The following is a 72,089-nucleotide window of genomic DNA, read 5'->3' as shown; positions in this document are numbered from 1 at the left end:
AGCTCAAGTCGAGTTATTACTATCTCTAGGTTGAACCCTTTAATTGGGTTAATTAATCTCTCAATTGACCCCATTCCTTGTTAGCTAAGTTATCCTACACTAGGTCCTTTTTTCTCAAGTAGAGACTAAGTCAAATAAGCATGAATCAATGTTTGCAACCATTAATTCTAAAATTAAAGCATGAACTAAGCTAAATAATCAGCACCCAATCATAAACAAGTACTAAATTATATACCTATAAGGTTTACACACTAGGGTTGGATCACAACCCTCTTAAAGTCTGTCTACTCATAATGGGTTTTAAGAAAATAAAGAAGAAAAGCGAATTAAACTCATAATGGAAGAATAAAATGATTAAATCTAATGTAAATACACCAAAATAATGTAAACTATCCTAAAGTAGTAACGAAAAATGGCTACAGTAACTTCAGATGTTCAAACTTGACCGAATTTTGTGAAACTCGTCTATTTATACAGGGCTGAAAATCTCGGGAAAAAATACCCTTTGGGAGGTTCTGCGGCTGCACAATTCCATGTGCGGTCTACAGATTACTTCAGCTAGCAGGAAGTGGAGTTCTGCGGCCTCACATTTTTTAACTGCGGTCACGAAGCAATTTTCTGCGACTGCATATTTCTGGACTGCGGCCGCACAATTATTGTGCGGTCCGCAATTCTCAAAAGCTCATGGACTTGGTCTTTTTGCATACTCTCCGATCTTTGACTCTTAGCCCAGTTATGCGGCACAATTCATGGGCAGTCCGCACATTGCTGAAAGGTCTGCTAAATTTTTCTTCTTGTTTTGCCATTGCAAAATTCCTTCTACGGACAGCACATTTGTGATTCTGCGCCCTTTATTTCATTGTGCTTCAGGACACTTCTTTTTGAGTCAGATTTCATCTCGGGAGACCAAACTTCTAGCATTCCTGTAATTTTGCATAATTTCATTAGTTCCGGAAACACAATTCAATACTTTTGGCCGAAAACAAAAGCTAAAAGATACTAATAAGCAGTCAAAATCCCCACTTATCACTGGACAAATCACTAAACCGGACTGCATACACCGATACGGTCATAGAACCCTGGTGCAATTGCTTGAACTCTGTGCACCATGCATCCCTAAGACTCTGGGGAGCAAACTCCCTCGTGAACATATTTGAGAATTGAGCCCAGGTGAGTGAAGCTGCCTCGGCTGGGCTACCCAACTCATACACTCGCTACCACTGATAAGCCACTCCCTTAAGCTGGAATGTAGTGAAAGCAACCATACTCGACTCCACAATACCCATAGTACGGAGGATATGGTGGCACTCCTCAAGAAAACCCCTAGCATCCTCTGAAGCCAAACCATTGAAAGTAGGAGAGTGTTACTTTTTGTACCTCTCGAGCCTGAGCTTCTCCCCTTCATAAGCTGCTGCCCTAACCTCGGGCTGAACTTGAATAATCAGTTGTACTGGTATGACCTCTGGCCCAGGACCTGGTCAACCTGGGCCCACTGCTCAAGGATATGGGTTGCGGGAGTCTGTGCTTCTCCCCTGGCTTAAGATGTGGCAGAATCTAGTGGAATCAACCTTGCCTGAGCTAAAGTCCCAAACATGCTCAAAAACTGGGTGAGAGTCTCCTAAAGTGCAAGGGTAGTAACAGGCGTCTTAGATGTCTTCTCTCCAATAGAAGCTACTGGTGGTTCCTCTGTATTAGCTCGTACAGGTGATCTCGTTGCACCACGTGGACGTCCTCGGCCTCTAACATTCATACAAAAATAGCTAAAATAATGTTTAGAGCCTCAAAACTCAAGAACTAATAATAATAAAATCTCCACAACCACTATACACATAATTGCCCAAAACCCAGCAAAATACAAGTCACAAGCTTTATGAAGCAATACTGAATATCTCTATACATCAGTGGCTAATAAGGGATAAGGAAATAAAATAAACTCGTCTAAGGGCGTATAACGACTCGACCGGTCATTTTGAGCTCTAGCGTGATGTTCGGCGGTTTGAGGCCTTGAGTAGCTTCACTTCAGGTATTATGACTTGCACGCATGGTCGTAATTTCATTTTGGGAAGTTCGGAGTTGATTTGGAAAGAAATCTCTAATTTCGAAAGCTTTAAGTTGGAAGAATTTACTAAGGTGTGACTTTTGAGTAAATGATCTCAAAATAGGGATTTAAAGGTTCCAACATGTTTGTATGATGATTTTAGACTTGGACGTATGTCCAGATCTGGTTTTGGATGACCCGGGAGCGTTTAGGCGCCTATTGTAGATAGTTGGCATTTTGGAAGGATTTCATAAATTTGGGTTGAAGTGTATTTTAATGTTATCGATGTCCGTTTGGAATTCTGAGGCTGGGAATAGCTCCGTATGGTAATTCTGGTCTTAGGAGCCCGTCTGGATGTGGATTTGGAGGTCCGTAGGTCATTTCTGGGTCATTTAGCGAAAGTTGGAAATTTGAAGGTTTTGGGGAAGTTTGACCGGGAGTGGACTTTTTGATATCGGGTTCAGATTCCGATTCCGATAGTTGGAGTAGGTCCGTAATATCAAATGTGACTTGTGTGTAAAATTTGAGGTCAATCGGACGTGATTTGATAAGTTTCGGCATCGAATGTATAAGTTTGAAGTTCTAAAGTTCATTAAGATCGAATTGGGGTGTGATTCATGCTTTTGATGTTGTTTGATGTGATTTGAGGCCTCGAGCGAGTTTGTGTCATATGTTGGGACAGGTTGACGTGATTGGACAGGGTCCAGGGGTCTCATGTGTTTCGACGTGGTTTCGAACCAAGTTGGGTTGCTTTGGAGTTGTGCTGGTGTCTGGTTTCCTCCTTCGCGAATGCGAAGGATCTCATGCGTTCGCAAAGAGGAATTTTTGGGCTGCTGGGATTTGGCCTTCGCGAACGCGAAGCAATGGATGCAAATGTGAGGCAGAAGCTGGGAAAGCCTTTGCGAACGCGACACAGGGGTCGCGAACGCATAGAAGGAAGAGGACTGGGGGACCTGGAGCCATTAAGCCTTCACGAATGCGGATCTTTAACCGCGAACGCGAAGTAGTAGGGCCTGAAGGCATAGCGAACGCGGCCTAGCTGACGCGAAGAGGAAATTGGAGTCATGGCATTTTTGGCCTTCGCGATAGCGATGGTCTTTCCGCGAACGCGAAGAAGGACGGACCTGGGCAGTGAAGTTTTAAAACGGGAATTTGGCCATTTTCATCTCATTTCCTCCATGGGAGTCGACCTTGGAGCGATTTTGGAACGCCATTTTCAGCATCAATTACAAGGTAAGTGATTCCCACCCATTTTAAGTTAAATACATGGTATATATATGGATTTAAACATAGAAATTTGTAGAAATTTGGGATTTTGAAGAAAACCCTAGAAATTGGTATTTTTGGATTTTGACCACGAATTTGGGCATAGAATTGGAAATAAATTATATATTTGAGTTAGTAATGTTATGGGTAATGTTTATCTTCAAAAAAATTCGGAATCGATCACGTGGACCCGAGGGTTGGATTTATCGATTTTTTCGAGCGGAGTTGGAAATTGTTATAATTTGATTTATAATAAGTATTAGAGTATATATTTATGGATTTGCACATTGATTGACTAGTTTTGAAGTGATGGGCACCGGTTTGAGGTGTTAGAGCGGCGTTGGAGCCGGTTATGAAACTTCGGAGCGAGGTAAGTCTCCTGTCTAACTCTATGAAAGGGAAACTACCTCTAGGTGTTGTAATTTATATGTTATACTTGTTTCGGGGGCTACGTACGCATGAGGTGACGAGAGTCCATACGTAGCTACATTCATGTTATTGTCCAGATAGACTCAGGTTCATGTCATGCTATAACTGTACTATTCGAGTTATCTCTTGCCTATTAAATTCTTTTACTTCACATTATGATTTGAGACTAGACATGCATAGAGTGATACATTTGGTATTGTAGAGATTTGACGAGTTTCATGATTAGCCGCTGAATAATTGTGTTTCCTCTGACGGATTTCTCCCGCGCTATGCATTTTTGTCGAAAGTTTTTCCTTAAAATTATAACTCACATGTTTATTCGTGAGTAGGGTCAAGGACCCAATTAAGCTTCTTATTCTAATGGGATCGGGTCGCTTGCCTCGGCAGGATTATGTACCACACTCTCATGAGAGCGGGTCGTTCGCCTCGGTAGTATAATAGATGCATCTGGTTCATGTCGTTCGACCCTCAGCAGTGCACAGATTATCTTGGGATCGGGCCGTACGCCTCGGCATTTCTATAAAATACTCTCATGAATTCGTGTGTAATATTTAACAAGAAGTCAATGTATCTATAAGTCCTCCTGATTTGGATTATGACGACCTATCTGGTGAGATCCATTTTATATATATATATATATATATATATATATATATATATATATATATATATATATATATTCCCGGTTGAGGAGGAAATTGCTAATTGAGAGCTTGAGTTTATCATAGAGAGGAGGGTTGTACCACGTATTTACACTTGTTTATTTCGTTTGTTTACTCTGCCCCATATCTGTTTACTTCTTATTGTAATTGTCTTATTGGACCACTAGTAAATGTCGATGTAGACTCCTCGTCACTACTTCTCTGGGATTAGGTTAGATACTTAGTGGGTACGCGTAGATTTATGTACTCATGCTACACTTGCTGCACATTTTGTGCAGGTACATATATGTCGGGTGGTCTTTCGGGCACAGAGGCGTGGCTATTGCGGGGACTTACCATGAGCTGCATTTCATGTTACGATCTGCAACCTGTAGAGTCTCCATCAGAGTTATTTATATTCTCCTGTCTAATTTGTAATACATACGGAGGTTGTATTATATTATATTTCCTAGTTGATGCTCATGTACTTGTGACACCGGGTTTTGGGGGTGCTTATGGGTTGTTCTTTATTGTAATCGTGAAAACATTATCATTTACCCTGTAAATCTTACTTCTAACTATTTAATTGATGAAAATTACGATTTCAAAAATACTAAAATGAGTAATTAAGTTAATCATTCACTGTTGGCTTGCCTGACGGCGGTATTAGGCGCCATCATAACCTTTAGTAGATTTTGGGTCGTGACAGCTTGGTATTAGAGCATTAGGTTCGCAGATCGGTACGAAGACGTATGTACTTATCTTCGAGAGGCTACAAGGCTGTTAGGAGCACTTTCTTTCTTGAATCCTCATCATGCGATTTAATGCCTTTGAGGCTTATGCCTTTATCTCCTTCCTACTCATTCTTATACAATGTTGAGCGCTCGTGTCGATTGAGCATCTCGGAGTTGCAGTGGTACTATAAATGTATGGCGGGATGTTTCTTCCTGCGCATTAGAGCAAGTTATTACCATCTTCTTGCGGAAGGATATTCCGTCATTTCGGCTCAGTAGCTCTGTTTTCAATGGTTTCGAGGCTGCATGCAGATTTTTATGATGTTTAAATGTGTTATCGCACAGTTTTGGTGCAATGGTAGGGTATTTGTCTATGTGTCGAGGCAGTGAATGACTTGAAAGGTGGATTTCTCGATGCATAATTTTGGGGATTCAACATTTAAATCCAATGGAGGAAAGAAAATCGATCTATGAATGCTCAGTATTTAGTCGATAGAGTAGCGAGACTTGATATTCCCGAGTGTGATGGGATTCTCATTTTGATGTGGTGTCTTCATTCTTGTTGGAACATATTAAGGTTCGCCGGTATTGTGGTCTTCTTTGATTCTTAGCCTTCGAGGCAGGGTGTTGTGAAATGGTGCCTGAGAAGCGGTTGTCAGAGATAGCGGTGTGTAGCTGTTCAGAATCGAATTGGTATTTCTAATATTGATGGCTCGAGAAAGATGATCTTCTAGGAGGCTTAGAGTTTGTAGCAAATTATCATGGCAGGTGCTAAAATGATGGATATTGCTTTGAGGCAGTATTTGGGCAGCGTAAGATGAGGAAGGACAGAGCGGAAGGTGTCTCGCGGTGGTTGAATTACTAGTAGGTCAAGTCTGAAAAGTGAAAGTCGAGAAGTTGCTTAAAGGAGAGAGTTTGACCAAAGTGGGAGAGTGGCAGAGTAGCATATGGGTTTTGTGGAAGGATAGTCACACGCCTTGAGGAAGTTTAGAGCAATTTGGGAATCAAGGTGGTTAGTGACTAGGCCCACGAATTTTAGTTGGATGCAACATGACTTGAGTTGAAATGTATTGGTGGACTTCCAGTTGATATCAATGGGGAAGAAAGAATCTTGGTGGGTCCCAGGGTTATGTGATTGTAGCTTCAAGTTAAGTGAGAGAGTCCCACCGTCTACGATTTAGATTGTGTGGTTGTCTGCTTGTGAGGTTTCCGGTTATCGGCGTATTGGTGGGTTATTACGACCAAGGAAAGAAAAACATCAATGGTAATTCGAGCAAAGGATTTGAGGAATGTGTGCTATATTTGGCCTTACCGGTTCATGTTCAGGTTTTGGGAAAACTTAGAGTTTATGCTTTGTATAGATGTGATATACAAGGAAAGTAATTCAGTCGGGTGCTTCTTTAAGAGGGTGTTCATGTGCTAGCAGAGCCTTGGAGTTTATTATATTCGGGACCAAGTCAGAGCGGGTGACTCTCAACAATGGTCCTAGATGGTTCAAAATAATTTAAGTGTGGTGCATAGGGATTTCGAGTCCATGGTATGGTTAAGTATTGAGCTTTTGCAGTGGATTATGAAAGGGACCTGGGTGTTCTATGTTATCATCCGTCTGCGGTGCAGCATTGGATGAATGGGAGAAAATAACTTTGGATTCATAGAGGAATTTTCAAAATGGGTGTACCAGTTGAAGAAGTTATCGTGCGCACAATGAAAGTATAAGATGGTTCGTGGGTTTTGAGATGACGTAGTCTCGTAAATTGGGTCACTCAGGATGAGTGCGAATTAAGTTCGTCATGTTTTGAATTGAGTTAATATTATTATTTCTAAGGCGAGTCAAGCGTGAGTTAGAAGAAGTTGGATCGGTTAGCAATGGTTGAATCGGCATGATGGTGGCAACAACCAGTTCCTTCAGCGTGTTAAGTTATGAAAGTGATTTGTGGCGGCACGTGCGAGGATTGACGGTCATCGTAATTTGATTTATTTGGAGGTATTCTATTATAATGGCATGTTATGTGTAGATGGATCCAGGGAGGATTATGGTGGTTTAGATCGCAACTTGAGGTTGGTAGTTTTTGCGGTTATGGGAATCCGTCGCGTGTTGCAATGGTTCTCCAACAATGAGTTAAGTGAAAGGTTTCAAAATGATGAAGTGTTTATTCTATTAGTGGTTCAGGAGTTATGATGAAATTCATGTATTCTCACGTATTGGCATGTTAGGTGCAGTAAGCGGGATGGGAATTGGAAGCTGAGGATCAAGGTTGTGGTTCGGTGTTGACAAGAATGTCACGAGCTCGGAGGAGCAGGAAAGAATTCAGATGTTTAGCGTAAGATGGTATTGTCTTTAGCCTCACCTAAGATTGGTGTCATATGTAAGAGGCTTTGTGTACTGAGTTGTGGATTCTCGATTCACTTTACAACATTGTATGGCCGGTAGTATGGATGGGCACACTTTGCTACCTAGTACGGAAGGTCATGGGGACGTATCCTATAGGAGGATTGTATAAGTGTGACGTATAGTCACTTGACTGATTAAAGATTTAAGCCAAGTATGGGGATTATGGTACTATCGCTAATGTGAGAGAGTCTAGGCCTGAAGGGCGCTCTATTCATTTGATCGTGGACTATGGAAGTTTGTTCCGAAAGTGACAGTTATTCTTGTGTGTCATGGTAAAGGATTACTGTGGATCCTTGAAAGGTTATTAGCCCAGTACGGTGCGATCAGAATCGGCCTGAGGTTTGTGGATGGATCTAGATATGAATGTGTGCTCTAGATCGGGTCGGATATGTTCATTTCAGCATAGCGTTGCTTACGGAGAGTCTTTGGGCTTGGATGTTATTTCGTCGTCAGCTATTTCAGGTAATATTCTATTGTGCCATGTGGGTTGTGATACAACTTGATTATTCGCACATGTGTTGAGGTCCCGCGTAGTTGTAGTGTTATGTGAGCAGGATGGCTCTTGAGATGCAAATCATATATTGCACCTTAGTTGTGCTTGAGTTTCGTAGCGTATGGTGCTATATGTCTCCCAAGGATTTGTATTTTTGCACTTGGTGTGCTCGTGGTCGATATTCGGGTATTTCGTAGGTATAAGCATTATCGTTTGATGGGTACTTCCTTATTTATTGTCATGTGTGGATCGGGTGGCATGCCGCCACGGGTATATTGTTAGATCGGGTGGCACGTCGCCACAGGTATGTTGTTTGGATCGGGTTGCATGCCGCAACGGTATCATGTGTAGATCGGGTTGCACGCCACAACGGTATTATGTGTGGATCAGGTTGCACGCTGCAACGGTATCATGTGTATCGGGTTGCACGCTGCAATGGTATCATGTGTGGATCGGGTTGCACGCCGCAACAGTGAGATGTTGAGCACAATTCCTTATATTTATTTTTGTGTGTCTTGTTTCTTGTCTCTGAAAAAGGCTTATAGTATTTGATGGTTGTTTTATTCGTTACACGGACTGGATAGATATTTTCCAGAGTTCGTTCTTCCTTTATGTGTCACATTCAAGTTGTAGCTTGTTGGCGCATTGGTGGAGTCATACGAAATCTTAGACATTGGTTGTGGTGGCTTATTGCCGGAGTAGCTTGTACTGGGTGAGACGAGATTATTGGACCTGGGATCAGTGCGATCGGATTTATATAAGGCATATTAAAGAGCAAATATCGTTATTCAGTTTAGAATGAGGTAATGGCTCTTGTCAGGAGGAGAGACTCCATAAACTGTGATTCGTCAAGTGATTATGAGTTTCTACACATCTTTTCCGTCGTGGCAGTATTGCGAGAGTTGGAACGGGACTTATATATGTCATGGGGTATACTACGGGCTTTGGGTCAGTGGAAATTCCAGTTGTTGTGCTCGGGAGAGATTGCCTTGGGCAAATGAGTATGTGGTGCATGGTGTGAGAGTATGGTCATGTTGGGTTCAGTGTCTAGTGATTGATACGGTATTCATGTGTTAGAATATGGTATCTTGGAGAATTTTGGATGTTGGAACTGCCCTATATCTGTTTTACTTCTTACTGTATCTGACTTATTGGACCACTAGTAAGTGTCGATGTCGACCCCTCGTCACTACTTCTCTCGGGTTAGACTAGATACTTACTGGGTACGCGTTAATTTACGTACTCATGCTACACTTGCGGCACATTTTATGCAGGTACATATATGTCGGGTGGTCTTTCGGGCACAGAGGCGCGGCTATTGTGGGGACTTACCATGAGCTGCATTCATGTTACGATCTGCAGCCTGTAGAGTCTCCATCAGAGTTATTTATATTCTTCTGTCTAATTTGTAATACAGACAGAGGTTGAATTGTATTATATTTCCTAGTTGATGCTCATGTACTTGTGACACCGGGTTTTGGGGGTGCTTATGGGTTGTTCTTTATTGTAATCGTGAAAACATTATCATTTACCCTGTAAATCCTATTTTTACTATTTAATTGATGAAAATTACGATCTCAAAAATACTAAAATGAGTAATTAAGTTAATCATTCAATGTTGGCTTGTCTGACAGCGGTGTTAGGCGCCATCACGACTTTAGTGGATTTGGGGTCGTGACAGGGGGACTCCGAGGCTTGCGGACGCCGACAAGTATACTTTGAAGTCTCCAAAACTGGGCTCTCACTAGTGCCTGGTCTAGTAAGAGATACTTGGATCTGTACAAAAAGATGTGCAGAAGAGTAGCATGAGTACACCACAACGGTACCCAATAAGTGTCAAGCCTAACCTCGGTAGAGTAGTGACGAGGTCAAGTCAAGGCCCTACTGGACTAAATAAGAAACTGAACAAGTGTATAACAGTAAATATAATGACAGCAATAGAAATGAGACAATTTAAGAAGCATATCGAGAATAGCTACACTAAACTAAGGCAAATAAAACTTCACAGAAGAAAATAAGGGATACTGTGACACGGAAGAAAACAACAAAAGCACAAGTGAAGAAATAGAAAGTATCAACAAGAGTCACTACCGAGGTACCGCCTCGTAGTCTCAAATCACAAATCAATTCACAATCTCTCCTTATACCACCGCGGGAGCCTTGCATTTAATTTTGATATCATTTTTCCCGAAATAGCATCCCGCATTTTAGTCTACCTTATCACACCGCATGACTTCTAGTAGTTCCCCTATTAGCCATGCGTATCTAGTCCACCTTATCTCACTACATGCATTTCAACCCCAAAACCTTATACCACCACATGCGTATCAATATCACAACATATCACAATTCGCACTTCAAGTGCCCAATATTACAACTTGCCACAGAAATCAACAACAATGGTGTTCTCACAATAAATAGCCCATGGCTCAACCACAATGTACACAAGAGTTTCAACAATAATAACCGAAGGTGAATAAATCAAAAAGAATAGTATTTCACAACTTAATATTTTGCCTCAGTGTGAATCACAGCCTTTATAACTCAATACTAATTTCAACAACAAGATATTCCAAGAAGAACAACTTCAAGTAAGAATTCAACGGTTAAATAATGAATATGGAATAAAGGAAACGAGAACTTCAACTAAACATGTAGTGCAATTATCAAATAAGAGCTAAGACAAATAGAGCATGTGGAATAAACTAATAATGATGAAGATAACATGTTAAGATAACTCGATTAAGGCATGAAAGGAATCTACATAGCTAAAACTGGTAAATTTCCACATTTTGTCCGTGTACACACTCGTCACCTTGTGTACACGGCTTCTACACATCACAATTATCACAAAACAACACAAATCCTGAGGGGTAATTCCCCCACATGAAGTTTGGCAAGACACTTACTGTCACGACCCCAATTTCCCTCTGTAGGATGTCGTGATGGCACCAAGTCTCTAAGACTAGGTAAGCCTAACATTCATACAGAAATAACTGAAATAATGTTTAGAGTCTCAACATATAATAATAAAATCTCCACAACTCAGTATATACATCATTACCCAAAACCTGGCGAAATACAATTCACAAGCTATATGAAGTGATACTGAATATCTCTATACATCAGTGGCTAATAAGGGGTAAGGAAATAAAATAAACTAGTCAGAGGGGGACTCCAAGACCTGCGGATGCCGGTAGGTATACCTTGAAGTCTCCGAAACTGAGCTCTCGCTAGTGCCTGGTCTAGTGAGAGATACCTGGATCTGCACAAAAAGATGTGCAGAAGCGTAGCATGAGTACACCATGATGGTACCTAGTAAGTGCCAAGCCTAACCTCGGTAGAGTAGTGACGAGGTCAGGTCAAGGCCCTACTGGACTAAATAAGAAATTGAACAAGTGTATAACAGTAAAAATAATGACAGCAATATAAATGAAACAATTAAAGAAGCATACCGAGAATAGCTACACTGAACTAAGGAAAATAATACTTCACATAAGAAAATAAGGGATACTATGACACGGAACAAAACAACAAAAGCACAAGTGAAGAAATAGAAAGTATCAACAAGAGTCACTACCGAGGTATCGCCTCGTACTCTCAAATCACAAATCAGGTCACAACATCTCCTTATACCACCGCGAGAGCCTTGCATTTAGTTTTGAAAATTATTTTCCCGAAATAACACCCCGCGTTTTAGTCCACCTTATCACACCATATGACTTCTAGTAGTTCCCCTACTAGCCACGCGTATCAAGCCCACCTTATCTCACTACATGCATTTCAACCCCAAAACCTTATACCACCGCATGCGTATCAATATCACCACGTATCACAAATCGCACCTCAAGTGCCTAATATCACAACTTGCCAAAGAAACTAACAATAACAGTGTTTTCACAATAAAGAGCCCATGGCTCAACCAGAATGTACACAAAAGTCTCAACAATAACAACCAGAAATGAATAACTCGAGAGAATGGTATTTCACAACTTAACACTTTGCCTCAATGTGAATCACGACCTTTATAACTCAATACCAATTTCAATAACAAGATATTCCAAGAATAACAACTTTGAGTAAAGAGTTCAATGATTAAATAATGAATACGGAATAAAGGAAACAAGAACTTCAACTAAACATGTAGGAAAATTAGCATGTAAGACATAATACAAGTAGAATATGTGAAAAAGGACTAATAATGATGATATAACATGTTAGATAACTCAATTAAGGCATGAAAGGAATCTACATAGCTAAAACTGGTAAATTCCTTATTTACCCCTTGTACACACTTGTCACCTTCTGTACACGGCTTCCACACATCACAATTATTACAAACAACACCAATCCTAAGGGGTAATTCCCCCACACAAGGATAGGCAAGACACTTACCTCAAAACACGCTAACTCAATCCACTAGTAGGCCTTTCCCTCGATTATCCAACTCTGAACGACTCGAATCTAGCCAACACAACTTCATACTATAAATATAATGTATAAGAAGCTAATTCGAATAGAAAAGTTACGATCTTTGCAACAAAAAAAAAATAAGTCAACTCAAAAAGTCAACCCGGGCTCGCGTCTTGGAACTTAACCGAAATTATAAAATCCGAACACCCATTAGATAACGAGTCCAACCATTCAAGAATTACCCAAATTCGACCTTAAGTTGCCTTTCAAAATTGAAAATTTTAGTGTAGGAAGTTTTTACCATTTTTCCCCAAATTTCTAACTCAAATCCCTAATTAGATGATGAAATAGTGATAGATTCATGGATTATCGTCCAATCGGTGCTAGAATCACTTATCCCAACACTTTCCTTGAAGAACTCTCAAAACACCGCCTCACATCGAGCTCTCTAGGTCCAAAATATGAAAAATAAGATGAACACTCATTTTTGAAACTTAAGTTCTACTGCCCAGTGAATATTTCTTCCCAAACACGAAAAGTGCCTCGTGTTCGTGAATCACAACTTAAGTTGCTGCCAAAATTTCTCTTCCACGAATGCGAGAACCCACTCACGAACGTGAAGGCCTAATGATCCCAAGCATCGCAAACGCAAAGCCTCATACGCGAACGCGTAGGCCAAATGCGTGAGGTCCCCACTCTGCCTCTATTCTTCGCGAACGCGGCTCGCTGCCCGCGATCGCAGTGCATAAACCCACTGACCTTTCACGAACGCATGGCCTTCTTCGCGAACGCGAAGGGTAAATCTCCAGCAACCCCTGAAGTCTGAAGACTCTACGCGAACACGGAAAAACCTTCGCGAACGCGTAAAAAGAAACTAGACCTATAGAAAACCAATAGCTTCAACAATCCTTAAGGTTCCGAAATGCGCCGAACATGGTTCGAATTACACCTGAGGCCCTCGGGACCTCAACCAAACATATCAACAAGTCCTAAAACATCATACGAACACTCTCAAATCATCAAATCACATTAAATAACACTAGAAGCAAGAATCGTGCATCGATGGAAGCCAAATGAACTTATGAACTTCCAAATTCCAAAACTAATGTCGATTCATACCAAAACAACTCTGATTGACCTATAATTTTGCACACAAGTCATAAATGACATGACGTACCTATTTCAACTTTTGAAATTAAAATCCGACCCCAATATCAATAAAGTCAACTCCTGGTCAAATTTTCCAACCTTCCAAACCTTCAACCTTCTAACTTTCGCCAATTCACGTCGAAATGACCTACGAACCTCCAAACCAACATCCGGACATGCTCCTAAGTCTAAAATTACCATACAAAGCTATTGGGACTATCAAAACTCCATTCTCGAGTCGTCTACTCAAAAGTCAAACTACAGTCTACTTTATCAACTTAAGACTCCAACTTTGGGACTATGTGTCCCATTTTACTCCGAAACTCACCCGGAATCAAACCCAAACACCCCGGTAAGACACATAATCATGATACAACATAGAGGAGGCAATAAATAGGGACTCAGGGCTAAAAAACTCAAAATGACCAGCCGGGTCGTTACATCTTCCCCCTCTTAAAACAAACGTTTTTCCTCGAACGAGTATAAAGACATACCTGAAGTGGTGAAAAGATAAGAATAGCGGCTACACATATCATGATCGGTCTCCCAAGTTGCCTCCTCTACTGAACCTTCACTGAAGCAATGTTCTTCGACCTTAGATTTCAAACTTGCCTATCCAAAATGGCCACCGGCTCCTCAACATAAGACAAATCTTTGTCCAACTAGACTGAGCTGAAAACCAACACATGAGACGGATCATCGTGATACTTCCAGAGCATAGAAACATGGAATACTGGATGAAGTGCAACTAGACTACGTGGTAGTGCAAGCTTGTAGTCCACCTCTCCAATCCTCTCAAGAATCTCAAAAGGTCTTATATACCTAGGGCTCAACTTGCCCTTCTTCTCGAACCTCATAACACCCTTCATGGGCGAAACCAGGAGCAAGAACCTCTCCCCAACCATGAATGCAACGTCGCGAACCTTCCGATCCGCATAACTCTTTTATCTAGATTGGGCTGTACGAAGTCGATCTTGAATCAATTTAACCTTTTCAAAATATCCTGAACCAAGTCTGTACCCAATAGCCTAGCCTCACTCGGCTTAAACCAACCCACCGGAGACCGACATCGCCTCCCATACAAAGCCTCATACGGAGCCATCTGAACGCTCGACTAGTAGTTGTTGTTGTAGGCAAACTCCACAAGCGGCAAGAACTGGTCCCAAGAAACCCCAAATTCCATCACACACGCATGAAGCATATCCTCCAATATCTGAATAGTGCGCTCGGACTGTCCGTCCATCTGAGGGTGAAATGTTGTACTTAACTCAACATGCGTGCTTACCTTATGATGTACGGCCCTCCAGAATTACGATGTAAATTGCATACCCCGGTCAGAGATGATGGATACCGGCACGCCATGAAGTCTGACAATCTCATGAATATAGACCTGAGCCATCTGCTTTGAAGAATAAGTAGCCACCACTGGAATGAAATGAGCCGACTTGGTCAACCTATCCACAATCACCCAAACTGCATCAAACTTCCTCTGAGTCCGTGGGAACCCAACAACAAAACCCATAGTAACTCGCTCCCATTTCCACTATGGAATCTCTAGCCTCTTAAGCAATCCACTTGGCTGCTAATGCTCATACTTCACCTGCTGACAATTTAGGCACCGAGCTACATATTCCATTATGTCCATCTTCATTCTCATCTACCAATAGTGATGCCTTAAGTCCTGATACATATTGGCGGCACCCGGATGAATGGAGTACCGCAAAATGTTAGCCTCCTGAAGAATCAGCTCACGCAAACCATCTACATTGGGCACACATAGCCTGCCATGCATCTGCAACACACTGTCATCCCCAATAGTGACCTTATTGGCATCGTCGTGCTGAACCTTATCCTTGAGGACAAGCAAATAGGGGTCATCATACTGACGCTCTCTGATGCAATCATATAGAGAAGACCGAGAAACCACACAAGCCAAAACTCGACTCGGCTCCGAAATATCCAATCTAACAAACTAGTTGGTCAAGGCCTGAACATCCAATGCTAATGGCCTCTTCGCTGCCAGTAGATGTACTAAATTGTCCAAGCTCTCCGCCTTTCGACTCAAGGCGTCCACCACATTGGCCTTCCCGGGATGATATAGAATGGTGATATCATAGTCCTTAAGCAACTCTAACAATCTCTGATGACGCAAGTTAAGATCATTCTGTTTGAACAGATGTTGTAGACTTCGACGATCGGTATAAACCTCACAAGGGACACCGTACAAATAGTGCCGCCAGATCTTCAAGTCATGAACAATAGTTGCTAACTCAAGGAAGTGGACATGATCATTCTTCTCATGCACCTCCAGCTGTCTAGACGCATAGGCAATCATCCTACCATCCTGCATCAACCTCGCGCTGAGGCCAACACGCGACGCATCACGGTATACAGTGTAAGACCCCAAACCCGTAGGCAATACCAACACTGGGGTTGTAGTCAAAACTGTCTTGTTGTTTTGAAAGCTATCCTCACACTCGTTGGTCCACCTGAATGGAGCACCCTTCTGGGTTAATCTGGTCATAGGTGCAGCAATAGATGAGAAACCCTCTACGAATCGGTGGTAATACCCTGCCAAACCAAGAAAACTCTGAATCTCAGTAGTTGAAGATGATCTGGACCAACTCTGCACTGCTTCAATCTTTTTCGGATCTACCTTGATCCCCTCACTCGACACTACATGCCCCAAAAACGCCACTGAAACAAGTGTTGCTCATGATCCTCCCGGCTCCGGGAGTACACCAAGATGTCATCAATAAACACAATGACAAATGAGTCAAGATAGGGCTAGAATACACTGTTCATCAAGTGCATGAATGATGATGGGGCATTGGGTAGCCCAAATGACATCACAAGGAACTCGTAATAACCATACCGAGTCTTGAAGATAGTCTTCGGAATATTTGGCTCCCGAATCTTCAACTAATGATAGCCTGACCGCAAATCAATCTTTGAAAATACTCTGGCACCCTGTAGTTGATCAAATAGGTCATCAATACGTGGCAATGGATACCTGTTCTTCACCGCAACCTTTTTCAACTGGCGATAATCAATACACATGCGCATAGAACCATCCTTCTTCTTTACAAACAAGATTGGAGTATCTCAAGGTGACACATTGGGCCGAATGAAACCCTTATCAAGAAACTCCTGCAACTGCTCCTTTAACTCCTTCAACTCTGTTGGGGCCATACGATATGGTGGAATAGAACTGGGCTAAGTGCTTGATAACAAATCGATATCACTGTCGGGCGGCATGCCTGGAATATCCGCCGTAAATACATCTGGATAATCCCTCACTACCGAAACTGACTCAACGTTAGGTGTATCAACACTGACATCTCTCACATATTCTAGATACGCATCACACCCATTTCCAACCATCTGTTGTGCCTTAAGGAAAGACACCACCCTGCTAGGAACATAATTCAAAGTACCCCTCCACTCCAACCGTGGAAAACCTGGCATAGCCAACATCACCGTCTTGGCGTGACAATCAAGGATAACATGATAGGGCATCAACCGGTCCATGCCCAAAATAATATCAAAACCTACCATACTGAGCAACAGTAGATCGGCTATACAGTCAACAATAATGGAATCTCCTACATACGTGGAAACATAGACAAGAGAACTCAAAGAATCACGGGATATACCCAAATACGTAGCAAAATAAGACGATACATAAGAATAAGTGGATCCTGGATCAAATAAGACTGATGCATCTCTATGAAAAACCAGAACAACACCTGCGATAACTGAGTCGGATGCAACCACCTCCGTCCTAGCAGGAAGAGCATAATATTTGGCATGGCCTCCCTCTCTAAGGCGACCTCTACCTGCCCGACCTCCACCTCTAGTTGGTTGTGCAGGTGGAGTGGCAATCGGTGCGGTAACCACGACTTGAGAAGCCTGAGGGCCCTATGGAATACGTGGGGCCTGAGTAGTCTGTGGAGGTGTACCCCTCCTGAGTCTGGGGAAGTACCTCACCATATGACGAGTGTCACCACACTCAAAATAAGCTCTCGGAGGACGTGGCTGTTCGAACTGGCTCGGGCCCAGTAGGCTGGACTGACCGCTGAAAGCACTCGTGTAGGAGGTGCACTAGACAGTGGCAGTGCATAATAGGTGACCTATGGTGTGGGAGTGGCCGGAATACCGCTAGAAAATGGAAGTGGTGAATGAACATGGCGGCTCACATAGCCCTCTACCATGATGGGCTGCAACTGGGGCACGGGCACCACTATATGTGCCGGAATCTCGAGTCCTCTTGGCCTCCCTCTCCTCTCTCTTCCGGGCCCACATATCCTCCAATCTCCTAGCGATCTCCACTACCTTCTGGAATGGGGATGTTGAATCTGATACCAGGGTTGAGCCCCTTCTATAAATCGATGAACTCGTTCTCTGACAGTGGAGACTAAAGTTGATGCATGCCTGGAAAAATCACTAAACCGGACTGCATACTCTGATACGGTCATAGAACCCTGGTGCAACTGCTCAAACTCTGAGCACCATGCATCCTTAAGACTCTAGGAAGCAAACTCCCTCATGAACAACTCTAAGAACTGAACCCACGTGAGTGCAGCTACCTCGGCTGGGCTACCCAACGCATTCGCTCGCCACCACTGATAAGCCGCTCCCTTAAGTTGGAACGTAGTGAAAGCAACCCCATTCGACTCCATAATACCTATAGTGCGGAGGATACAATGGCACTCCTCAAGAAAACCTTGGGCATCCTCTGAAGCCAAGCCATTGAAAGTAGGAGAGTGGTACTTTTTGTACCTCTCGAGCCTAAGCTTCTCCCCTTCAGAAGATGTTGCCCTAACCTCGGGCTGAACTGGGACAACCGGTTGTACTTGTATGACCTCTAGCCTGGGACCTGGTCAACCTGGTCCCGCTGCTCAAGGGTACGGGTTACGGGAGTTTGTGCTCCTCCCCCAGCCTAAGATGTGGCAGGAGCTAGTGGAATCAACCCTGCCTGAGCTAAAGTACCAAACATGCTCAAAAATGGGTGAGAGTCTCCTGAAGTGTAGGTAGTAACAGACGTCTCAGTTGCCTTCTCTCCAACAGGAGCTACTGGTGGTTCCTATGTATTAACTCGTGCAGGTGATCTCGCTGCACCACGTGGACATCCTCGGCCTCTACCACGGCCCCGGCCTCTCGCGGCTCTAGCAGGGGTTGTAGGTGTCTGATCATCAAATCGAGTTGTGCGTGTCCTCACCATCTATGAGAGAATAAAAAGACATAGATTTAGAATTTTGAAGTCAACAAATTTGCACGATAAGAAATCAAAGAAGTGAAACTTTTCCTAACAGTTCCATAGCCTCCCGAAGATAAGTACATACGTCTCTGTACCGATACGCGAGACTCTACTAAAATTGTTTGTGACTCATAACACCTATGAACCTAGAGCTCAAATACCAACTTGTCACGACCCCAATTTTCCTCCGTAAGATGTCATGATGGAACCTAGTCTCTAAGACTAGGTAAGCCTAACATTCATACAGAAATAACTGAAATAATGTTTAAGAGTCTCAAAACGCAACAACTAATAATAATAAAATCTCCACAACCTAGTATACACATAATTGCCCAAAACCCAGCGAAATACAAGTCACAATCTCTATGAAGTAATATTGAATATCTCTATACATCAGTGGCTAATAAGGGATAAGGCAATAAAATAAACTGGTAGAGGGGGACTCCGAGGACTGCAGACGCCGGGCAGGTATACCTTGAATTCTCTGAAACTGAGCTCTCACTAGTGCTTGGTCTAGTAAGAGGTACCTGGATCTGCACAAAAAGATGTGCAGGCACATAACATGAGTATACCACAACGATACCCAGTAAGTGCCAAGCCTAACCTCGGTAGAGTAGTGACGAGGTCAGGTGAAGGCCCTACTGGATTAAATAAGAAACTGAACAAGTGTATAACAATAAAAATAATGATAACAATAGAAATGAGACAATTAAATAAGCATAGAGAGAATAGCTACACTGAACTAAGGCAAATAATACTTCACAGAAGAAAACATGGGATACTATGACATAGAACAAAAAAACAAAAGCACAAGTGAAGAAATAGAAAGTATCAACAAGAGTCACTACGAAGGTATCGCCTCGTAGACTAAAATCACAAATTAATTCACAATCTCTTCTTATACCACCTCGGGCCTTGCATTTAGTTTTTAAATCATTTTTCCTGAAATAACATCCCACGTTTTAATCCACCTTATCACACCGTATGACTTCTAGTAGTTCCCCTACTAGCCACGCGTATCAAGCCCACCTTATTTCACTGCATGCGTTTCAACCCCAAAACCTTATACAACCGCATGCGTATCAATATCACCACATATCACAAATCGCACCTGAAGTGCCCAATGTCACCACTTACCAAAGAAACTAACAATAACAGTGTTTTCATAATAAAGAGCCCATGGCTCAATCACAATGTACACAAGAGTCTCAACAATAACAATTGGAAATGAATAACTCAACAGACTGGTATTTCACAACTTAACACTTTGTCTCAATGTGAATCACGGCCTTTATAACTCAATATCAATTTCAACAACAAGATATTCCAATAATAACAACTTCGAGTAAAGAGTTTAACGATTAAATAATGAATATGGAATAAAGGAACCAAGAACTTCAACTAAACATATAGGGCAATTAGCATGTAAGAGAAAAGACAAGTAGAACATGTGAAAATGGACTAATAATGATGAATATAACATATTAAGATAACTCAATTAAGGCATGAAAGGAATCTATATAGCTAAACCGGTAAATTCCATATTTAACCCGTGTACACACTCGTCACCTTCCGTACACGGCTTCCACACATCACAATTATCACAAACAACCCCAAATCCTAAGGGGTAATTCCCCCACATAGGCTTAGACAAGACACTTACCTCAAAACACGGTAACTCAATCCACTAGTAGGCCTTTCCCTTGATTATCCAACTCCGAACGGCTCGAATCTAGCCAAAACAACTTCATACCATAAATATAAACTATAGGAAGCTAATTCGAATAATAAAGTTACGATCATTGCAAATAAATAAAAAGTCAACTCAAAAAGTCAACCCGAGCTCGTGTCTCGGAACCTGACCAAAATTACAAAATTTGAACACTCATTCGATAACGAGTCCAACCATACAAGAACTACCCAAATTCGACCATAAATAGCCTTTCAAAACTCAAAAATTTAGTCTAGGAAGTTTTACCATTTTCCCCCAAATTTCCAACTCAAATCCCTAATTAGATGATGAAAATAGTGATAGATTAATGGAATATAGAGAACCCACTCGCGAACGCGATGGCCATAAGATCTTAAGCATCGCGAACGCGAAGCCTTATTCGCGAACGCGTAGGCCAAACGTGTGATGTCCCCAGCCTACCTCTATTCTTTGCGAACGCGGCTCCCTGCTCGCGATCGCAGTGCACAAACACACTGACCCTTCGCGAACGCGTGGCCTTCTTCGCGAACGCGAAGGGTAAATCTCCAGCAACCCCTGAGCACTTTATGCAAACACGGAAAAACCTTCGCAAACGCATAGAAGGAAACAAGACCTGTAGAAAACCAGTAGCTTCAACAATCCTTAAGGTTCTGAAATGCGCCAAACATGGTCCGAATTACACCTGAGGCCCACGAGACCTCAACCAAACATACAAACAAGTCCTAAAACATCATATGAACACGCTTGAAGCGTCAAATCACATCAAACAATATTAGAACCACGAATCGTGTATCGATTCAAGCCTAATGAACTTATGAGCTTCCAAATTCCAAAACTAATGCCGATTCATACCAAAACAACTCCTATTGACCTCAAATTTTGCACAAAATTCATAAATGGCATGATAGACCTATTCCAACTTCCGGAATCTAAATCTGACACCGATATCAATAAAGTTAACTTTCGGTCAAATTTTTTAACCTTCCAAACCTTTAACGTTCCAACTTTCGCTAATTCACGGCGAAACGACCTACGGACCTCCAAACCAACATCCGGACACGCTCCTAAGTCTAAAATCACCATACAGAGTTATTGGAACAGACAAAACTCTATTCCGAAGTCATCTACTCAAAAATCAAACTACAGTCAACTCTATCAACTTAAGACTTTAACTTAGGGACTATGTGTCCCATTTCACTCTGAAACTCACCCGGAATCAAACACAAACACCCCGGCAAGACACATAATCATGATACAATATAGAGGAGGCAATAAATAGGGGGTCAGGGCTAAAACACTCAAAACGATCGCCGGTTCCTTACACTTACCTCAAAACACGCTAACTCAATCCACTAGTAGGCCATTCCCTCGATTATCCAATTCTGAACGGCTCGAATCTAGCCAAAATAATTTCATACCATAAATATAAACTATAGGAAGCTAATTTGAATAATAAAGTTACGATATTTGCAAAAACAATAAAAAGTCAACTCAAAACGTTAACCTAGGCCCGCGTCTCGGAACCCGACCAAAATTATAAAATTTGAACACTTATTCGATAACGAGTCAACCCATACAAGAATTACTCAAATTCGACCTCAAATCGCCTTTCAAAACCCCAAAAATTAGTCTAGAAAGTTTTCACAATTTTTCCCAAATTTTCAACTCAAATCCCTAATTAGATGATGAAAATATTAATAGATTCATGAAATATAGTCCAATCTGGGTTAGAATCACTAATCTTCTTGAAGAACCTTAAAATATCTCCTCACACCGAGCTCTCTGGGTCTAATATATGAAAAATGAGATGAACCCTCGTTTTTGAAATTTTATTCTGCTGCCCAGTGATTTCTTCTTCGCGAACGGGGAAAATGCCTCGCGAAGAACAAATTAAGTTGCTGCCCAAATTCCTCTTACGCGAACACAAGAACCCACTCACGAACGCGATGACCAAAAGACCCAAGCTTCGCGAACACGAAGCCTCATTCATAAATGCGTAGACCAAACGCGTGAGGTCCCCAACCTGCCTCTCTCCTTCACGAACGCATCCCCCTGCCCGCGATCGCGACGCACAAACATACTGAACCATCGCGAATGCGTGGCCTTATTCGCGAACATGGAGGACAAACTTCACCTGACTCCCAGGTACTCCTCGCAAACGCGAGACCTCTCCCGCGAACGCGTATAAGGACACCAGACACCAGAAAAATCTGCAGCTCCAAGGTTCTGAAATGCGCCGAACATGATCTGAATTACACCCGAGGCCCCCAGGACCTCAACCAAACATACCAACAAGTCTTAAAACATCATATGAACACGCTCTAAGCGTCAAATCACATCAAACAATACTAGAACCACGAATCGCGCATCGATTCAATTCTAAGGAACTTAAAAACTTATGAATTACAAACTAATGTCTTTTCATACCAAAACAACTCCGATCGATTTTAAATTTTGCACACAATTCATAAATTATATGACAAACCTATTCCAACTTTCGAAATAGAAATTCGATCCCGATATCAATAAAATCAACTCCCGGTCAAACTTTCCAATCTTTCAAACCTTCAATTTTTTAACTTTCGCCAATTCACGCTGAAACAACCTACGGGCCTCCAAATCGACATCCGGACACGCTCCTAAGTCCAAAATTATCATACGGAGCTATTGAGACCATCAAAACTTTATTGCGGAGTAATATACACAAAAGTCAAACTATGATCAACTCTATTAGCTTAAGACTCTAACTTAGGGACTATGTGTCCCACTTCATTCCGAAACTCACCCGAAACCAAAATCAAACACCCCGGCAAGTCACATAATCACAATATAACATAGATGAGGCAATAAATAGGGGATCAGGGCTCAAATACTCAAAACAACCGGTCAGGTCGTTACATATACTTACGAAGTTATATTAAAGTTTTATGTAAATTGTATATAAATTGTATTCTGTTGTAATTATATATATTTTTATTTGAATATTATATGAAAGTTAAAAAATAGTCGTATAATATATGAATCATTGTATAAAATTTATATTTAAGTTATAAATACTATCTTTTTATATAAAGTTGTTGATATGTATCAAAATTATTTTAAGAGATAAAGTTTTGACTAAAATTTCAGAGAGGAAGAAGAACACATCACTTACAAAATATATACAAATCATATACAAAATACATACAGAAGACATATTGTATAAAATTCATATAAAAATTATATTTAAGTTGTATGATGATGTAATTGTATTTAACTGGGTAAAAATAATGTATGAAAGTTGTAGATAAGTTATAAGTAGGTTGTATACTATATAATTAGTTGTATAAAATTTATTTTTACTACATATGTTGTTGTAGATATTCAAATTTGCATTAAATTTGTATGAAATTTATTTTTAATTTGTATGTTGATGCACCATACATTGTTCTTTTCTCAATTGATTTATTAAAGAAAGAAAAGTAGAGAATGAATTCCAAATCAACTCATGTGCACTAATTCATATTTGTTTGAACGGAAAAACTTGAATATTGATGGGAACTGAATGATTTGGGTGGAGAAATTTCGAGTTTCACAGTAAAAGCGCCACCGTCGTGCTTCGGAGAAACTGAGTTTTATTTGAGATTTTTGTGTGAGAAATTAATTGGGTAGCATAGATTCTTGTTGGAAATACTAATACAAAGTTGAATCCGAAATTTGGAGGCGATTGAATTTAATTTGAAATCTGCTAAAACTTCGAGTCTGCTCAATTATGCTTTTTGATTCAACTGCGATTGGTGCTGTAGTTTGACAATGTTGGTAAGAATCTATTCAGTAAAAGCAGAGTATAGCAATCGTAGATATGGAAATAGGGATAAATTTTGGCGACAATTGCGTTCAAAGCTGTTGTCATATTGTAGCGTATCTTTTTCCTTTTTTGTCACTGAAATTCCATTTGTTATGGCATAAAATAGGTAATACACATGTGGAAGGAGTCTTATTAAAAGATGAATGGAGAGAAAATAGAAAAAAGATGTAACTAAATCCCCTAATTTAAGGCACTAATAATGAATTTTATATAATTTGTAAATAACTCGTGTTTAGAGCGGGTAATATACAAAGTTAGGACAGTTTTGGTAAATAAATTTTAAATATTATATAGAAAAGAAAAATTCCCGTTAAAATATATCTCACCTCTATTTGGATTCATGTGAACCATTACCGTTGCCAAAAAGTCATATGCTGGTGTGGCCTGACTTTTAGCTTGGCTTAAAAGCAAAAATATTGCACAAATATGATACTTTTTTGGGATGATCTTTAATTTACGAGGACAGAACTTTAATATAAGTTAACATTTATTAAAATTAAATATTTTGCTCAAGCAGAGATAAAAGTTCAAGACTAACCACTTTAACATAAGTTAGCAAAAACTAAAATAAATTAAAAAGTGCTAAAAATTAGTTTGATCGGTTTTTAACCCCACCAAAATGCCCTCTTTAGTTCTATAAAACAGATTGTCTATATATAACATTTTTTTACAAAATCAAAAGTTCAAAATGATTCTTTTATTATATAAAAATTTAGTAATAGTTCTTCAAGTTTGTCAAAGTGGGTGGGTCAACAACAACAACAATAACATACCCAACAATATCCCACACTGTGGAGTCTAGGGAAGATTCTGTGTACGCAGACCTTACCCTTACCTTGTGAATATAGAGAGGTTGTTTCCATAGATCCTCGGCTCAGAAAAATATAAGCACCACATTAATGAAAATATAGACAAGAAAAGATAGTAACCAAAAGCCATATAAAAGCAGAATAAAAATAACAGGACGGTAAGGTGATCAACAATGAAAGAAAATAACGGTTAGTCATAAAAATCTATTACCAACAGAAAGCGAGATTGCGTGCCAATACTACTGTTATGAACACTCTAGACTACCTACTCTACTACCCTAATCCTCGACCTCCACATCTTCTTATCAAGGGTCATGTCCTCGATCAGCTGAAGCTGTGCCATGTCTTGCCTAGTCACCTCTCCCCACTTCTTCTCTGACCTACATCTACCTCTCTGTAGGCCCTCCAGTGTCAACCTCTCACACCTCTTTACCGGTGCGTCTGTGCTTTCCCTCCTCACATGACCAAACCACCTAAGCCACGCTTCCCGCATCTTGTTCTCAATAGGGGCCACACCCACCTTGTCGCGAATAACCTCATTTCTGATCATATTTAACCTGTTGTGCCCGCACATCCATCTCAACATTCTCATCTCTCCTACCTTCATCTTCTAGACATGAGCGATCTTGATTGGGCAACACTCATCCCCATACAATATTGTTGGTTTGACCACCACTTTGTAGAACTTACCCTTAAGTTTCAGTGGCACCTTCTTGTCACACAAAATACCGAAAGCGAGCCTCAATTTCATCTATCCCGCTGCAATACGATGTGTGACATCTTAATCGATCTCCCCATCCGCCTGAATAATAGACCCAAGGTACTTAAAACTCCCTCTCCTAGGGATGACCTGCGAGTCCATCCTTACCTCCCCTTCCCCTCCTTGAATCTCGCCACTTAACTTACACTCCAAATATTCTGTCTTAGTCCTGCTCAACTTGAAACCTTTATATTTCAGGGCCTGCCTCCATATCTCTAATTGCGCGTTCATACCATCTCGCATCTCGTCAATCAGTACAATATCATCTGCAAATAACATGCACCACGACACCTCTCATTTGATGTGGCGTAGTACGTCCATCACTAGAGCAAACAAAAAAGGGTTGAGTGCCAACCCCTGATGCAAACCCATCATAACCGAAAAATGGTTTGAGTCCCCTCCCACCATTCTCACTCGGATTTTTACTCCATCATACATGTCCGTAATAAACCTAACGTAGGCAACATGTATACCTCTAGCCTCTAAACATCTCCACAAAATCTCCCTCGGAACTTTATCATACGCCTTTTCTAAGTCGATTATCACCATATGCAAGTCCTTGTTTCTCTTCCTATACTGCTCCATCAATCTCCTAACAAGGTGGATAGCTTCTATAGTCGAACGCCCCGGCATAAACCCAAACTGGTTCTAAAAAATAGACACACTCCTCCTCACCCTTAGCTCTGCCACTCTCTTCCAGACTTTCATAGTATGGCTAAGCAGCTTGATACCCCGATAGTTATTGCAATTTTGGATATCACCCTTGTTCTTGTATACAGGAACCATCGTGCTCCACCTCCACTCGTCGGGCATTTTTTCGTTCTAAAAATTACATTAAATAACCTAGTGAGCCACTCCAAGCTTGCCTTGCCCACACTCTTCCAAAATTCCACCGGGATTTCATCTGGTCCGGTCGCTTTGCCCTTGCTCATCTTACGCATAGCCCTCTCAACTCCATCAACTTTAATCCGCCTACAATACTCAAAGTCACAATGACTCCCGGAGAGTTCCAAATCACCCAGGAGCTCCCAGAGAGTTTAATCCCGGGTGGGTCAATTAACAATATATTTTTGATGCATTTGTTTCAAACTATCCAGCATAACTTTTCGTACTACAAAATTCAACATAACATTTAGTTTTTATATAAATTAAGATATTTTCTCACGATATTTATGCACTCGTACATATTACTAATTATATTATACTAATCCCTGGATACACGCATTGTGAGTGTATCCCATATAATTAGTACAAAATTAAAAATATTATATTATTTTGTACATGAATGGTAAAAAAAGGAGAGGAGAAGATAAGAGAGGAACAGTAAATGTTAGCTCAAAAAATTTATTATATGCATGGAAAGTTAAATTAGATAGATGTACCTTAATAAATTCTTTGACAATTTCAAGTCAAATTTAATGTTACAAAGTTAACTTTTGTAGCTTACATATTTTATTAATATTTTAAAGTATTATTAATATAACCTTAAGAGCATAAAAGTTCATTAATATTATATGGTCATTAATACTATAGCTTTAAGGGCATAAAAGTGCAATAGTATGATTATACTTAGCGATTGACCCCAGTATTCTCTGGAGCGTTCTTTTCCCGCCAAAACAGCGTGAAGTTTTTTCCCTCGCGGAGAGCGTTGGACCAATCGCAGTCGCAATCGCCATTTCGCCATGAGCGGAGAGATGATGAAGAACGGGAAGATTCAACAGAGATTGACGGATTTTAGCGGTTTCTCTAAAATATTGTCTCTCTATTTCCCTAACATCGATTTCTCTCTCGATGACTCCAAGTTCAAAGTCTGCCTCTCTTCTCAGCTTGCTCGCTTCTTCTCTTCTCCTTCCGGCGAACACTTCGTTTCTCAGGTTAGCTCGATTTTAAACAAAATTGTAATGTGTACAAATTGAGAAATGGATGAATGTACATTGAAATTTATATGAATTGACCGTTGTACTCCAAATTCTGAGTATTTGCTGGTTCCTAGGATTTTTTTAGGCTAAACGGTTTGTGTATTTAATGTTTTCGAATGATAAACTTGATGAGTGGAGTCTGTATCTGACTATCTGTGCTGTGAATGAAGGCGAAATTGATATTATTAGTGAAAGAAAATTACTGATTTACTGATTTTCTAATGTAACATTACTTCTGAGTAATTTTCAATTGTTGTTTGAATGAAAAACTTTGTCCACTCAAGTAATTTTCAATTGTTGTTGTACTCAAAATTCCGAGTGCATTTGCAATTTTCCCTAGGATTTTGACTCTGCTAAACTGTTAGTGTATTTGATGCTTTCGAAGATGAACTTGATGATCGGGGTCTGTATCTGTGACTTTGAATGAAGTCGAGATTGATACTATTAGTAAAAGAAAAATTACTGATTTACTGATTTTCTTATGTACCATTACTTCTAAGTAATTTTCAATTGCTGTAGTTGAATGAAAAACTTTGTCCACTCGAGTCTGTGTCTGTCAATTTATGGCATAGCTTGGTACTAATAGTAAAGGAAAATGGCTGATTTACTGACTTTATCATGTAAGATTTTGATTTTATTGGCCAAGTTAGTTATTTTCAATTGCTGGATAATTATGATAATTAGAATTTTAAGATAAAGGTGAAGGACTGACATTGAATTGTTATTTCTAGGTGAAGGAGGTTGATGGCACGTTCTCATTGCCACTGGACTTTCTCCAGTTCCGTAAACTTTCTGAACTACAGGAATTTTGTGTAATTTTAGAGAGTAAACCTAAAGATGCTCTGTTGTGTATGAGTGCTTCATTACACAAGGTAGTAGGTTTATATTTATGAAATTCAATTTATTCACATATTTATATCGTTTTATCTTAGTTGTATCAGTGTGTTGCTGATGCTAGCAGGTTTTCTTTGAGAAATTGGGAGATGAAAGTTTTGATGATTTTGTGAAGATAAATATCCGTCTCCACAACTACCCTGAATCAGTGATTGCATTGAAGAACCTAAAAGCCGCTTATATTGGTAAAAGATGATATTCAACTTTACATTTACTCTTTAGATATGAAGTAGTTTAATGCAGCGTTATCAAAGTTAGGGCTTAAAGCGCACTTAAGCCCTAAAGCGAGGCTCAAAACGTGTTGAGCGCTTCGCCTCGCTTAGGGGGCGCTTCAATGCTGTCATCAAGGCTCTAAGGCATACTTTTCCTTACCGATGAGCGTAATCCTGAAGAGGCGACACTAAATGATTGATATTTTATTTTATAATAAATTTTCTTCAATTTCTTTGTGTACATTTGGTATTCATGCTTATAGATATTAGTCTTGGACTACACTACACATTTGTAGTTTTTCTCCATTTGCGCCTTTTTTTAAATTAAAGCTCACGCTTTATTTGCGCTTAGCCCCAGTAGACGTTAGAGCTTTTTTGCGCTTTACGCCTTTGATAACTCTGGTTAAATGCTGCTTAGATTCTAAATAATTGAGTATGATGCTTTCAATTGACAGATAGGCTTGTCTCTGTACGTGGTACAGTGGTAAAAGTCAGCACAGTCAAGCCTCTGGTGATGCAAATGGATTTTGCCTGTACTAAATGCGGAACCAGTATTACTCGTGACTTTCCAGATGGAAAATTTTCACCTCCACCAATATGTAAATTGCATGGTTGCAAATGCAGGACTTTTAATCCCATAAGGTCTACAGCTCGACTTATCGACTTTCAGAAAATAAGGTAAACTCCTCTTCTTTGCTGTCTGCACTTAAACATCTTTATAAATCATACTATTTGAGTTAAAGATTTAACAGAAAATTCTTGTCTGTTATTCTTTTTATTCATCGTCTCACCTTGCTAATTTCATGTTCATTTCTTATCTTATAATTATCCGTTTCTCCTAGAATTCAGGAGCTGCTGAAATCTGAAAATCATGAAGAGGGGCGGGTACCTCGAACTGTTGAATGTGAACTAACTGAAGATCTTGTGGATGCATGCATCCCTGGAGATATTGTCACTGTCACCGGCATAATTAGGGTTATTAACAACTACATGGATATTGGAGGAGGTAAATGATTTTATAGAGGACACATCATGGATCTGTTTGGATTGTAGAAATGTACTTCCTCCACCTATAAAGCAAATTAATGCCTCTTGTGAGTCTCTTTACGCCTTTCAACAAAAATTCTAAATGTTTTTCCCCAACAAAAGTTTCACAGTTAGGTTGCTGCATCTTATGAGCAAAATTTCTTATACTCCTAATTTCCATTCCATATAATATATATATATATATATATATATATATATATATATATATATATATATATATATATATATATATATATTATATATAATGCATATACTGTAATATTGCTCCTGAGAAATGAAAGAAGACTTCATTCAATCACCTGCATGAAGCTTTACTCATATTTTAAATGTAGTTTGTTTCTATTTTAGTGTAGCAAAAAGCGTGTTACGTCTGATTTTCTCCATTGAGTTAGATGATATACGTGATTATCAACAATAGCATTCTTTGATTGGATTGTAACATATTCCCCTTCTGAATTAAGGATATAAAGGAGAAATTTTTGACAAAAGTTGATCCAGTGTGCTGACCTTGTTTTAACGCATGAGTCTTTTAATTTCATGTAAAAATATGTTTTTGGTCACAAGCTTCAAATGCACCTGACTGATAGGAAATAGGAATCAGATTCAATTATAGGCTTAAACCTGATGCAGACTAGTAACATCATCAGTGTTAATGAATCTTGTAGCTTATTGTTAGTATTGCTTTAAAGACTCTTTGAAAAAATCTGAACGACTTGGGTTAAATCCAAAGGGCAGTACCTTCTTATATGTTACCATCTTTTATTCTGAACCTATGTTATTAAGTACTGCTGCTGTCTGCATAAAGTACAATTGATAATGCACTTTGAAATTTCTAATAATGCATTAAAGTACGAACGCTGCTTTTGTTCCTCCGTGTTTGGTCAAAGTCTTGGGTGGATGACATCTATGCTTTTAAGGAAAATACCAATCCAGTGACCAAAATCGCCAGATATCCTCTTTGTTAAATGAGTTTATTTAGGAAAAGAAGGTTTAATGTCTTAATATACTTGTCATTCAAAATGCATATTACTTAGATCAAGTAACTTATGAGTTCTCTGTAAATTTCTTTGCACATAACACAATGGATTCAAAATGATATATTGATAGAGTGCCTTATAATAAATTGACATTCGAAATAGTTATGTTTTAGCACCCTACATTGAGCCAAAAATCACAGATATTTTGCCTTTGCCTGAAATAACTGATATCTGGGACAGACAAACTCATTTTACCAATCTTCCTACTGCACTGGAGAGAAATATGGGATGGTTACATTGAATAATATTGTAGATGCTGTTGATAACTGGATCAAAAATATGCTTTTGATTTGCTGCTATGTACTTCATTTTCAGTTAACCTATGTCAGATGTTAACTGTAAGAGAACCTTGGTAAATGCAGGAAAGTCAAAAAGCAAGAATCAAGGACTTCATTATTTGTATCTAGAAGTAGTTTCTATTACAAACTCGAAGTCTCAATCAACACTGAAGGGTTCACAAGATAATTCTAATGCTAGATCTACAGAGCTTTTTGATTTATTCTCATTCACTTCAAAGGATTTGGAGTTTATTGTTAAGTTTTCTGAAGAATATGGTTCTGATGTCTTCCGACAAGTACTTCAATCTATTTGTCCCTCGATCTATGGTCACGAGCTCGTTAAAGGTATACATAACCACTGAGATGAGTTTTTATTATTATTTCTTTAATAAGCTATCTTTCTTTAATTTATTGATGTGTACTCTGCTGCATGGTGATGAACAAGAGCTTACCTGGTTGTATTAGGACATATATCAAATTGGGAGTCTTTGAAGATGAATTGAGTTCTTTGTATCCAACCCTCTTGTTGGACATTTGGCTTTTCTTTATATCTCATTTTCACAGCATAGAGTAATTATCCGGGGTAGGATTGTTTGTCTTTGGACTCAAGATTAATGCCTTCCAGTCGTAATCCCTTTTCATATGGTGATGTGTACCTTTTACTGCAGAATAGAAATCGAGTAGATTCACGTCTATTGGGTGGATGACTATTTTCTCCTTGACTTTTTGTTAGTTTTAGGAAAGCAATCTATATAGGTTTTAAGAGTTGACTTTTATTTCGATTAAGGATTTCTGTTATGAAACGGCCGAGTTTTTGAGGTCAAATATTCAGGTGGTAATCCTAGAAAGATAAGAGAAAGAAAAATGTTACAAGCTATGCTAGCTCTATTTTTTTTTACAGTTTGCACTACTCTACTATTAAACTAGAGAATCATGAACTTTTCAAAGCTCTGATGAGGGACAATGGTCAATTTTAATAGTCATGGCTAAATGCTTATATCTGAAGAAGCTCATCAACATTTACAGCAACTATCATGATGCAAGGTCCTATGTACAACTGATGGTGCTGAGATATGTCTAAGATCTCCATGATGATAAAACTTCTTCCATACTGCTGTGTTATGAACCAAGATATTGGGCCAAGAAGAACTATTGGGCCGAGAAGAAGCCACAGAGCCAGAAGGCCTTCGAAAGGGTTAATTTGGGATCCGGGTCCAAGAAGTGCAATCACGAATCGATTAAAAGGGACTAGGCGTCAGCACGGAGGGATTAGGCTGAATTTTGTAGAAACTTCCCCTCTCTAGTCTCTCTCTCCATTGACTATTTCTCTCTGTGGCTCTGTCTTCCCATCCCCTTTCTTTCTGTTGCTATCCTTAATTATTGCTACTTTTCAGTGTAGTTTCCTTTGTTATCAGTATCAATATACCAATCTATTATTTCTGTATTTGGTTGCGGATATTGGATCCATAACATTGGTGCTTTCATTGACTTGTCTACCATGGTAGACCACAACATCCAGCATTTTGGCTTTGGTTTTATTCGTCCATGGAAGCTACATCGGTGACAATACCCAGATTCAACGGCGATAACCCTAAGGCATGGATATTCCAGGTAGAACAGTATTTCACCCGCTATAATATTTTTTCTGATCATAAGTTGTCGTTGGCTTCTTTATATTTGGATGGCGAGGCTTTGGATTGGTATTGTTGGTTATATCGAAACAAACAACTTGCGGATTGGGACCATTTTGTGGCCAAATTGTTTATTCGTTTTCGGAATCGGGATGCACCTAAGGGGCATTCAGCCTTTCTCCGACAACTTACAACAGTAGACTATTATCCGACACGAGGTGCGGCTATTCCGCCATGGTGCACTATGGCCAATTCGCTTTTGCCCCAATCTTGTAATGCACAATCAGACTACAACAACTTCAACCTTGCCCACAAGGTGTTTGGTGAAAAGTCGGATACAAATACTGATATTGTTGTAGATGTTGAGACAATGCTACCAACGCCAGATGCTGTGAAACCAGAGGGTTGTGACGAGAATGCATCAATACTAATTGAAAATGATAGTGCTGGAATTTTGGCAACTCAAGCGAAAGAGGAGATCTGTCACTCGGTTTTAGATGCAAACACAGAGAATGCCGACTTCCCTTTGCCACAATACTTTGTTGAGCCATCTGTATACAACAACAATGAGGCGCAGAAGGTGTTCGTGGAATTATTTGATTGGTCTAAAGACACTACTCTGGACACCATTGAGGCACAGTTTCCTACTGATCCCGAGTGTCATGTCGCTCTAAGTGATGAGGCAAATGACTGTGCTAATGCTGTTGAAAATAAAGACAAAAATGACGAAGAGAAAATTGTTACTATTGGAAAAGAAATACTGCAATTTGTTCCTGCAATTATAGTGCAACCTTTATCATGGATTGGTTCTACATTTTCTTGTTCTGGTGACCTTGTCATGTTTAATACTCAACATGGACTTGAGCTAGCCCAATGCTTGAAGGAGATGTCTTGTATATTTTTAAATTGTAATTGCGACCAACTTATAAAAAGAGGTATATTTAATCACTTCAGTGGACTTAGTTATGCTGCGCCGATCTTAACTTTGCGTCTATTTCCACCTGACCGTTTGGGGTTAGATTTCCCATTTGACCCTGGCTCTAGTTTGCTTACTATGTTCCTTAGAGTTACAAGAATTTGTGTATTCTGTGCTGCTGTGGGCGTCTTGGAACTTGATAAGTTCATGGCATCAACCTTGTGGGATTCTTGCAATTGGGTTGATACTGAACATGAGCGAAATCTTCATGGTTCCTTGTTATCTAAATTGGGAGAGCTCGCTGTGGAGGACAAAATACATGGGGTGCTCGAGGCATTTGCTGGGCGATATTTTGAGCCGCCGCCAAATATTCTAGTCAACAGAGCACTCGGTAGTGAGGTTACCCTTATTGCAGCTCTAGATCAACTTATTCCAGGATTTGCTCTTGAGATTAGTAAGTTATCTCAACAGGTTCTGATACATCCTAAGAAAATTGAGCTAGGAGATGAACTTCATGGTCTTGAGAAAGAAACATACAAAGCTAGCAAAGCTCGACGTGTTGAAGTGACAAAATACCTTGTTTATTTGAGGGACAAACTGCAGTATGTGATTATGCGGTATAAGATAAAGAAGGAAAGAATTGCTGAGATTCGCAGGCTCAATCAAAAGCGCGACCAACTCAAATATGCTTTTCAAGAAACTAAAAGGGGATATGATATTGTTAGAGCAACAGACATTAAATATGAGGCTAGTCAACAAATGCGCGCTGCAATAGCAAAGCGTGAGATTAGTTCAAATGAGAATTCAATGTTAATCGAGACCCTTAGAGAGCATGGACTTGCTATACCTTTGGTTGAGCAGCTGTCAGATGATGGCAAGATGATTTTCAGCAAAGGCGTGGATTGCTGGTTGTATTATATATCCAATGCTTGCAAACCTCCCTTTGACCTTAGTTGTGCTCTTGATGGCTTTATTGGCATCCAATTGTCTTCGGCTTTTATCTACCTAGCACCCTGTCATGTGAATACAACATTTGATAGACCAGGAATAGACTCTACTGTGTACAGGAAGGATTTTATTTGGTAATCATTTTCTATGACACAAATCAACTTAACTACCATTGTTCTTTCAAAAGAGTGTCCTTTCTCGAACCTTGAGGACAAGGTTCTTATTGAGGACGGGAGTATTGTTATGAACCAAGATATTGGGCCAAGAAGAACTATTGGGCCGAGAAGAAGCCACAGGGCCAGAAGGCCTTCGAAAAGGTTAATTTGGGATCCGGGTCCAAGAAGTGCAATCACGAATCGATTAAAAGGGACTAGGCGTCAGCATGGAGGGATTAGGCTGAATTTTGTAGAAACTTCCCCTCTCTAGTCTCTCTCTCCCTTGACTATTTCTCTCTGTGGCTCTGTCTTCCCATCCCCTTTCTTTCTGTTACTATCCTTAATTATTGCTACTTTTCAGTGTAGTTTCCTTTGTTATCAGTATCAATATACCAATCTATTATTTCTGTATTTGGTTGCGGATATTGGATCCATAACATGCTGTTTGCTGGGGAGTAAATTTATCTCCAGCTAAAATGGAATAGAATTCAGGGCATCAAGGACAAGTTATCGGGATACAGTGGACTGAGAATATCTTCAAACATGAATTTTCTCTTTGATCTGCTCATAACTGTGTTTGCTGTTGAAAAGTATATCAAGCAGTTATAGACCAAAAAAAAAGCCCAGTGAATACCCACAAGTAGGGCCTGGGGAGGATAGTCTTTACGCAGTCCTTTCCTCTACCCTGGGAGGGCAGAAAAGCTATTTCCGATAGACACGGCTAAAGACAAGATGAAAAGAAGCAGTGGCAACAAGTAATAATAACAACTAGATATTAAGAAAATCGAAGCGAAAGATAGCAATCAAATAGTAGTTAGTAATAGCAATCTAAGAATAAAAGTGTAAAAATCATTTACATCCCCCAAGTTTACTCTAAAAATCAAACTCATCCTCCAACTTTAAACAATTGTCATTTTCATCCTTTTATCCTACGCAATGTCTATTGTACCCTTTGACATTTTCAACTCCCCATATACGTAATACCTTTTTTATATTATCTAGATATTTTTTAATGCATGTATTTATTTATTCATAATTTAAATAATATTATATCTTATTATATCATTTAATCCAAGTTCAATAACATTATAAATAAAATAATCGTATTATATATTTAATATAAGATGTATTGCTTTATTATTATTATTATTATTATTATTATTATTATTATTATTATTATTATTATTATTTTAATAATATGTAGATTAAAATGCATATAATGTATGTCAGTGTGTGTGTGTGATTTAAGTTCTGCTATTTTTAATATTCTTCATGTGTGTATAAAGTTTCGAGTTTTGATTGTTATTAGTAGAATTTTTCTAAATTATAATTAAAGTTCAGGTAACGTGTAATAGATAATTTTTGCAATTTTATTATATGATTTACCTCTATTTTTCGCCCATCATTTTATTATTACTTTCATTGTATAATTTATAAAATTCACTTTTTGTTGTAAATAGATTGAGTTTTGATTGCTATAAATAAAATTACTGATAAGAGTAAAGTATTTATTGTAATTTTTTTATTTTTCTCATTATTTCACTACTGAATGTCATTAACTTATATGCTTGACTACTACTTCTCACTTTTTTTGGTTTCGAAAAAGTTTCTTTAATTTGTCTATAGGTAAATCGATAACATAAATTGAAATTAAAAAAAAATCATTATATTAAAGAATAAAAATAAGAGATAAAAATTTTAGAGGGTAAAATAGGCATTTTAAGAAGTCACCTTTGATATGAGGAGCAGAATGATAATTGTTTAAAGTTGGAGGATGAGTTTGATTCTTAAAGCAAACTTGTGGGATGTAAATGATTTTCACCCAAGAATAAAAAGATACCATGCTAATACTAATGCTACCGGCCTGAGATACAAAAGGAAAACACTCAACTACCTACTAACCTTCCACCCTAATTTTCGACCTCCATACCCTCTTATCAAGGATCATGTCCTCTGTAAGCTCCAACTACGTCATGTTCTCCCCAATACTTCTTTGGCCTATCTCTACCCATGTCCCCTCCTCATACCCACCAAGGCCAACCTCTCACACCTCCTAGCTGGGGTATTTGTACCTCTCCTCTTCACATGTCCGAACCATCTCAGTCTCGCCCCCCGCATCTTATCTTCCACGGGGGCCACTCCCAGCTTATCCCAATAACTTCATTCCTAATCTTATCTAATTTGGTATGTCCACACATCCATCTCAACATCCTCATTTCAGCTACTTTCATCTTCTGGACATGAGAGTTTTTGACTGGCCACTATTCTGCCTCATATAACATAGTCGGCCTAACCACCACTTTGTAGAACTTACCCTTGAGTTTTAGTTGTATATTCTTATCACACAAGACACTGGAAGCGAGCCCCCATTTCATCCGCCCTGCTCCAAGTACGGTGTGTTATATCCTCATCAATCTCCCCATTTCCTTGTATTACTGACCCAAGGTACTTGAAACTACCTCTCTTGGGGATGACTTGAGTACCAAACCTCACATCCATGTTCGCTTCCTAGGTTACGTCGCTGAACTTGTACTCCAAGTATTCTGTCTTGGTCTTCCTCAACTTGAAACCTTTAGACTCTAGGGTCTGTCGCCAGACCTCCAGCCTCTTGTTAACACCACCTCACGTCTCTTCAATCAGAACTATATCATCTGCAGTGCAAATAACATACACCACAACACCTCCCCTTGAATGTGTCGTGTCAGTGTGTCCATCGCCAAGGAAAATAAAAACGAGCCAAGGGCTGATCCTTTGTACAACCCCATCACAACCGGAAAGTGTTCTAAGTCTCCTCCCACTGTCCTTACCCGGGTCTTAGTTCCATCATACATGTCTTTAATCACCCTAATGTAGGCTACAAGCACACCTTTAGCCTCCAAACATCTCCAAGCAATCATAGACACATAACAAGAATTTTGTTCAAATTTTGATGGTATCGTGTGAACTCTCTTCCATAAATAGGAAGTATGATCTAGGTTGATTGACTAGTCCAATGCATCTCATGCAATTTTTCATCTTTAAACAAGAGTGTTCACAATTTCCGGCAGTCCTTATGGTAATTCATATCAAGGTTTACCCTCCAAGAGCGTCTTTCTGTTTTTTGGGTATACGTAAAGAAAAGCTTTATATTGATGAATCATTTTGTAATTTATTTATTGAGTATACTAATGGTTGAGAAGACAGGGGGCCTGCTTGGCCAACCACCATCAATCATACTACATTAGTTTTTGAAATTGTCAATACAATGGAGCAATTATATGATTATATTTGACGGTCTTTCCTTCAGACTTGTTCTCTGGTTAGGCATGGGAAGATACCCGACTTTTGTGCCCTTTAATTTCTTTGTAGTTGTCATTGTCATCGTTTCTGTTTCCCCTTTTTTGGCTTTGGTGTGCTCTATCTCATGAAGTAGGGACTTGATTTCTTGAGCTGTCAACTGTCTATCCTGCCACTTTTCTTGGAAATACTTCAAATGAAAGAGCGTCTTTTTATTGGATTCGTTAGGTATAAATATATCAAAGGTGAAACACAGCTATCTTCCACTTAGTACTTAGATTTTCTTCATCTTTCTCCTCTTAACCAGAAGAAAAACACTGAAATAATCTCTTTGCCTGAACTAGTATGGAGGAGATTGTTATCACTTGTCCTACTTCCCAAGTGTTTGGCTCGCTTACTTTTGTGCCTTGAAAAACTCTTGCATTACTTTACCTTGCGTTTGCTTATTATAACTACGGGTATTTGAGTCATGGAAAAAGGACATACATACATTTGAAACATGATCGCATTCCTTTCTTGTTTTGTTTACATTGTGTTTTGAGGAATTTGTTTTGTTCCCATGAACTGTTTCAAGTGGTCATTCTGTTGGTTTGTAGATGGCTTGATCCTCTTTACTCTTTTACTTGTTCTCTTTTTTTCCTATATAGCGGGAATTACATTAGCTTTATTTGGGGGTGTGAGGAAGCATTCAATGGATCAGAATAAGGTTCCCGTGAGAGGAGATATCCACATAATAATTGTCGGTATGTGACAGAATAGTTTGACTTCTTTGGTCCTTGTGGAAATAAATTCTGGAAAGCAGTTACCAATTTTTTTTCTTCTGGAAAGCAATTTAGGTGATCCTGGATTGGGTAAAAGTCAACTACTTCAAGCGGCAGCTTCCATTTCTCCTCGTGGCATATACATTTGTGGTAATGCAACAACCAATGCTGGCCTCACTGTTGCTGTTGTCAAGGATCCTTTGACCGGTGACTATGCGTTTGAAGCGGGTAATGGTTTCTTCTTTTTGTGTGGGATGCAATTTGGAAATTCACCAATCTATTGGATCCTTTTGCAGAAAGTTATATTTAAAGCAATGTCAAACACACATGGGAACTAAAATGAACTTTTGGTGTATCTCAGTTCTATGAGAATTCTTATTAATTTGTTTATTTTTGAGGGAGGTTGTGTCTTTTTAAAATGATTTGAACTTGTTATAGTTCCTTGTAATAAAACAGGTGCTATTATAATGGTTCCTAGTTTGTATGGTTGGTAGTGTCCTTTCTCACCTTCCAGATAGAGGAAAAATCATGAATAACCTGTAAATTTGTCTAGCTATATTCTTTTAGAAATTTATAATCTGTATTGTTGTATAGATTTTTTTTTCTTTGCCTTTTGATGTTATATACTCATTTGTCTAGCTTCAAAATCCAACAAAGAAACCTACTTCCCTTCTCAATCCGAAGAGGAAAAGTTGGACTAGTTGAATGTGACGAGTCTGTAATGTAAAACAAGTCCAGCTTCTTGTAATTCCCCAACAGTACTATCTTAGTACGGTATATCAATAAAATCTTACCTTATAAAAAAAAATTAGTGCGCGAACTATGTGAATTTTGGTTGTAGCTCCAGCTTATAACAGGTAAGCATATTAAACATCCTGCTGGATTAATGTTAAGAGCCAATATATCTTCCGGAGCTATAGGAATGGTATTTAGTTGTAATATCAAGTGAAGGGACAGCTAAGACTGTTGACCTAAAACATAAAAAGATATGTGTCTGATCTCTAATAGTTTAAGCTTTAAACAAGGCAGTTTACATAATTCTGTATGGAATGAAAAGGTATTGGTCTATAAAAAAGAACCAGGTCAGCATGTGATCGATCGTGTTGTAAACCTAAAATAACTAAATAAATGTGACCCCATTCTAGTATTTTAACTTCTAGACAAGGCGGTTCCCACATTTAATTAAAACATTTCTGGTGACCGGAAAAATATCAATATATATATCAATTTTCATACAGCAAGAGTTATCACAATCTTGAAGCACATCAGTGCGGGGCCTTGCAGCCTCAACCAGAATCATAGAAGTCAAAAAGGGATGCTCACAATTAGAAGTTAGTGACTGCCGATATTGTTAACTCATCATTGGTTGCTCATATGATTAGTGACTTTGCTAGTACTGCTGACTCATCATTGATAAGTTATGTGACAATAGAACACCACCACTGAGGATGGTGATTCTTTACAGCATTGAGTCTACAAAGAGGTTCCCCAATTGGGAGAAACTTGCTTGAGCACATGGAAGCTTCTGCTTTTGGTCATCCAGTTGATATGTATGTTCTAGCGAAGAAGATAAAACTGACTGTCAGTTATCTCATTATTAGCCTGTCAAGGCATCAGTTCGTCAAGGGAAAACTGTTTGGCAAACAATTTTTCCCGGAGAGTTCAGATTTGTTACTCTGAGTTCTGCATACTTGTAGATGCAACTGATGAATACTTTGCTCAGTATAAGGCTTTCTTTCTGCTCTTGAGAAAAGGCTTTTATATTTGCTTCTTTGATGTTGCCTCATCCAATCATCCTGTTGCCCTTTGGTTTTTAGTGTTAGGAATGGTTCGAGGAAACAAATGAATTTGCTACGGAGCAATGCTTGGTAATTAAAATTTCTAGGGCTTGCAATTGTGAGACTGTGAGGACAAGTATGTCGACAGGCATTTTGGCGACTTCACAAAGGTTAAGGCCCTTTCTGACTGGCGGCTGAGACTTTGTAAAAACGTGAAGGTTATATCAGTCAATGAATCATAGAGACTGAAAATAGGGTGCTTGGGATGAAAAGATCTGAATAAGAAATAAACATGGTAAATGAATCCATTTTGTATAATTAATCACCCAAGATTCACAAGTTAAGCACCTAGGCTACCAATTTAAAAAAAAAGACACGTAAGTGAATCACTGGGATAAATCTGGTACTAGAGTTTAACTGTGTTAGAGGAGCATGCATCTGAATCTGAAAGAGAAATTCAGAAAAGAATCTTATGAGGCAGAACCCAAACAAGAGCAAGTGTCTCATTGCCATTTTTTTTGTGTATTTTTCAGCAAAAGCAGTGATCCCAACCTAGGTTTGGTAGCCTATGTTCTCTCTGAAAGTTTTGGTCTTTCCTTTCCGTAAAGAGAGAGCTTCATTCACCCTTCCAATTTTCTGCCAATAGCCCAATAGACAAGATCTCCTGCCCATTAGCTGCAACATTATTATACCTTGCACATGTTCAGCTTGATCTTCTTCTAGCTCCAGAAGATGTAAGTCAGTCGAGACTTTGAAATGAAAGACTTTCTAGCAGCATAGGTCATAAGACATGCATTTTCAGACAACCAACCATTGCTGCGATATTTCTTGGCTTGACATACTCCTGAGGTAAACTGACCATGGAATTGAAGCTTGACAAGGAATAAAATAGTCAAAAACCAATATAAGCATGGAACTGGCGGATGGTTTTCAGATCATCATATCAATAGCGGCAAAGAGTTATATTCAAGTAGCTATATGGAGCACTGCATCATCACTTTTGAGTTTTGAGGAGTGAGTGTTGTAATTCCTGTCCAAGTACTGTTGTATCCTGTGTTTCTCATTGTAAAAGACATAAAGATTCCTCTATATTTCCTTTCCCCCCCTTTTTCTTTTCTTCTTTTTAAGTGGAAGAGAAGTTATGCCTTTAGTCATTGCTTATGGTAGTCATCTGGGTCCCAAAATGCTTAATTATACTGTCCTGCATTGCTTTTTGGCATGGTTAGGTGCTATGGTTCTTGCAGATCGTGGATTATGTTGCATTGACGAGTTTGACAAAATGTCTGCAGAACATCAGGTCTTTCTTATTAAATGAATTATACTATCAATTGGTATTTCACACTTAATATCAGGACCTAATTATTTTATCATGACTATAGGCCCTATTAGAGGCTATGGAACAACAGTGCGTCTCTGTTGCAAAGGCGGGACTTGTTGCAAGTTTGCCAGCACGAACATCTGTTTTAGCAGCAGCGAACCCTGTCGGTGGCCACTACAAGTATTTTGAAAAACTCACTCATGTTAATCATTTGAATATTATGGATGGTTGGTTTAATGATACTTGATGCCTTTAGATCACTTATTGGGTTATGTAAGCAAAGAATTATTGACAAAGCAGTGAAGCACGATGATAATGCTGGACATTACAAAAAGAGGGGATATCCAACATACAAGTGGTCATGCTATCCTCCTTATATACATTTCTTAGATTAGACCAGAGAGATTCCAAACATAAACACTTCACTTTAAGATAAGTAAAGTAGTAATTTCGCCCTCAAAGCATCTCTGGTTCCTTTCTTTCCATAGACCTAGCAGACACATGCTGGAATTGTTCTCCATATCTGTCTCAGTTCTTTATTGCATTTGCAGCCCATCCAGCTGCTAGAGAGCTCCTTAACAGACAGTGGCATCACCCATTCTATCCCAATAATGTTAATTGTTAAAAGACAAGTTCCAAAGTTGCCTAGCTAAAGAACAACACAGAAAGAGATGACTACTGTCCTCCACCTCCTTTTTACACATAAAGCATTTACTGCAAGTTCATCATTTCTCTTTTTTGCAAATATATCTGAGTAAGACATGCATCATATCCTAGCACCCAACAAAAACAAGCTACATTACTGAGGACTTTTGGATCTCCACATCTTCCTCAAGGCCATGAAGGGAATTGGACACCGATGGTTAGCCTCCTGTAGCATAACTTTACAGAAATGTCCCCGCTGCTATGTGAAGTCCAAAAGTTGATGTCTTTAGATCATTATTGGGCTAAAATGCACAAAAGCTCTTCATAATTTTGCTTATTTGTTTTAGTTGCTTTGCCTAATGCTTATTTTGCCCTATTTGATCTATTATCTGTTTACCCTTTCAAATTCCACGTGATCAAGATGTGCTTAATGGTAGGAGTGTAAATTAGCAGTTTAATGTAACAATCGCGGAGGAAATGAAAACAGAAGCAAAAACAGAAGTGGCATAATTGGTGGCTTGATGTACAACACAGGAGATAGAACACAAAGCAAAAAGAGCAGTGGCATAATTGGCAGCTTGATGTACAACAACGGAGGATAGAAAACAAAGCAATAGAATTGAGCAGGCGCAGGACTAGGCCTACGGATTGGATGGACGAGATGAAGAGAGAAAAGAGAAGAGTAATGAAGAAGAATGGAAGCTAGGTAAGGAGAAAAGGAGGAGAAGAAGAGGAAGGTGTCTGCCAGCTGGCATGGTAATAGGAGGGAGAAGAAGAAAAAGAAGAGGAGGAAGAAGGTTGGGAAGGTACAACTAGGTGTGAGAGAAATTATTGAGGGGAAGTTGAACTATGCTGATAAAATAGGACTTGAGTTGGGCAGGGCAGGGGGGAGGGGGAGATGGCAAAAGGAGCTGTGGGATGGGCTGGTGGTTGAAGGGTGACATGTTGAAGAAAGATGAAATAAAAAGGGGGAGAAAGAAGAAAGGAGAAGAATTGATCTCATATAATAATGAAAACTTAGATTCATAAGAATACTTGCATTATCATCTTGGTATTTTAAAATCTATTAATCCATGGTAATAACGTGTAAAATTATTTCTTGCAGCCGTGCAAAAACTGTGAACGAGAACTTGAAGATGAGTGGTGCTTTGCTTTCACGATTTGATTTGGTTTTCATACTACTTGATAAACCTGATGAAGTGCTGGACAAGCGACTCTCTGAGCACATTATGTCCGTAAGTGTCCTCACTCCTTTCTGCAAATTTTTATTCAAATTGAAAATCGTTGAACCTTTTGTAAGAAATCTCTAACTGTCAAAATCATTGCCTTGCATCCTTTTATTTCTTTCTATACGGAGACAATTCTTGTTGCAGTTGCAGTAATCACTTTCTTTTTAATATTCTACTTGACCAATATGAAACACTATCTAAATTCACTCATACTGCATTTTTTGATGTCATGAAAAATTATCTTGCATTGTCTTAAGCTTGATAGTGGAACTATGAATAAATACGACCTATCAACATTTGACATTCTCTCGTTAAAAATGAACCTGAGATTAGAGGGACAGGAGCACTCTATATTTTATTAGTCATCACGGGCAAAGAGGTGGTGTGCTATATGTGTTGTCTAACTGGTTCGAACTCTTTCTGAAATCACTGAGATAGCAATGTTGGAGTTCCATATAAGCCATTTAGCATGTTAACAGTTCAAGTGACGGCAGGCAAGCTAAAGAAGGGGAGGGGGCTTGATGGCAGATAACTCTTTGATGCCATCCTTGATTTGTTTGTCATAAGATTAGGATCCTGTCACTTGGCCTGCTGTTTTTTTCATTGTCTTCTTGAGTTTTTCGCGGAAAATGTCCTTTTACCATCACACATGTTGTGCAATACAATTGATTGAAATTTTATCAGTCAATGCAGTTATATGGTTATCATTAGTGTTATTCATGTGAAAAAAGGTATGAGTTAAAGCTTTTCCTTGTCAGCTTCATGCAAAAAGTGTAGAGCAGCCACCAAGCACGAAACGGTTATGTACAGGTTTGCCTTTTACCAACCACTATCTCAGCAGGAGATACTTTTATACAAATTGCTCTTATTTATTTGTTTTGTTTTATGCAGCCTTGCTGGATGTTAGAGAAATTGACATGAATGCAAAGCAGGGTTCTTTAGTCGCAAAACTGAAACTTGACCCTAAGAAAGACAGCGATTTTGTTCCATTGCCTGGCCCTCTTCTGCGTAAATACATTGCTTATGCAAGAACTTATATATTTCCTAGGTTGTTAAATCTGCTTTCTTTAGTTTTCAAAGTTTTATCTACTTTTTCAAATGTTTATTTATCTACTTGTCATTTGGTTCAAGGATGACAAAACCAGCAGCAGAAATCTTGCAGAAATTTTACTTGAAGTTGAGGGATCATAATACGTCCGCTGATGGTACACCAATAACAGCAAGGCAATTAGAAAGCTTAGTTAGGTTGGCACAAGCTCGAGCTAGAGTGGATCTAAGAGAAGAGATAACTGAGCAAGATGCTCTGGTAAATAGTTGTCTTCGTAGTTGCTCATTGCATACAATTTCTAGACAATACTTTGCTAATTACAATCATTTTCTAAAAGTCATTCCAGACTTACTATAATCTTGATCATCAAATTGCTCTATCCGGAGGCCCCTAATTCATGTATGATCAATTTTCAGGATGTTGTGGAAATAATGAATGAATCATTGTATGATAAGTATGTTGACGAGCATGGCTTTGTGGATTTTGGACGGAGTGGGGGAATGAGTCAACAGAAAGAAGCAAAGCGGTTTTTGAGTGAATTGCATAAGCAGTCAGAATCACAGCAAAAGGATTGCTTTTCAATTTCAGTAAGCCATCATTTCGTCATTGTATATTTTCTGGCAAAAGTACAAGTCAAGAATTGGAAAAAGCCTGATACGAGCATTTATTTTTCAGGAAATATATAGTCTGGCAGATCGGATTGCACTAAACGTTCCAGATATTGATACACTTGTGGATAATCTAAATACTGTTGGTCATTTACTAAAGAAGGGTCCCAAGACATATCAGGTATCGTAATGTCTGGCTTTTATATTTTACGAGATAGCCAAAAGCGCATCGGGAACCTAGTTTATAAGGTTGATACTTTTTTCTTCATTATACTTGTACATTATAATATAACCTTAAAATAATGTTAGTTTTCTTTTGTTTTAAAAATTGTTAAGATAAAGTTTATTTATTTATTTGTTGATTTCCTATAAAATGAAATAATGGCAATAAATTAGTTCACAGGAGGTGTGTTAACTATTAAGTAGCCAGGTTCGTGTTTTGTTTTGATATAATGTTAAAACTTAGTTGTTTTATTTCATTTTATATTAAAAAATTAAATATTTCTAAAACAGAAGATGGTTATTCTTTTACTTCAATACTCGGAGGACTTAATTTTGTACGCACCATTGAGGTAAGGGTAGACTTTGGAGCCAATTGATGGGTTTTATTTCATCTAAAAATAATTAAGAAATGATATAACTGAATCATTAACAAGACACATGATTTTTCCATTGAAAAGATAACACGTTACGAGGTCTTTTTGTTGCACGTTATTTTAAAGTCAGGTTATCATGTAAAGAGTTTAAAAGTAGAACAAAAAACAGGGCGTATCCTGTAGACTGAGTACCAAAAGCTCAATTTGCTCTTTACAAAGCACTGCCTGTTGAAACTCAATTTGCTCAAATTGTTTTGGTATTGTTTTGAATTCCAAAACAATAGTTTTTCAGTATGTTTATCCCCCAACCGATCATTGAAAGTTCGAAACTCATTTGCTGCTCTTTGCTTCTTAGTTATCAGTATCTCATACTTACTGTCATGGGCGGCTTTCCAGCCATGCCCCATGATCCCTTGGACGCGCCCCGTGGCGTCCTGGCCAGCCTCCCAACGCTCGTCGCCACGGTCGGCCCCGTGGTCTCGGCAGCTCCAAGTGACAAGCGCGCATGTGCCTCTGTCGCCCCACTGATAGCCATCGCCAGCGCCCAGCCACAGGCAAAAGCCAACAGCGCCGCGCGCGCAGACAATGCCGCGCGCGCAGCCCCGATGCTAAAGACAAAGTTGCTGCCAACGGACTTGCTGCTGCTTTGTAGAAGACTAAGTCCTTTTCATTGTAAATATAGAGTAGTTTTGCTGCATTTTCTTTAAGTGTGATTTTCCAGCTTTCATAGGTCTAGTCATGTAACTTTGGTTTATTTTTTTTAAGCATTATTAAGGGGGACCAAGCAATCAAAACTTTCAAACAAGCAAACAATTCTCTGTACTGGTGTCTCTCCCCCCGACACCGTCTTGTTTTCTGTAATAGCTTTCATTCAATGCAATCAAGCTTTCTTTCATTCTCAATTCTCTTTTCTGCTCTCTTTCAATTGCTCATGACATTGGTTTTCCCGTACGGCACTGACAATCTAGTCTAGCGTACGGAGGGGACCTCAGTTGGCAGACAACAACCGTACTGACATCGGTTGCCTAGCCTTACGTCGCCCTTCCAAGGAACTTCAGGAAGGCGCCGCGTAACAGTTGGTATCAGAGCCTAGGCTCGACATCGGACGAGGGATTACATTGCAATTATCACCATTTCTGACCATGGTGAATTATGGGGATCGCATCGCGACCCTTGAGGGAACGGTTGACGCATTACGGCCCATCGTGGAAATGGTGCCCGATCTAAAGACCAGCCTAGTGCAAAGGTTGGACGACCTGGACCGCAGACTCATCCAGGCCGAAGTTGACATAGAAAACATCAGCCGCGACTCTGAAGGAGACCGGCAAACAGCAGCCACAGAGGCAGCTGAAATTTTTGGTAAATTTGAGGTCCTCCAGCAGGAGCGTGCCGAGGATTTAGCCAACAGGGAACAAGAGGCAGACAGGGTGACTGCCATGCAACAAACCATAGACAACTTGACAGGCCAGCTCAATGTTGTCAATGCTGCTTTACAAGGCCTACTTCGAGGAGGCGGAAACCAATTTGGGGGTGGTGTGAACCTCGCCCCCATGGCACAAAAGTTGAAAATTCCTGAGCCAAAGCCATACAGTGGAGCTCGGAATGCCAAAGAAGTGAAAAATTTCATTTTCGACATCGAGCAATACTTCGATGCCGTGGGAAGCCTGGAAGAAGCTAAGAAGGTAGCAACTGCTGCCATGTATCTTCAGGGTGATGCCAAACTCTGGTGGCAGGTGAAGTACGAAGCCATCAAGGCAGGTGAAGATGCCCTCGACACATGGGCGGAACTGAAGGCAGCCATACGCCTACAGTTCTTCCCCGAAAATGTTGAGTACAATGCCAGGAGAAAGTTGCGGGAGCTCCGCCAGACCAAATCAGTGCGAGATTACGTGCGGAAATTCTCCGCGCTCATGCTGAACATCCGTGACATGGGGGACAAAGACAAACTCTTCACCTTCTTGGAAGGGTTGAAACCTTATGCCCGGATGGAGTTGCAGAGACAAAGGGTAGACACGTTGCCTAAGGCAATCCAAGCAGCAGAGTGCCTTGGGGATTACCAAGTGGAAGCCCGGAAGGATAGGCCTCAACAGCCTGTCCGAGGAGGATACAAAGGGGGCCAACCAAACACTAGTGGCCCTAGCAGAAGTGGAGGAGACCGGAGTGCACCCAAATCCAAGGCTCCCTCTTCCGGCAGTACTAGTGCTGCATCTAACAACAATGATCGGGGGAGGAAGCCCCCCTCAGGATGTCGCCATTGCGGCGGACCACATTGGAATAATGAATGTCCACATGCACAGATGAACGCCCATCAAGCTTTTGAGGATGGGACGGATGACGACGCCGATGATGCGGACCAGACCGAGCCAGTAGGTGCATTCAATGCAATTGTTGGCTCCATTTCTGAGCCCTTAGCGGGAACCAGTGCCGGTATCCGCAAGAAGAAGGACCCCTGTCCAATTACCAGGAAAGGAAATAAGAAGGCGAATTTGAGGACTCCTCCTCATCAAGAGAGGACCCTAATGTTCGTTGACATGAAGGTAAATGGCAAGCCCATTCGGGCAATGATAGACACGGGTGCCACCCACAACTACTTAGCCTCGACTCAGGTGGAGCGTCTTGGACTAGTTGTAGGAAAGGGCAAAGGTCGTGTGAAGGCTATCAACTCACCACCTCAACCAGTGGGTGGAATAGCCAAAGAAGTACCAGTGAAGCTTGGCCCTTATGAAGGAAAGTTCAACCTGCGCGTAGTGATCATAGATGACTTTGAGTTAATCGTGGGGTTGGAATTCCTGAGACAGACCAATACCATGCCCGCACCGTATGCAGACATGCTACTGATGATGGGGGCAAATGGGGCCAAGCCCTGCATTATTCCGTGCATTCCCATGAAGATGGCAGCCGAGAACATCTCGGCCTTGCAGTTGAAGAAGGGGGTAAAAAGACATGAACCCACGTTCCTGGCTACCCTCTGCATGGAAGATATAGAACGCTCCTCGGGTCCCATTCCTGCACCCGTGAAGGAGTTACTTCTGGAATTTGAAGACATCATGCCCCAAGACATGCCAAAGCGTCTTTCGCCTAGGCGAACTGTGGACCATGAGATTGAGTTGGTGCCGGGTGCGAAGCCACCTGCCCGGGCGCCATACAGAATGTCACAACCCGAACTCGCCGAGCTTCGGAGACAATTGACGGAAATGCTAGACACAGGGATCATAGTGCCCTCTAAGTCCCCATACGGGTCCCCTGTGCTATTCCAAAAGAAACATGATGGTAGTTTACGACTCTGCGTGGATTACCGGGCTCTAAACAAAATCACCGTGAAAAACAAGTACCCTATTCCGCTAATGGCAGACTTGTTTGATAGACTGGGTGGTGCGACGGTATTCACCAAAATAGACCTGAGGACAGGTTATTGGCAAGTTCGGATTGCCGATGGTGATGAGCACAAGACGACCTGTGTGACAAGATATGGGTCGTACGACTTCCTGGTTATGCCCTTTGGCTTGACTAACGCGCCAGCCACATTTTGCACCTTGATGAACCAAGTCTTCCGAGAATACATTGATGAATTCGTCGTGGTTTATTTGGATGACATTGTGGTATATAGCCAGACACTAGAAGAACACCTGGAGTATTTGCGGAAGGTCCTAGCCCGATTGCGGGAGCACGAATTATATGCAAAGCTATCCAAGTGCTCCTTTGCTCAGAAACAAATTGACTTCCTCGGACATGTCATCGAGGAAGGGAGGATCAAGATGGACAAGCAGAAGATTCAGGCCATTACAGAATGGCTGCCTCCTAAGGATATACATGCCTTGAGGTCGTTCCTTGGCCTATGCAACTTCTATCGGCAGTTTGTGAAAAGTTACTCCCTCATTGCAGTGCCGCTGACAGAACTTCTCAAGAAGGCCACCCCGTGGGATTGGGGCCCCAAGCGGGCAGAGGCCTTCGACGCATTGAAGATGGCTATGTCTAGTAGCCCAGTCTTGGCCCTCCCTGACTTGGCCAAGCCATTCGAAGTGCAAACGGATGCCTTCGACTATGCACTTGGTGGAGTATTGCTACAAGAAGGGCATCCAGTAGCGTACGAGAGCCGGAAACTGAAGGATGCAGAGCGGCGCTATGCCGCCCATGAGAAAGAATTATTGGCTGTCGTTCATTGCTTACGCCTTTGGAGGCATTATCTACTGGGAGCCCCATTCGTGGTCAAGACAGACAACACAGCCGTTAGCCATTTCATGACCCAGCCAAAGCTGAATGGACGACAGGCTAGGTGGCAGGAACTCCTAGCGGAATTTCACTTCAACCTGGAGTACCGAAGTGGAAAGACCAATCATGTTGCTGATGCACTCAGTCGGAGAGTTGATCTAGCATCGATGTGTGTACTCGTCGCCCTAAAGGGAAGCGAAGCAACCACCACCATAAAAGACCAGATACAGGATCTACTCATCAAGGATCCTGCTGCACAGTATTTGGTTGATTTGGTAGGACAGGGCAAGACTCGCCAGTTCTACACCGAAGATGGGTTCCTGAAGGTGAAAGGGAACCGACTTTATGTTCCTAAAGGAGGAGATCTGCGACGGACTCTTCTTGCAGAATGCCACGATACTTTGTGGGCCGGTCATCCCGGCGAGGAACGCACCATGGCATTACTTCGCCGTGCATATTATTGGCCTCAAATGGTCGATGACGTCGCTCAGTATGTGAAGACTTGTCTAGTATGCCAGAAAGATAAGTCAGACCGCTTGACGCAGGCAGGGCTCTTGGAACCACTAGCTGTACCAAAAAGACCTTGGGAAAGCGTTTCCCTGGACTTCATCACCGGATTGCCCAAGGTCGGAGATCTCACAACTATCTTGGTTGTGGTGGATCGGTTTTCCAAGTATGCTACCTTTATAGCAGCCCCACAATATATATATCAGCAGAAGATACAGCTCAACTATTCTTCTCTCATGTCGTCAAGTATTGGGGCTTACCTAAAGACATTGTTAGTGATCGCGACTCACGCTTCACTAGCAATTTTTGGACCCAACTCTTTAAGTGCCTCGGGTCAAAATTGAGTCATAGCTCAAGTTTTCATCCGCAATCTGATGGCCAGACGGAGCGATTCAATGGCATGCTAGAGGAATATCTCCGGCACTTTGTGACCGGATCGCAGAAGAATTGGGTGAAGCTTTTGGATGCTGCTCAACTGTGTTTCAATTCACAAAAGAGCTCAAGTACCAACAAAAGCGCTTTTGAAATTGTTACCGGACAGCAACCGCTACTCCCACACACAGTGAACGCACCAAACATGTCAAAATCTCCTCGGGCTGCTAGCTTCTCAAAAGAATGGAAGCAAAATTTGGAGATAGTGCGGAGCTATCTTGTCAAAGCCCAAAAGCGGATGAAGAGGCATGCTGATCAGAATCGCCGCTTTGTGGAATACCAGGTGGGAGACAAAGTGATGGTCAAAATCCCAAAGCGGTACTTGTTTGCAGGGGTCCATGACCCTCGCCTATTGCAAAAATATATTGGACCCTTGTCCATTGAAAGACGCATTGGGAAAGTTGCATACCGGGTGGATACCCCAGCTTGGTGGAAAATCCATCCTGTTTTCCATGTCAGTCTCCTGAAACCTTTTCGGGAAGATATGGAGGATCCTTCACGAAGCCAACTCACAATACCAAGTATTCGAGGCCCCAATTCAACCGGAAAAAGGTGTGCTGAAGCTATTCTTGATGATCGAGTGATTCACGCCTCAAGAAAAGATCACCAGGAGTTCTTGGTGAAATGGCAGGGATGTGATGCAGAGGAGAATACTTGGGAGAGGGGAACAAACCTCAAAGCCTACAAGAGCCTGATTGATGATTACCTTGCAAGAAAGGCACCGAGGACGTCGCCAACTCAGGTGGGGGAGAATGTCATGGGTGGCTTTCCAGCCATGCCCCATGATCCCTTGGACGCGCCCCGTGGCGTCCTGGCCAGCCTCCCAACGCCCGTCGCCACGGTCGGCCCCGTGGTCTCGGCAGCTCCAAGTGACAAGCGCGCATGTGCCTCTGTAGCCCCACCGATAGCCATCGCCAGCGCCCAGCCACAGGCAAAAGCCAACAGCGCCGCGCGCGCAGACAATGCCGCGCGCGCAGCCCCTGATGCTAAAGACAAAGTTGCTGCAAACGGACTTGCTGCTGCTTTGTAGAAGACTAAGTCCTTTTCATTGTAAATATAGAGTAGTTTTGCTGCATTTTCTTTAAGTGTGATTTTCCAGCTTTCATAGGTCTAGTCATGTAACTTTGGTTTATTTTTTTTAAGCATTATTAAGGGGGACCAAGCAATCAAAACTTTCAAGCAAGCAAACAATTCTCTGTACTGGTGTCTCTCCCCCCCGACACCGTCTTGTTTTCTGTAATAGCTTTCATTCAATGCAATCAAGCTTTCTTTCATTCTCAATTCTCTTTTCTGCTCTCTTTCAATTGCTCATGACATTGATTTTCCCGTACGGCACTGACAATCTAGTCTAGCGTACGGAGGGGACCTCAGTTGGCGGACAGCAACCGTACTGACATCGGTTGCCTAGCCTTACGTCGCCCTTCCAAGGAACTTCAGGAAGGCGCCGCGTAACATTACTAATGAAAACATCACTTTTTGTATCAAAATTTTGGGTTCCCACCTATTGTGCAAAAAATTGAATGGTAAATACCCTTGAATTGACATCTTAAATCATCTTCATGCAGGTGGTATCATCATCTTATTCACAAACATCAAGGTCAAGAAGATAGTCGAATAACACTAACACAAAGGGGACAATTAAAATCATGTCTTGTTGTTTATTTTCCAGAAGTTGTACATAATTACTTGCACTAGTTTATGGAAAAAGCTTCATGCCTTTTTGGCTTCTTAATGTGTTAATTAATTCTTTTCATGTGAAAGGTTCTAACTATGCGACCTTCAGGTGATTCTGAAGAAATCAACCCATAATAGCAGGCGCCCTTGATATCATCCCGTTTTATGTTATTGCTATGTTACAAGCCTAGTTTTTAATATTTCAGCAAGAATTGAGCAAATAAAATTGATGAAGTTTTTGTCAACTCCTAAACATTCTTGAATAATGTGGAAGGAACACCAAGGTGGGTATTTTTTAACCATTCTCCAAAGAAAGCTGGAATTCGAATAACCAATAGGGAATGTAGCATCTTGTTGGCCAGCAAGATGTCAAATGATTTCCTTTCCAGGCTCCAGTCCAGGGAAGAAGAAAGTGAAGCATTATGTAATCCATCCAAACCTGTTTTATAGGCTTTCCTTTTGGAGGGGAGCTAAGGGTGTACCCCTGAGTTGAGTTTCTACTTGCAGCAGAGGCTAAAACAAGAAGCATATTATGCTAAATGAAACAAGAACCATATGATGCAAAGTTATACTCCGAGTGGTAGAACTTTTCTTTTTTGGGTTTTCCACCCAGTGTTCGATACTTGTTTTGGGCCCCGACTAATCTAGATTCACACCACGTAAGATTCATTAAAGAGGAAGTGCTCTCTACCGGGATCTTTTCGATTCCCTGGTCTTGAACCTGAGAACTTTGGTTAAGGGTAGAGGGGTTTTATTCATCCCACCACAATTCTTAATAGTGAGAGGCGAAAGTCTTGAACATGAATAGGTACGGTAACAGGAACTCTTGTAGTTGTATATGCCTCATGAAGTTTGGTAGCACATAAAAGTACTAATTACAATAGCTACTAGTACTACTACGCCTTCGTCCCAAACAAGTTGAGGACATAAAAGTATAATTGCTCTTTATCAAAGATGGAATACAATATGGTTAAATCAGGGCTTCATTACATTAAAGTCCTGCTGTCCAACTATACTAGAATTGAGTAGAAAGCTGTATCAAATTTATTCAGATGTATAAACATAACAAACTTTCAGATCTATATTCAAGTATAATATCTATGTTCTATAACACCTGATCCATTTCACCTTCAATTACTCAGATGCATATTCTTCGTCAATTACTGAATCAAGGCGCCACTCACTTCCATAATAAGAGTTGGGCAATCCCAACCAGAACTTGAATGCCTCAGCTGCTCGTTTTCGCTCCTTTCTCCTGTCCTGTCTAGCTTGCGATGCATGCTTGCTGGTAAACATCCTCGAGTGCATCTCAACGTAGATCCTAGTAAACTTAGTCTTATTTGGTGGTATCCCATGTTGCTCCATGCAAGCAACAATCTCCAAAGCTTTCTTGAAGAAAGCTGCCCTAACACATATATCTGCCAAAGTATCCAACAATCCTTCATCAGGTTCCAATGGTGGAAGACCTGAAGAAGGATTAGACTCCTCTCCTGTTCCCATCCCGCACCTCTGCCTTATCTCATTCCAAAGCAAAAGCGCTTCTCCCGGCTTCCTAGCCAAAGCAATTCCATTTGCAAGACTACCATAAGTAGCCACATTAGGGTAAATTCCATTTTCTTTCATCCTCTCAATCACACTCTTTGCTTCCTCAACCTTTCCAAGCCTAGAGTATACATCAACCAACATGTTCCAAGCGACCAAATCAACCTTAACTCGAGGGTCTTTAATCATCTCGTCAAATACCTTGTTAGCTAGCTTCGCCTGACCAGACGAGGCAAAAGCTTTCATCAAAGTGGTGTAACTTACTTTGGTCGGAGCAATACCTCTCGCTCGCATCTCATTGAAGTAAGAAAGAGCTCCTGCACTGTCATCTACCAATATACATCCATCAATAATTGTGTTATAGGAAACCACATCAGGCTCTATTCCAGTATCAACCATCTCCTTAATCAGCTCTTCTGCCTTGTCAATCTGCAGTTGCTGGCAATATCCCTTGATTAGAACATTATAAGTGACTCTATTAGCAGGCACACCAATTCTGGCCATCTCGGCCAGCACCTCGCGTGCCCTATCCATTAAACCTTGCTTCACAAACGCAGTAATAACCGTTGTGTAAGTGACATGATCCGGGTGGCTCTCAATATCGCCTAAATGCCTCATAGCCTCGAGCATCCTCACCATATCCGTAACACGGCCTGCGTTCATATAACCTTTCATTAAAGTCGTATACATCCTAGAATTCGGTTCAAATACTCGAGACAACTCAGGTGGCTCATTATCTCTTGAACTAACAGAATTCGGAAGCAACTTTTCAAACACATCCGTGTCACTCAAACACAGCTTTTCCTCATTGGCCTCTCTTAGAATCTTGCAAAGATCCCTCCTCCCTTCCCTCATTGCTTGAACCACTTTTTCAGCAGTTACCAAATCACCAAAACCAACATACGCAGCAACTAGAGACTGAAACGTCGACATACACAACGGAATTCCCTTCTCAAGTATCCTTTCCAATACAAACACAAGCAAATCCTTCCTATCAGCTCTTGCACAAAGCTTAATCATCACATTGTAAGTCAAAACATCAGGCTCACAATCAAACTCACTCATCTCATCAAATAACTCCAAGAACCTATTTTTATCACCAAGATTAGCACAAGCATTCAACACAGCATTATAAGCAGCTGTATCCGGTTTTGACAGCTTAACAACAGCAGGATCAGAAAACCTTCTAATCCTTTTAGTAACAGCACTAAAAATCTTTATAGCTTCCATTGGACTATCATCACCTAAAGAAGCAAGTTTACTAATAACAGAACTCCAAGCTTTAACATGTGGAAGATAACCTGATTTTAACATAGACTTAATAATAGAAGATGCATAAAGAACATGTCCACCTTTAGCTGCAGCACTGGCAAGAAGACCAAGGGAATTAGCATCAAGACGGTGGAGCTGGCGTTCGTGGCGGAGGCGTTGGATAATGGACTGAGCACGGCGGAGACTGACAGTGGAATTTTGATAAGATAATTGAGAAACTAAACGGCTAAGGCAAGTGGGGTTAGGGAGTTGTTGTTGATCAAGATTCTTGGTGTAGTACAACCAAGCTTCATCAGTTTTCCTTTGTTGCAAAAGGGTCAAAAGGGTATTATCAGGAGAAGCTAAAAATGAGTTCTTGGAAGTGATTAAGGAAGTGGGGTTTGAGGAATTTGAAGTTGGTTGTGGTTGAAATGAGCTGGTAGCTTTACAAGTGAAGTGGAAAGAAAGATTTTTGTGGGAGAAGGGAAATGGAGAAGATGGTGAAGTGGGGGAGGAGGAAGAGGGGGTGGGGGGTAGTAGAGTTGTCATGAATTCTTGAACATTTGGGAAAGAAGAGGAGAAAGGGGGAAGGAGCAGTGTTTAAATTGGGGGAATGGTGATAAGGTGGTATGAGATATTGTTATTTTTTTAGGGTTTAAAAGGGGGTTTTGGGTGGAGAAGGGATGAACTACGTCATGGGATATTCCCTTCCTCTTGTTTGGCAATCATTTATTGGGTGGCTCTTGTACTTTACCTTATTTTGTTGATTTCATTTTTTAGAAATTTTTATACAAAAAAAGATATTTTTCGACTTGGAGTTTGCCTAGATTATGACACATGTTTGGACTATCAAAGTGACTAAATGAAAGTGTGGCTGACATGATGAAAGAACATACGAGCAACAAATTAGCTTTTAATCATTTCTATTTCTTTCTGGTTTTACACTTCTTGGAAACCACAACAAAAGAAATTTTCATGGATCGAATGGAGATGTGATATAAAGTAAGAGATACATTTTAATTAAATATTTCTTTGTGATTTTATTTGCTTAATCAATTTTTTAATTGATTATGTTGAAAAACTACCGGAGAAGTAGAAGGAGTGTGAGATACATTTTAATAAAAAAATTCTTTATGATTTTATTTGCTTAGCCAAATTTTTAATTGATTATGTTGAAACACTGCAGGAAAAGTAGGAGGAGTGTTTTGGGGAAGTTTTATAATATAATTCATGTAAGATTCACTTTCTATCATATATCTAGGTTTTGAAATTACATCAAATATTCCAAAAATATTACACTCTATATCTCCAAATCTTCCCATATATTCTAGTTTGAAATACAATTCAAATCAAACACACCATAATATTCTAATTTGAAATACAATATTCAAACTAAACATACCACAATACTCTAATTCTGAATGCAATTTAAACCGAACATACCACAATAATCTAATTTGAAATGCAATATTCAAACCAAACATACCACAATATTCTAATTTGGAATATAGTATCCAAACCATATCATATTATTCTACTCAAGAATTCAATATTCAAACCAAACATACTATAATAATTTAATTTGGAATATAGTATTCAAACCAAACGTATCATAATATTCTAATTCAAAATACACATTATTTTATTTTGGAATATACCTATACAGGATAAAAATAAATATTTTAATGATATATGGTGTTAACTCCTGTTTCCGGTGGGCAAATCACGCAAATCTCCCGTTTTTGGTAGAACATGCACCTTATGGTCTAAGGTCGATTCTGTAACAAATTAGGCAACTCTAACCCTTGAAAGAAATATGATTAAACTGTTGAAGAATCGCATATATCAAGTTTTAATAATTTGGTACCCATAGTTTTCACAGAATTGTTTTGGTGGAAATAGGGGGGCATCCAATTGAAGAAAGAGGAATCAGAATAAAGATTTTTGACCCTCCATTTCCTTTAAGCCATAATCACTGGTTTGATCAATCCTCTTGTGACCAAATCATTACTATTATGGAAAGAAAGCCAAATTTAGTAGCAGAACAAAGTAAAGTTTCCTTCATAAGAAATGTTGAAGGGAACTATTGGTTGTGGTTTTGGCCTTCAGACCAAGTAAATTTTCTTGTTGTCCAACAAAAAAAAAAGGCAGCCCGGTGCACTAAGCTCCCGCTATGCACGGGATACGAGGAAGGACCGGACCACAAGGATCTATTGTACGCAGCTTTACCCTACATTTCTGCAAGAGGCTGTTGTCCAACCAATTGCTATAAAAATCTTGCAATTTGGTTGAAGTTACATAGCAAATATACTTCCATCACGCTGTAACCTCAAGAACAGAAAAGAACGAAACGAAACAAAATAAGAGAGTAAATTAACCTATTTCACTTTCATCCTCCATCAAACCGACCTTAAGTGGAATATATAATCTGCAACTGTTTCCTGTACATAGTTTATATGTACCAAAAACTAACTGAACCAAGCATAAAACCCCACAAGAGCTTTTCACTGTACAATTCACCTTTAAGAACTGGACTAACTATTTTATTATACTACTTAACCATTGATTTACACAACCACCAAGTTTTAGTCAGTGCAGCAGCAGTAATCGGCTCCTTGTTCAACTCCACAACCAACCACCCGCTGCCGTGATTCTTCTCCTACGTCACGAATTTACACAGCCACCACCTACTCTGAACTATATATTCACAAGCTATGTACCTGATTGACCAAGACAGCGAGCCTATGAAAGGTAGAATGAGCCCTGTCCTTCAGTTATGGCATATAACAGTTTTTCCTTCATTTTCCCCTGCAAAATTTAGAGAGAATAAACAAAGTTATTTGTTTTGCCAAATAATAATAAACAAAAGAGACCTCACACAAGGCAGTGAAAGAGAAAGGACTCGACTTTTGAAGAGTAAGGTGGTAGCTTCAGATAATTGGCACATGTCATCACACTAGGCAGGTCAGCGTCAACCCAACCGCTGCAAGTCTGCGACAAACCAAAAGAGGTTGACATTAGAGCAGGAAGCAACATAATATAAGAAATATCTTCCTCTTGTCAATTGGACTATATTATGCACTCAGGATATCTACATTGTACGGACCTTCCGAACAATTGTTAACTTTGGGCTTAGAGATGCCAGACCCCCTGGAGGCAGTCTAGGTGCACCAGTCACAAACTGCAGGAATGCTCTCTGTTGTTTGCTGTCAAACTCCCTCATAATTTCGAGTAACTGCAAATTTCCAGGAGGTCAATTGTCATAAGAAGCAATTGGTTCCATGAATAAAATCTGAAAAGATAAGAATGGATACAAACATTTACAACTGGAGGACTGCTAGCAGTGTACCCATGATCAAACTTGATGTGATCCAGAAGCTCATTGGACTGCACAAAAGAATGATAATCAGTGAAAATGAAACAGGAAATTGAGCTTTTAAGGTAATATCAATAGCTGCTCGGGAAGCAAAACTTACGTTCCAAAATCCACACTCTCCACACAACAGTCGCTCTAATTCATCCTCTGTGAATACTTGAAGATGTTTGATGGGGAAAACCTGAGGAATCGACAACATTTAAGAGGACTGATATTGTACTGCTATAGAAAAGGCGAAGACTTCAGAGGAAAAAATGAGTAACATTTGAACTACTTTTAGAGTTCCAACCAAATGTTATGGCAATATAAGATATGTGGGACAACTGATTTTCTCATTTAATTTGATGAAGTAGCTCCAAAATGCTGCCATTTCAATAAGAAGAAATAACACTGGCATAGTATTTCAAATGCAAATGAAATAGCACGATCTTTAAAATACATAATTTTCTGGATAGTTCCCTTACATGCGAGCTAATATCTAAATACTTTAACTGGCTTGCTAGTGTTCATGTGCCGGATGACGCATACTTCAAAAGACCAGCAAATATTTTTGAGAATGTTTTTTTTTAATTTTTTTTGAGAATGTTATACAAATTCCATGTATGTTTTCATCACATTTTAAGATTTGCTGGTCAAAAAGACCAGCAAATCTTAAAATGTGATGAAAACATACATGGAATTTCTTACAAATTTCTGGTGTTGCAACTTCCAGAGAGTAACTAACAAATCATTCAATTGATTTTCCCCTGATGCAAACTATAGTTGCAGATCTATAACTACAAGAGATTATACTTAAAGATGGTTTGATTGACACAGACCTGATCAAAGCCCGACTTGAATGCTCCAATTTGCCTTGATATCCCAGAATTTAAAGAAGCATCCACAATGAGTGAAACATATTCCTCTAAGTTAGACATGTCAACCTAGAAAGCAAGTCATCAACTTCAATGATTAGCCTGTTAGAATCGCACAAAATATCACGCATCAACTTGTAGAGTGCCTAACCATTTTTGCATCGGATGCAGAATTAAAGACATAATCTGGATAGCCAGGAAGAGTATAGTCAAGGTAAAGATCATCAATTTTCGTATTCCCGAAATTAAGTTCAAGGTCTAACGATGGTTTTCCCTCAGATAGTGATTCCAGATGTCTTTTTCTTTCAACAAGAGCCTGAAATTCTAGGAGAGCCCTACCAAGTTCGGGTTCAAATGACTGGATGTCATATACCGTGAGTTCCTACAAAAAGAAGAGAACGTAAGGAAAACTTAAGAACCAGAACTAACAAAGTGGCCTATTAAAACATGGACCATACCCTCCCAAGAACAAGTTTGTAAAATGCTTTGGATAAAGGAAGATCCAAAACCCTGCCATCTTGGAGAGCCTTTGCAACTATCTGGCCCAGAAGCCCAAACTTTTTCAGCACTTCAGAGAACTCTAGGCCACTTAACGAACGGGATAAAGGTGACCATGGGCGAGGGAAGAGACCAAAAGAAGAAAAGAGCATTCCAGATTCCTGCTCTACACTCATGGTTCCACTAGCCATGCTATCACCTCTCCACATCCCTAGCCCAATCTTCTGGAACTCATGACCGACCAAGGTAAAAAATTCCAAGGTTGGGCCAAGACCAGTACCAACCTCATCACTATATTCCACCTCAATGACAACCTTCTGATCGGCATGGAGGTCCATCATCTGTGTTGCAGAATCCAAAATTCTATTTCGATGAACTAAGATTTTTTTCCGGCGGAGGCCACCATTGTTTTGATGCCTACCGCTCATACCCCCTGCCGTATTATGAGATGACGGTTCAGGATGGATTGGCGGTTGACCAAATGCAGCCAGGCGGAAATACTTGCATCTTGCCTCGAAACCAAACAAAAAGGGGCATGAATTAACCAACTGTCCACACCAAGGTGGCATGCCACCTATGGAAACAGAAAAAGGATTCCTCATTTGCAGTTCTAGTTTCTCTGTCAATTTAGAGTTCGCAAATTCATTCTGAGGGAGATCAGAATTTGTGACCTTTATATCACTAAAATCGGTGGTCTTCCCTTCTGCAAAAGCATATATTTTTATATGAGACATGAGATGAAAACTGAACCTGTTCATGCCTTCCAAGCTTTTCAGAAGAAATAAGATTTCATAAGTTGGACTTGATTTCTCAAGATCAACCATTTCGCAGCTAAACATGCTAGAGAAAAATGGGGTGTACTGCCACCACATTATAGGTTTCCCAGATGGAGTAGAATCTACAACGTGTTTGCAACTCTGAGCACATCCTGGTTTATGTCTCACACATCTTCTGTAGGTCACCCTGTGTACTTGACTCCACATGCTTGAATTAGTAATGATGTCATTCCCTGCTTTAATCTGCTGGTGGAGTACAGTTTGATATAGGGTTAACTTCTGGTTCAACTGCTGTCCCTCCAAGTAGAATATCAATTTTGGTGCAACATCTTCATCATCAGAACATCCAGTACACTCTAAACTTGTGCTACTATCATCTTCAGACGAACAAAGTTTTCCTTTCTCCAAAGACTCCTTCAAGGCAACATTGGAACATAACATCAGGGATATGTCAGAATGCAGAGTACGTTGATTTGACATAGCCAATAAGATTCCGCGGCTATTTATACCACAATATAGAATCACTTACAAGATAAAGAAAGTGCCACCCATTGCAACGAAAAAATTGAGGACATGCTAAAAATACATAAGAAATAACTTGTTAAAACTATTACCAAAGATAAAGACTTACTGCATTAATATTTGAAATATCCATTGAATCGCTCTTTGTTTTTTCTATGTCCATACTTTCCGCTTCAACAGATAGTTGTAAGTTACTCTTCACCTCCTGAGAAAAAACCGTAAGAATTTTGAATGAAGGAAGCTCATTACCATTAAATAAAAGATGTAAACATAACAGATTGAGAAGCAATTAGTACAAATAAAATTTTGATAAACAAACCTGCGTTTCATGGGCATTGGTGGATGTGGTGTCCAATTCCATGGGTCCTGGACTTTTGCCTTGAGACGTGCTTACATCTTGTGATGAACGAGACGATGACTCATCCTCCGTAGCCAGAGTGGGAGGTTTCAACTTCTCACTTTTCCTTCTACTCACTTTTGGCCACAAGTATCCCTCAATTGTTTCCAAAGGCGAAAAAGGATCTACATTCACAACACACTCTGTATAATCTCCAAGTGAAGACTCCCCGTCTCCCTTCACAAACTGGACCTTCAGACAAGGATATGAAGTACAACGCCCATATGGGACAGTAGCATACGAGTTTCGTAGCTTAGATGCATGACTCAAGATGACTGGGAAGTTTTCCACTGAGGAAAGTGCACTATGCAATCTCTTTATCAGTGCAAGAAAGGTGGAGTCCTCCAGAGGAGGGACTGAGTTATACAAAAGTAATCTACCAAACAGCTCAAATCTCTTTTCTACAATGTACAGCTGATCTACTGAACCATCACCATCTACCTTTTGTCCCAAGTATCGGCCATTGGAAAGGTAATTCACTAGAGACTTTACAACTCCACTTTCAATGAACTCAAACGTGGAAACGGCATCATTTCCATTTAACTCTGACATAATTTGATGCAAAACAGGGTACAAGTCTTCTTTCTCTTGAAGAGGAGCAATGCTGCTACTAGCTTTGTGGACCAGATCAGTTAATGCAGAAGAGAGAGTCTTCAGCTTCTGTAGAACATTGGTTATTCCTAAATCAGGATTCATTGAGTCTGTTGCAAAGTAATTGGTCCTGATATGCCTAGCAAGATTTTGAAGAGTCTCTTTCTCTATCTTGCAGGTCTTTGCTTCGGGTCCTGTTGGAGACTCAGAAGCAAAACAGAGACATTTTACTGCAGCACATGGTACTGATCCTTGGCAGGTTTCATCTGAAAATAGAAACTGCGAACATTTTTCCGGAGAAAGAAGTGCATCAACAGCAAAGAGAACACCTTCCTTTACAAATGAGTTCAAGAAAACATGAGAGAGCTTCTCTAGAAGCTTATCAACAATCTGAAGGGCTAGTATCAGAACATGAGGATCGTTGCGAGTAAAAACTCCAGCTAAGAAGCTGCTAGATACAGAGAAGTCAGTTTCGCCTAATAGAAAGAAGATATTAAGATTTTGCTTAAAGCAGGGAGTAAATGAAACCATCTCACCTTGAAATATTAGTATTTTGAAGAAATTCAAGCATGTCAGATTTGCTGAAATAAACTAACTTATTGATAACAGATAGACAGCTGTAACAAGCATATAAATTTACACCAGAACTGACCACCTGTTCGATGATTAAAAAAAAAGTTAGTTAAAGAAAGAATGACAAAAACTATAGCAAACTAATTTAGATACCACAACTAAGAGAAACCACCTGGATTAACACAGGAAATAAATCAAAGCCAAATTTCTGCAGAAGATCAGGGTGATTGATGAGGAAGTGTTCTTTGTCTGCAGCTAGTTGGATATTCTGCTCTCTGGATATGGGAGGAAGAAGTTCGTTTAACAACTTGAGAACTTCGTCTACCTGAGGAAGACAATAGAACTCTACTGCTTCAGCAATCATCACATGTAGAGACATAACCATCTGACAAGATATGAGCCAAGGCACTGACATTTCATAAATTGACATTCTAAACTTATACATAGCTACCAAAAGACAAGAAACACTTCAAATTAATGCTTATGTAATTGAAGGTATTCCCAATAGGGTGGAATTGCTACAACCCCAAAAGTAATGGAACATCTACTGATATTAAACAAAACAAAACTAAAAGAAGTTACTTGACCGACAGACAAAGTTCAGCACTATTTCATCATAATTGAGCAGGGGCACAAAACGATGAACTCCTGATGATCCCACCACTGTATGCTAGCTGTTTGTTTCAGCGATCAGACGCATGATTTACAATGTTTTTATATGAAAAGATCCATATAACTCCTATTCAAACGTTGAAGTGATTTTTCTTCTTTGGTTTTCAGCCACCTTTCAACCATTGTCTTTTCCTATTTCCCTCTCCTAAAATCTAAGACTAAAAGGTATAAAATGCTAATTCTTTCAATTAGCATAGTATGGAGGATGAGAAATAGGAGACCTTTTGAATGGAAAGAGCCTGATTTTGTACATCTGAGAAATAGCCTCCTTTTTTTTTTTTTTTTGAGAAGGTAACATATTTGTATATTAATATATAGACTTCACTAAATTTGTGAAGTCACCCATAATTACAGAATGAGTGCCCAAAAAGAAAATTAAAACACTTATAATCCTTGGTCTTCTCACAAGGAATCTAGCACATCAAAAATGGATTTATGATCCTCCAAAAACTTTCCTTTACACCAAAAATAGAAAAGAGCTAGACATTTCATCTTCGTCTTCTGGATGTTACTGGGTTTGTCTTCAAAACATCTCTGATTTCTCTCTTCCTAAATTGTCCACCATATGCAAGCTTGGACAATTCTCCATCTCTCTTTATAACTAGAAAGGTAGCCCTCTTTATTCCAGCAAGCTAGAACATCAAGAATTCTTCCCGGCATTGGCCATAAAATTCCCCTAAAATTGATAAAAATCCTCCATATTTGAACAGTGAATTTGCAATGCAAAAAGAGATGACTAATTGTCTCCGCCTCCTCTCCACATAAGTAACATCTAGAGCACAAATGAAAACCTCTCTTAATTAGATTATCTTGTGTTAGAACCGCTTCTTTTGCTAGTAACCATGTAAAGCAAGCAACCTTGTAAGGGATTTTTACTTTCCATATCATCTTCCATGGCCAACATCCAACCAGGTTATTAGACAGGTTGAATTCCTTATAAGCAGACTTAACAGAAAACTTCCCCTGCCTATTCTCTTGCCATATGATGAGATCTTGATTAGAGTTGATTCCACTGAATAGCTCCAAAGTATTGTAAAACTCTATTACTCTGTCAATCTCCCAATCATTTAGAAGTCTTTTGAAGGTAAGATTCCAACCTTGATTAGTCCATGCCTCATCTAGTGTTGCTTGTTGTTGTTGATTCAAAGTATATATGCCAGGAAAAAGTAGCTTCAATGGACCTTGGCCTAACCAATTGTCATCCCACAAGGAAATTTTCATACCATTTCCTACTTTGAATCTGGACTTCTTAATCACTTTTGGCCACAAATTCCTAATTGACTTCCACAAACTGACACCATATGGACTTCTCACTGGTTTGGTTGTCCATTTTCCTTCCATTCCATACTTCTCCCTAACGACCTCTCTCCACAGTGATTGCTCATCTGCCGCAAATTTCCATAGCCACTTCATCATCAAACTATGATTCTAGACTCTCAAGTTTTTGATTCCCAATCTCTTCTTGCTAGTAGTAAGAGAATTCCATTTAACCAGATGCAACTTCTTCTTCTCACTGTTGCCTTTCCATAAGAAATTTCTTCTTAATGCATCAATTCTTTTCACTACATTGGCTGGAATTGGGAATAGAGACATCATATAAGTAGGCATGGCATCAAGTACAAAATTAATCAAGATTAGTCTACCCCCATAGATAGATATTGATTCTTCCAATTTGCTAGCTTCTTTTCACATTTCTCCAGCACACCATTCCAAATTCCTTTTGATTTGCTCTTGGCTCTCAATGCATCCCCAAATATACAGTAGGTAATTCACCTACATTCCCACCAAGAATATAGCAAGACTTTGTAGCTCCATTACCTCATTGACCGGATAAATGAAGCTTTTGTGCCAATTTATGTGTAGCCCAAAAATGACTTCAAAGAGAATGAGGATCACCCTTAATACTTTTAGTTGTTCTCTATCAGCTTCACAAAACACCAAGGTGTCATCGGCATACTGCAAGTGGGAAATCATCATATTGCTATCAGCCCTACAATTCACATTGAAGCCCCTTATCCAATTATTTGTCTGAGCTCTTTTCAACATATCATTCAATCCTTCTATGGCAATAATGAATAGGAAAGGGGAAAGGGGATCCCCTTGTCTCAGACCCCTCTGAGAAGGAAAAAACCAGCTGGTGCTCCATTAATGAGTACTGAAAAGTTCACAGTAAAAATGCAGAATTTTATCCAATTAATCCATCTTCCACCAAAGCATATTTTCCTGAGGGTTTTTAGAAGAAAATTCCAGTTCAAATGATCATATGCTTTCTCTATATCCAGCTTGCATAATATCCGAGGTTCCTTGCTTATTTTCCTTGTATCAATGCATTCATTGGCAATTAGGACAGCATCCATAGTCTGTCTGCCTCTTATGAATGCCATCTGAGAAATAGCCTCCTGTTTTTAATGTCTTTTTGGTACACCCATGAGGTTCCTAATTGTATAGACGATTGGATGTCTTTCATAGAGAATCATATCTTTCTACCGATTCTCTACTTTTGGCATACCTCTTGTATATAGGAGCTTTCCCGGTATTCCTCTACTCCAAGATTGCAAGTCAAGACTTGCACATCAAATTTATGGGGATATTCCTCTACACTCCCTTTTATTAATTCATACTACTCTTCTTCCTTCTCTTTCTAACAAAGAAGCAGTCCTTTAAACCCTAACCTAACCATAGCTCTTAGCTTTCATAAACTTGGTTAACTATGCAGTTGTCCAAGATCATACACTTGAATAATATTAAATTTTCATCATGATAGCATCACTCTTCCACATTCTATCTGTTCCAACAAGAACACCCGGCAGCTCCTCTAATAGCAATCCATGAGTTCATACTAAAACAGAATGAAGCCATGACGGATCACTTATTTTCCACATAAAAAAAGAAGATATTGATATCACTCAAAAACTATAGTGCAACCTTATTGGTCCCTCTCTTTTTTCAACTTGACAGGTAAAATCTGAGCAAGCGCCTTTGAATGAGTCAACAGATAAAGCACAAAAACCATGCTCGAGGCAACAGAGAATTATCTGGTCAAAGTTACCAACAGTCTTTGAGAAACCAAAAGTTTAACTGGTTTCATGACTACCAGATGTAAGTAGATAACATACCAAGAACTATGATTAATCAAAAAAATTTCACATGAAAACTCCCCATTGCTTCTTTTTTTTCTTTGTGATCAAATCTATGCTACAATTCCCTTTTCACATGTATAGCTGCGAAACAGAATTTCATTTAAAATAACTTAACAATCAACAATTAAAAGAATAAGGAAACTATGTAAAGCCAAGACCTGATTATAGTGCCCATCAACCGTCAGAGTAGAAGGCCCCCCATGTGAGAAGTCACAAGTGGATAAAATGTCCTTTGATATGCGGCTGATGTTAAGTTCAAAGAGAGTCCTGACGGCCACAATAGATCCAGCAGCCAGTTTGACAAGTAACCCAATTAAACCCTAACATGGGAAAAAATTACTTCTAAACCAAGACAATGAAGAATGTAGACAAGGGATATTCATATCTGATGACTGCAACTAAAACACACAACAGCTTACAACGTAAACTGATTGGCAAACTGTTGTTCGACCATTCAACTGTATGAGATGTGTGGCTTGCTGAACCAGACCGTGTTTACATAGTTCATCCAGCATATCGGAAGAGCGACATACTTGCTCCACTATTCTAATTAAGCAAGTGGCTACACTCTCAACAAGCTGAAAAATGAAGAAACCATTTCAAAGTTATAAAATTGTAACACTAAATAATTGACAGGAATCAATAAAGGAACAGTTCTTGGAACAAATTATACCTGTCTATCCTCGTATAGAAGAAGATTACACAAAATGGGAACTGCATCCATCAAAGGTGACGGACATTCAGAGGGAAGCTTTTTACAAATATTTACTACAGTTGAGAGTGCCTTTCTCTGAAACAGATAAATAAAAACAAAGAGAAGAAGATCAACTTCTCAACCTTCAATTCATCAGTTTATCAATAGCAGATTCTTAATGTTATTGCTTTACCTGCACACTTGTCGAAAAGAAATCAATATAACTTAGAATGGCCATGATAGCCCCAGATTGCAAACAAACAATCGGCTGGTCATGTGAAATTTTCTCCAGTGCTTGCAAACACTATGTTAAAGAAGAAGAAAAAATCAACCACAAGAATCCACCTATAAAGCTTTCTACTATTTACTTTAGTACAAAGAAGATAAATTATTGATAAACCATTTCGCACACCTGTTCAGCCACATCCAAGTACTCAATGGCCATTAACCTTTGACAAAGGGCAGGAACTGCATCATGTCTAACTAGGTAGGCCGAAGAACGAGGATGACCTTCACACAAATAAGTCATTGCCCTGATAGCTAATAGCATTATATCAGGATTGCTCTCATGTCTAGCCAATCTTACAAGAATGGGAGAAAATGAATCTGCCATTAAGTTTGAAATCGAACTATCAGGGGAAAAAGATAACAATTCACATAGCTCAGTAAGAGCAGCCAACAGTGCTGATTCGTCAGATAATTCCTTGCTCAAACTTGACAAAATTCCTTTGAATTTGCCCTGATTGTCCAGCGATTGCCGCCTGTAATAGTCCCTGAAGCTATTATCAGATTCACAAGATCCGTAAGCAGAGTCCTTTCCACCTTCACTTGACCCTGAACTTGATGATGATGTGTCCACATCGCCATTGTTGCTTTCGTGTATAGAACTCATTGTAGTATGAACCACTGAATTAGAAGTACTTGGCCTGAATTCCGTGGAGCTACAGGCTCGCTTATCGGCAGGCAGTTCATCAACAGTTTCAGTTCTTTTCTGCCCCCGGTTTCCCATTAAACAACACCAAGCCAGTTCTATAACGCAGTCCTGTCAATATTATAAGCACTTCTCTCTCAACAACCCATAATCATTCACAAATGCACCGAACATCAACAGGTTTAGTTTTTTCAGCCATCTAAACAAAATTTTGGATAAAAATTTCGAACAAGCAAAATGGATATAGAGGACTCATAAGGCCAATTTATCCTTGTATAAATAGCACAAGTTGTGGATATAATCCACTCATTGATTAATCCATGGAAACAAAATTTTGGACTTCTCTAGTTATGAATTACAAAATATGTCACAATAAATTAACCGGTAACAAGGAGAACCTCCCAAACGTAGTCATCATAGTGTTATATGCTGATCATGTAGTAGAACAAACAGACAGTACATGCTTATAGCAATAGAGTGAGTTTATGTTATGCACGCTGACGGCAGAGGCGGAGTTAGGATTTCAAGCTTATGGGTTCGAGATTCTAATTGTTTTAAGTTACTGGGTTCGAAATTAATAATTTATACATATTCAATGGATTTTTAAGACAAATACAAGGTTCGAACCAAAGCTGCTGGGTTCGGCACTCTAGCTCTGCCACAATTAACGGTGTAAAAAATATTTATAGAATCAGGTTATTTATAAGGTAATTACCGGTAACTAACATGCTATAATAGGTTAGATTTCACTGCTAAGTGTAAAAGAATCTCTAAGAAGTCAGTGTATAACTTAAATCCATTACAATAGAAGAACATATCAACGTTAAAACACTAGAATTAGCAACAACAAAAAATGCATTCTTTCGACTAAAAAGCCTCTTTAAAAAAAAGCACCCAGAAAAAAAGTCCAGAGTGATTTAAGCAAATACATACACATACAAACATCTATACATAGTTTCTGCAATTTAAAGGAGGTGATCAGCTTGAAGCAATAGGAAAAAGCACAAAGTATGCAATTTCTGTAGAGGATAAATAGCCTTTGCCCAGATGATTAAAAAGTGTAATAAGATGAAAATTACAGACCCATAATCACTTTTTAACCAAAAATAAGAAGAAAAATTACTTCTTGGGTACCTAAAGGCGGTGGAGTTTAATCGATCTTTTGTTTTCTTTTCTATTTAATTACTTCCCCTTTTATCTTCTTCTTCTTCTTCTTCTTCTTCTTTTTCACAAATTCTGCGTTGAATATTTACACATACAACACCAAGTTCAGTGTGTGTGTGCGTGTTTTAAATATATACAATGGAAAATAAAGGATGATGATGTTTGATGATAGATAATGATGAAAAACAGAGTAGCGAAAAGAGGGGAGGGGCGCGGGGTGGGGTGGGGTTTTGGGGGGTGGGTGTTGAGTGTTAATTATAGGAAGAATGAAATTCTATAACGTAAGAAATTCTATGAGATTAAGGTATCTACGCACTAGAAACTATCAATGTTGATGCAGCTTCACCATCAAAAGGTAACACGTGATAGACTATATCGAATTTTGATCATAATTCATATGCTTTACAAATACATGTCAACCATAGAGAGTGTTTTAGTAACATTAGTATTAGTCTACATGCGTTGTATACTGTAATTAATATAAAGTGTATATAAAAAGAATAAATTATTGGGTCTATATCTTATACTATTGAATACATATGTTTTAAGAAATTACATAAAATGTTATTAACTAATATATATATAAGTTATAAAATAAATGTCAAAATAAAAAATTATAGGTTCCTCAAAAATATTGAATTGATCCGATTTAGCTAAAATAAATGAATAAGTCTTGCTCCAATCCCTCATACTTTAGATGTCTCATTATAACTTCAAACTTTACCTCCAATTATTGAAGTTATCCGATTTTCTTCTTTCTTGTGGTATATAATTAATAAAATATACTTGATAAAAAAATTAATAACAAATTATAACATAATTTATTCTTATTCTCTAAAATTATGTTGTAACTTGACATGATGTCCTTTCATAAGTACTTCTATAAGTTGATGTTGAGTTAAAAAGTTTGCCAAAAGGTAACGAGATAATTTGTATCTAAGGAGTAGTATTTATTAGAATATATACTGATCTTTTGTACACAAATATTATAGAATGAGTGTTTAATTAAAAGTTTAGAAAATCGTGCAACTTTATATGTGCATGCATTTTGGTCTATCGATTTTTCACATTAGATCCTTCCATTTTTATAGTAATCTAGTTTTCATGTACGTTTTTTTATGTTTTTTGTGTGCACCTCATTTCAATGAGTATGCAATTTTAAGAAATCACATAAATAATTTTTAAAAATACCAAATTGATGTTATTGCTATTATCTAATACAACAAAAAAAAAAGTTATCCAAAATATTTTCTTGGACTTAAGAGAATTATTATATGAAAATTGTTGTTGTTCCTAGTACCTAATACTAAACACAAATATATAACACAAAAGTACTTTTATCACAACTATTCAAAGATTTATCAATTAATACAGATTAAAAAAATAAATCTTTTGGCCTTTTAAAAATGTGAAATGAAAACATTGGGACCTGTTATTTGTTGGAATAATGCAAAAAGAAAAAAAATGATGACAACTCATTTAGAATAGATTTTTTCTTCTATTTCATGCTTAATTATTGCTTCAAGTTTACCTTTTTATCAATGACTCTTGATATTATACTATAAACGGTTTTGCTCTATCTTCTAATTCCTTTCATTGTTCTTCTTACGCAGACAAATTTGTGTATCCTAGGATTTTTGTGATAACCCGATAGGTCATCTTATGTTTTAGAACCCAATTCTGCGTTTTGAAGCCTTAAATACCTCATTTTAGCCTTTTTCGATTTGTGCGCGCAGTCCGGGTATTTTTCCGGAAAGCTTTTATGTTAAAAACTAAGAAAATATAAATTTTTTGCCTTAAAATCCACTTGAGTTGATTTCAGTCAACGTTTTAAGCAAACGGACCTGGATTCATATTTTGACAGTCTCGGTGGGTTATCATGATTTGGGACTTGGGCGTATGCCCGAAATCGAATTCGAAAGTCCCTAACCCGAGTTATCGCACTTTGTTGGAATTTGAAAGTTAAAAGCTTAATGACTTTGAAATGTTTGACCAATATTTGATTTTTTGGATACCGGGTCCGTATTTTGGTTTCGGAATACAGTATA

The 72,089-nt window shown here is 39.5% G+C and overlaps 3 protein-coding genes across 8 annotated transcripts; 1 reads left to right on the top strand and 2 right to left on the bottom strand.

Annotated features, from left to right (window-relative positions):
* The first annotated feature begins 27,522 nt into the window (after positions 1 to 27,522).
* Positions 27,523 to 53,186, top strand: LOC107788161 (putative DNA helicase MCM8). 3 transcript variants are annotated; one of them, XM_075230939.1, is made up of 17 exons: positions 27,523 to 27,816; positions 28,593 to 28,733; positions 28,823 to 28,940; positions 29,423 to 29,645; positions 29,810 to 29,973; positions 31,414 to 31,674; positions 38,903 to 38,998; positions 39,092 to 39,244; positions 42,021 to 42,091; positions 42,174 to 42,292; positions 43,863 to 43,992; positions 44,745 to 44,796; positions 44,878 to 45,034; positions 45,118 to 45,292; positions 45,451 to 45,621; positions 45,710 to 45,823; positions 52,952 to 53,186. In XM_075230939.1, the coding sequence occupies exons 1-17, from the start codon at positions 27,625 to 27,627 to the stop codon at positions 52,994 to 52,996; spliced, it is 2,382 nt and encodes a 793-aa protein (XP_075087040.1). In that variant the 5' UTR covers positions 27,523 to 27,624; the 3' UTR covers positions 52,997 to 53,186. The 3 variants fall into 3 exon arrangements, with proteins under 3 accessions (XP_075087040.1, XP_016465305.2, XP_016465312.1); XM_016609819.2 differs by lacking the exon at positions 52,952 to 53,186 and adding an exon at positions 46,594 to 47,133; XM_016609826.2 differs by lacking the exons at positions 27,523 to 27,816; positions 28,593 to 28,733; positions 28,823 to 28,940; ... (11 more) ...; positions 45,710 to 45,823; positions 52,952 to 53,186 and adding an exon at positions 32,835 to 36,030 and having other exon boundaries at positions 31,561 to 31,674.
* Positions 53,187 to 53,978: 792 nt separating this feature from the next.
* LOC107785212 (pentatricopeptide repeat-containing protein At3g09650, chloroplastic-like) lies at positions 53,979 to 56,605 on the bottom strand. The gene has a single exon (XM_016606458.2). The coding sequence runs from the start codon at positions 56,400 to 56,402 to the stop codon at positions 54,195 to 54,197; it is 2,208 nt and encodes a 735-aa protein (XP_016461944.2). The 5' UTR covers positions 56,403 to 56,605; the 3' UTR covers positions 53,979 to 54,194.
* Positions 56,606 to 58,206: 1,601 nt separating this feature from the next.
* LOC107785213 (E3 ubiquitin-protein ligase UPL4) lies at positions 58,207 to 70,373 on the bottom strand. 4 transcript variants are annotated; one of them, XM_016606460.2, is made up of 18 exons: positions 70,001 to 70,373; positions 68,359 to 68,988; positions 68,140 to 68,250; positions 67,926 to 68,042; positions 67,672 to 67,830; positions 67,411 to 67,572; positions 63,613 to 63,765; positions 63,404 to 63,522; positions 62,199 to 63,315; positions 61,989 to 62,084; positions 60,542 to 61,771; positions 60,235 to 60,465; positions 60,048 to 60,152; positions 59,330 to 59,410; positions 59,172 to 59,240; positions 58,960 to 59,088; positions 58,761 to 58,844; positions 58,207 to 58,661 (listed from the first exon to the last, which is right to left on the bottom strand). In XM_016606460.2, the coding sequence occupies exons 2-18, from the start codon at positions 68,953 to 68,955 to the stop codon at positions 58,596 to 58,598; spliced, it is 4,626 nt and encodes a 1,541-aa protein (XP_016461946.2). In that variant the 5' UTR covers positions 68,956 to 68,988; positions 70,001 to 70,373; the 3' UTR covers positions 58,207 to 58,595. The 4 variants fall into 4 exon arrangements, with proteins under 4 accessions (XP_016461946.2, XP_075087026.1, XP_016461945.2 ...); XM_075230925.1 differs by having other exon boundaries at positions 60,542 to 61,768; positions 70,001 to 70,363; XM_016606459.2 differs by having other exon boundaries at positions 70,012 to 70,309.
* Positions 70,374 to 72,089: the final 1,716 nt, after the last annotated feature.

This window comes from Nicotiana tabacum, chromosome 2 (genome assembly GCF_000715075.1).
Source record: "Nicotiana tabacum cultivar K326 chromosome 2, ASM71507v2, whole genome shotgun sequence".
Taxonomy (NCBI): domain Eukaryota; kingdom Viridiplantae; phylum Streptophyta; class Magnoliopsida; order Solanales; family Solanaceae; genus Nicotiana; species Nicotiana tabacum.
This window is presented reverse-complemented; position numbering and strand designations above follow the sequence as displayed.

Coding starts and splice junctions, on each gene's coding strand:
- LOC107785212 (XM_016606458.2), bottom strand. CDS start 56,402: ATGACAACTCTACTACCCCCCACCCCCTCTTCCTCCTCCCCCACTTCA.
- LOC107788161 (XM_016609819.2), top strand. CDS start 27,625: ATGAGCGGAGAGATGATGAAGAACGGGAAGATTCAACAGAGATTGACG. Junction 44,797..44,877: donor CACGAAACGGTTATGTACAG/GTTTGCCTTTTA, acceptor TGTTTTATGCAG/CCTTGCTGGATGTTAGAGAA. Junction 45,622..45,709: donor AGGATTGCTTTTCAATTTCA/GTAAGCCATCAT, acceptor TTTATTTTTCAG/GAAATATATAGTCTGGCAGA.
- LOC107785213 (XM_016606460.2), bottom strand. CDS start 68,955: ATGGGAAACCGGGGGCAGAAAAGAACTGAAACTGTTGATGAACTGCCT. Junction 67,573..67,671: donor TTTGCCAATCAGTTTACGTT/GTAAGCTGTTGT, acceptor TTCCCATGTTAG/GGTTTAATTGGGTTACTTGT. Junction 58,845..58,959: donor AGTTAACAATTGTTCGGAAG/GTCCGTACAATG, acceptor GGTTTGTCGCAG/ACTTGCAGCGGTTGGGTTGA.